The 68495-nt window shown below is 41.0% G+C and overlaps 7 protein-coding genes across 7 annotated transcripts; 4 read left to right on the forward strand and 3 right to left on the reverse strand.

Annotated features, from left to right (window-relative positions):
- Nucleotides 1–700: 700 nt before the first annotated feature.
- On the reverse strand, nucleotides 701–1719 carry LOC131684716 (attacin-B-like). Its single transcript, XM_058967825.1, has 2 exons — nucleotides 1588–1719; nucleotides 701–1525 (listed from the first exon to the last, which is right to left on the reverse strand). The coding sequence occupies exons 1-2, from the start codon at nucleotides 1648–1650 to the stop codon at nucleotides 788–790; spliced, it is 801 nt and encodes a 266-aa protein (XP_058823808.1). The 5' UTR covers nucleotides 1651–1719; the 3' UTR covers nucleotides 701–787.
- Nucleotides 1720–7712: 5993 nt separating this feature from the next.
- On the forward strand, nucleotides 7713–10413 carry LOC131680804 (mucin-2-like). The gene is made up of 5 exons (XM_058961515.1): nucleotides 7713–7880; nucleotides 8878–9210; nucleotides 9272–9593; nucleotides 9835–10020; nucleotides 10202–10413. Exons 1-5 carry the CDS (start codon nucleotides 7713–7715, stop codon nucleotides 10411–10413), a joined length of 1221 nt encoding a protein of 406 aa, XP_058817498.1.
- Nucleotides 10414–15897: 5484 nt separating this feature from the next.
- On the reverse strand, nucleotides 15898–16656 carry LOC131684717 (uncharacterized). Its single transcript, XM_058967826.1, has 2 exons — nucleotides 16506–16656; nucleotides 15898–16444 (listed from the first exon to the last, which is right to left on the reverse strand). The coding sequence occupies exons 1-2, from the start codon at nucleotides 16566–16568 to the stop codon at nucleotides 16085–16087; spliced, it is 423 nt and encodes a 140-aa protein (XP_058823809.1). The 5' UTR covers nucleotides 16569–16656; the 3' UTR covers nucleotides 15898–16084.
- A 13392-nt stretch (nucleotides 16657–30048) lies between these two features.
- Nucleotides 30049–30800, forward strand: LOC131684720 (uncharacterized). The gene is made up of 2 exons (XM_058967830.1): nucleotides 30049–30201; nucleotides 30263–30800. Exons 1-2 carry the CDS (start codon nucleotides 30139–30141, stop codon nucleotides 30623–30625), a joined length of 426 nt encoding a protein of 141 aa, XP_058823813.1. The 5' UTR covers nucleotides 30049–30138; the 3' UTR covers nucleotides 30626–30800.
- Nucleotides 30801–34672: 3872 nt separating this feature from the next.
- Nucleotides 34673–48537, forward strand: LOC131684718 (cytochrome P450 4C1-like). The gene is made up of 7 exons (XM_058967828.1): nucleotides 34673–34773; nucleotides 46199–46436; nucleotides 46648–47031; nucleotides 47098–47167; nucleotides 47217–47532; nucleotides 47586–47829; nucleotides 47891–48537. Exons 2-7 carry the CDS (start codon nucleotides 46280–46282, stop codon nucleotides 48229–48231), a joined length of 1512 nt encoding a protein of 503 aa, XP_058823811.1. The 5' UTR covers nucleotides 34673–34773; nucleotides 46199–46279; the 3' UTR covers nucleotides 48232–48537.
- LOC131684719 (dnaJ homolog subfamily B member 14-like) lies at nucleotides 36924–39168 on the reverse strand. The gene is made up of 4 exons (XM_058967829.1): nucleotides 39096–39168; nucleotides 38967–39025; nucleotides 37552–38410; nucleotides 36924–37483 (listed from the first exon to the last, which is right to left on the reverse strand). Exons 3-4 carry the CDS (start codon nucleotides 38367–38369, stop codon nucleotides 37195–37197), a joined length of 1107 nt encoding a protein of 368 aa, XP_058823812.1. The 5' UTR covers nucleotides 38370–38410; nucleotides 38967–39025; nucleotides 39096–39168; the 3' UTR covers nucleotides 36924–37194.
- Nucleotides 48538–60830: 12293 nt separating the features above from the next.
- On the forward strand, nucleotides 60831–63255 carry LOC131684721 (cytochrome P450 4C1-like). The gene is made up of 6 exons (XM_058967831.1): nucleotides 60831–61096; nucleotides 61309–61692; nucleotides 61759–61828; nucleotides 61879–62197; nucleotides 62250–62493; nucleotides 62558–63255. Exons 1-6 carry the CDS (start codon nucleotides 60940–60942, stop codon nucleotides 62896–62898), a joined length of 1515 nt encoding a protein of 504 aa, XP_058823814.1. The 5' UTR covers nucleotides 60831–60939; the 3' UTR covers nucleotides 62899–63255.
- Nucleotides 63256–68495: the final 5240 nt, after the last annotated feature.

Consider the following 68495-nt stretch of genomic DNA (forward strand, 5'->3'; position numbering starts at 1 on the left):
GTTAACAGCAAGGTAGCGACAGCATAAAAAATGAACAGTCCTTCCCGTCATGTATGGGAAGCAAGACGTATGGTTTGGATCCACGTATCCGAACTGAGGGTCCGGATCAGACACTTGTCTGAATCTAAGCACCAGGTCTGGGTCTTGTTCAGGTCCGGACTTGGTAAGGGGAAAAGGGGATGGGCGAGATCCGGGTACTGGTCCGGGTCCGGGTACTGGTCCAGATCCGGGAGCTGGTTCGGATCTGTGCACGTGTCGGGATCCGGGAGGTCTGGATTTGGGGACTGGTCCGGATCAGGCAGCTAGGCCGGATCCGAAAACCGCCTAAACTTTTTATTCCACTATCCAACCTACCCAGTAAAAAATCCGTAATTCTGGCTGGTTTCTGCCAATATTGGAGCAGATTCCAGCCTGAATTTGGTCAGAGATCCGCCAGGATTCCGGTTGGTTTGACTCGGTACTAATACTATCATAGCAATCGACCGAATTATCCTACATCCGAACAGAGCCGAGGTTGACACATACTGAAAAAGTGTTTGATTGTGTGATGCGCATACATGAACAGCAACCGAAATTCGTCATTCCACCGTTTACTACCTTTGCGGGAACATGAGTTTAATACCGCAATGCGCAATTGCGTGGTCTGTTACCGAAAACACAATAGAATCTTACCCAAAATAATAGAAACATACCCGTCGGATTTTGGGTGAAAGTATACAAATATTTTATCTCTTTACTTATCCACTAATAAGGAACATGAACTTGAAAAAAATTAAGCAAAAATTAGCTAAAACCGATGCTTCAAACCGATACCGGCTCCAAAATTAGTCCTACCCCGGCTCGGCCCCGATAGTGCTCGGCCCACCGTCCCGAATGCATCCAGCGAGCTTTGCTGGTTCTGCCACAGGTTCGCTCTTCCGGTGGCGAAAACATTCGTCTCTCTCAGCGCAGGTGTCCGATCGAATCCAAGCGAGGCCCCGTGTCCTCTAGCATTGTTCCAATCGAGACCGGCGCCATGACTTCCGAAGGACGCTCCATTGTTGAGTTTGTTGAAAGATTTAAACGCATTGGCATCCAGTCGGTTGGAGTCCGTCTTGAACAGATTCGCGTTGCCATCGAGTCTAGTTTGCGATCCAACCCCAGCTATGTTACTTCTAGTGAAGGAAGCCCCGTGATCGTTCGACTGGAGCCCAGCGCCGAACTTCGTTATGTCGTTGGTTGGTGTGTGGGTTTTACTTGCGAATCCGGACAGATCCAATCGATCTCGCTGGTTGTTCAACAGGTTCAAATTTCCTCTCGCACCGACGGTGTTTTGCTGACCCGGTGTATGTGATCCGAATACTCCGGCACTGTTCAATCCTCGGTTATAATCGAGTCCTAGATTACCGGTTGGTGGCCCTCCCGCAGTATTCGCATTCAAACCGACGGATCCCGCCAAATTTTCGTGAGCATTACCGATCACGTGTCGTCCGTTAACATTCAGATTGTTGCCACCTTTGTAGTCCGGACTGAGGGAACCTGAAAGCTGTGAAAAGGATACATTTACTTGTTGGTAATATTAAAAGAAAAATTGAATATGACGCTCACCTGTCCAAAGCACCCGGTCGCAGCCATCAAGAAAGCAAGCGCTAAAAATAGTTTTCTAACCATGTTTGCAGAATGATTACAGAAATTTGTGTACGATTTAACTGCAGATCAACTGAGAGTTAGAATGCGAAAAAGGCTTTGATGGTTCTGCGAGAGTGGTGCGGTCTTTTATATGAATGGCAGAATCATTGCGGGGATTTTGCAGCTCCTTGTCGGTTGCTCTTGTTTATTAATTAATGCATGTATGTACTTAATGTAGCCGCCGGTAGAAAAATCCCCCTCGACGCGACGGTGTCTCTGGTAGAACACATTATCACAAAAAAAACATCATTTTCGCTGATACACTAACTAAACTATCTACCGGGGATTTTACAATTTTGGTGCAAGATTCAATGAATAATTGGCCCTAAATTTAGCCGGGCTCACGTCATAATCCTCAAAATAAAATGCTATCTTTTCGAAATATTTGTTTGCTCGTGATTCCTGTGTAACCAACGTTTTAGTTTTTCGTTTCGGTGAAAATTCGAGATTTATCACGATTTATCATTCAATTTCTCTCTTTGAATGTAGTTAGAAGAATTTTTGTCAATCTTTCAGAGGTCAAGGTAATTGAAAATTGGAAATTTCAAGGATGGAATAACTCACAATTTTCGAACCATCTAAGATAGTGATAACTTAAATTCGACAACAATATTTTCAACGCTCCAAAACTCTTTCTGAGATGAATTTATGTTAACAGTTATTTGAAAATTTCACTTTTAAAATGAATTCCAACGAATTTCTGAACTTCTACAAAGTTGCTCGGAATCGCTTTTTAAGTTTTTGATTCCAATTCTAAGTATAAATGAGTAATACAATATGTATCAACAATCTCAGACAAATATTTGGATACTCAATATAAAAGAAAATGTTCTAGACCCCCATGGACTGTTTCAAAACGTGTCGCTTACAACAAAAGCATATAAACTTTCGTTTAGTGAGTGTTCCAGCAACACTGATTTTTTGTGATAATATTGTTCTGCTGGAGACACCGTGCCTCAGCCTGATAAGGCATGTCCATTATAAGGGTAAATAAGATAGTTTCAATAAATAGCTTCAACAATGTATTGAACGTATCCAAATTTGTTTGATTTCAAATCTCAGTCGGCTGTGGCTATTGCTGCCAAGGGATATTGCCTGCTCTAACTGCCAACTTCAAAGAGTATTAAATGGAAGAAGTCCTCAGTTTATCCTAGTTTAGATAAATTGGATTTCATTAACGCTTTCATATTCATGTTGTTTATAAACAACGACTTTTTTAAACTGCTAAAACTTTTGATTTTGGCAAGATTAGTTCACAAAAATAAGTAAGGCAAATAACTCGAACTGTAACAATTCATTTTATCGGGAATAGTTCTAAGTATTATCCATAGAGCTTGAGTTATTGTTAAAAACCTACACCGAGGAAAAAGTACCTAAGAATTTCATAAGTCACGACTTATGAACCTGCACAATTCTGATTTCATTAGACACTTATGCGCTTCATAAGCGAATATATAAATTTCATAAGTTTGCATTATGGAATTCATAGACGAGTCCTAAGATTATAATTATTATAAAGAATAGTACATATAGTACATATACAGTACATATAAGTCAAAACAATATTAATGGGATTAGTTTTAAGCTAAGCGTGTTGCAGTTGAAACTTTAACTTCGATTCAAATAAATGGAAAATAAATGTTAGTGTTTATTTTTTACATTTTAACGACATTCAATTAGCTAGAGATTACTGGGTAGGGAAAGTTATGAAAATTAGAGCCATAGTACTCAAGTAAGAGCAAGGATGTGAAGTAAACAGATCGGAAAACTAGAAGTGACAGGGTCATTAGAACAGGCACAATATCGTACGGGCTTAATTTTTGTCCGTATGATATTAAATCTGTTCTAATGACCCTGCCACCAGGGCCGTCGAGAGCCGCGTCGGGCCCCAAGGCTTGTATTACTGCCGGGCCCTTTTAAATCTAAGCCCTCTAGTTCAGCATGAGTTAGTACCTCTTCAGCCATGAGAAACTCGTGAGTCCGTGGTTTCTATTATTCTCCGATTGGCTCATATTGACGCATCCGCAGATAGCGTGCCAGACAGGTGAATTTCGACAGCTTCTTATGCCGTAGTATCCAAATCGGGTAAAATTGCCATAGTTACGAGTTTTTCAATTTGCGAGTACTCGGGAAACGATTAACAACGTAATTAAAGGTGCACGGTGCGAATTCGTGTATTCGTACCTCGTTTATGTTATCGCTTATATATACAGAGGTACTGATTTCATGTCACCACAACCAACGATATATTTAGTTTCGCGACAAACGCTTGTACTGGATTGATGGTCTGGAACATAATCAGCACGCTATGTCTAACATGGTGAAACTGTAGGGTGTAAACATTGGTCAGCTTTAGCTCAGTTTGTACTTTTAACAATAGATTTTAAAGGGAGCGTCTGGGGTAGTGGGCAAAAAATCGACTCCTTTTTTATCGGCTTAATAGTTAGTATTGAACCTCTAGAATAGTCGACTAGTCCTCCTAGTATTTGCTGTAATACACGCATATTTCAATCTACCGGCAACAATTTTCGAAAAACTGACAGCGCTAAAAATACAGTGTAAACAGTACACTCTGAACTACTTCTACCCAAATTTTCAGGAAAAAATACCCAATGAGTTATTTTCTACAGCGTTTTTACCGTGACGCAAATTGATGTGGGACACCCTTTAATAGTGTTTTCTCGAAACGCCTTTTTCAAAATGGCGAACACGATAACACAAAAACTAATCAACGAATCCACTTGATTTTTTTGTGAGAATGCACAATATGTGTAGCTTGTCAGAAAACTGAATAAAAAAATTTCTTCCTATTATTTTGAAGAAAAGTGTGCGAATTATAAGATTTTTCGGTTTTCATGAAGCCATTTTCCGCAACTCGAGTTTTTTTTCTATTTTTTGGTTCATCAAGTAAATACAAGTCTAACCTTTACAAATCTTATTGAATATCCTGTGCCAGACAATTTTATCAAGAGTTATCGCATTCGCACTTGACGTGTAAATGATTGAGCGTCCACTCTTGGAACGCTCGTATGTGTCGCTTTGCGTGACTAAAGATATATTTTTTGTGTGCACAATGAATAAATAAATCTTAACATTACACAAAAGATCCTTTGTTGCTTTCCTTTCAAAATCGTAGAACAAAATAACTTTCGGTTTGAGCACTTAACTCCAGACGCCCCCCTTAAGAAACGTCTCGGAAGGTAAACAGGAATACAGTTTGACCATAATAGGCCACTTTCTCCTTGTAATCGTTAATAATTTTTTTTTTATTTTCGAAATAGTGGGTTAGAAAACGATATTTTGCTTCTACTGTGCAGACAAAGAGACACACTGATTGATTTGTTTGCTGGTAGCGGTGGAGCTGTTTAAGGCTTTTGTTGTAAGCAAGATGAGAAGGTAGCAGATGCAGCTCGAAATTCTCATTTAAAATTACTAAATCAAAAAGATTTTCAATTTACACAAGTTTATCTCATATTGAATCCAAGAAAACCGTTTCTAATCACAGATTTTATGCACGTTTAGCTAATAAACAATGTGATATGTATAACGTAGGAGCCGGTTTTGGTATGCTGTGAGTATATGTAGGACCCAACAATAATATAGACACTGAACGCAGTAATCAGACGTGAGTACAGGGGGCAACCGAGTACTGCTGCTGAACCTTGTGCTGAACTGAACTGATTTGATTTCTTTATTTCGCACATTATAATTAGGTTCTTATAGAATTCACACACATGTTTGGTGAGGCCCAAGATCACCGTTCTATCTCAACACAATGCATTTTTGGGGGAAAATTCCTTAAATGTGCTATAAAAATACAAAAAAAAACATATTATCCGATTAATTAAGGTCAGTCTACCTTCTCATCATGCCCAGAGTAGCAGCTAAAAATCGTTGCGCTATAAATACACGGTAAAAACAACTGCAGTCGAATTGTGTTGTTATTGATTTTTAGAAATGTCCTGTAAGACCAGCTACTTGAAAAGTGAAACAATTACTAAACGTGCAGATTGGGCTCAATCCTGGAGAAGCTAACGCGCAGGGCAATGCATCATATCAAATATTAAGAAGCACAGTCGTTTGTTTCACGCTAAGACAAGACGTGACAATAGGGGGGGGGGGGCGTTTTTGTTCCAATTTTATGTCATAATGGTCCTGCTCCTGATTGGTTGATTCTGACTTTTTGCACCGTACGCAATGTTACTGCAGGGATAGCGAAATGATGTTTGGCAGTGTTGCTATATTGATAGGAAAAGATTGTTATAAATTTTGACAAATAAAATTATTATTGTTAAAAAAGTAAAAATGACTAAATTGAACTGAAATTGTGAAAAAGGTATTTATCATGCGTGGTCGATTAACTGTAACAAAAATAAGGCGGAAACCACACTATAATCTAAAATTATTCAGAAAATGGCTTTATCAAACCTTACTAAACACCCATGACATGGAAAAACGGTGCCTTTCATAAATATAGCAGATTCAAGATACTAAATATTGCCGGAATAAAATAAATTAACAAGATTCTAATTTCATTAATAAAAATGGCAACACTGTTCGGAAGATTTCGGAAGGGTGAAAATGTGCGAATAGAAGAATGCCGAGGGAAAAATAAGAAGCCTATTGTCACGTCTAGTCTTAGGTTTCACGGAACAACATGCAGCACACCAACGAAAACTGTCACGTTAACAACATCATCCTTGTATATATAGGCAATGGCTCCACAGAGATGCGCTTACATGAATTATTTCCACACACCCCTGGCATAGTGATTAACAGATTTATGTAAAGAGATGGAGAAGTGGACGTGTTCGCTCATCTTCTGGGTAAAAGCGCGGGCCCCCAACTACGACCCGGGCCCCAGGGCAATTGCCCTGGCTGACCCCCCCCCCTCTCATCGGGCCTGCCTGCCACTTCTAGTTTTCCGATCTGTTTACTTCACATCCTTGCTCTGACTTGAGTACTATGGCTCTAATTTTCATAACTTTCCCTACCCAGTAATCTCTAGCTAATTGAATGTCGGTTAAATGTAAAAAAGAAAATGTGACTAACATGGTCGAAATAAAAAAGAAAAGGTGTTTATTTTATTTTTATTGATCATTGTCTCATATTTAGCACCTAGGCAATCTTGTGACGTGACTCCATCTTTTACGATGAATACTTAGTTTGGTCATAGTGCTTCTGAAACTTGTTGAACATCAATTTTACCATCAGCAGTGAAATAATAAATTGGAAAATTGGTAATTCAAATTCAATGATGTACACCGTTATCAACAATCCACCACCCAGTTCACAGCTTCCACATATTGTTTCCACATTACACTGCTATTAATATACAGTGTTCTGATCCCGAATAGATGCCATTGCCTACAAACACCTAGCGTCATAAATTTTGTGTGTACCTTCGTTGCGAGTGGTTCACTCTTGTAGAGCTCCGTTCGAGTCGTTCAAATTTCTAGTCTTTCGGCACAGTTTATTGCCTACCGGTGATCTAAATTGCGGAAAAAGTTGCAAACAATCTTTTCTTAGTGAGTGAAATGGCAGATTTTAGCGTTTTCCGGTGTTTTCTCCAATCGCCGTGAGTGATTTTAAAACCCGACAAAGTGTACCCGATCAAGTGTATATTAAAAGCGTTTACCCCGCATTCCGGGTCTTATACAACGTAAGGAATCACAGTGCAGTGTCTAACAACAGTAAAAAGTGTTTTTTTCCCGTGAAAATATCGCAACCGGAAAGTGAAAAATTAGTTGCGTCATATTTAAAATTATTGGCGATCTCAAATTATTGACGATTCATCAGAAAGAAACGACCACCAGGTGTCGTCCTAATTTCTTCCTACTGAAAATCAGGTGGCAAATCAGTGAAACAAATTCCCAGCGAAAAATCTTCGTTCGCACTAATCGAACAGATGGATGTATCTAACCCCCCACTCCGCTGGGATCCACCTCTTAGTCATGCGATCCCTGCATATTTGAACTCGGGCGATCAAATTGATCAACATCTTGCAAGCCATATCCAAGAAAATTTATCTCAAGTTGCTCGACATGAAACAACTTATCACCGGTCAGAAAGTCGAGGTTATTCCGGACCCTCACCTCAACAAGGTCCAAGGTATAATCTATGACCTGCATACCAAGAATATCGACACCACCATCATCTTGGAAACTACACAAGAACAAGGTGTAACGGAAATCAGAAGGATTACTAAGTCGGTAAGTGGCATCCCTACTAATACCCCCTTGCTCGTTCTTTCCTTCCAAGGCTCCCATCTACCAGAATTCATTTTTCTCGGTATGATGCGAACCTCCGTCCGTCGGTATTACGAGAACCCGATGCAATGCTTCCGATGCGAGCTTTTTGGCCACAGAAGCAAGAAGTGCAACTCGCAAGAAATATGCCTCAACTGCACCGAAGAGCATCAATCCTCGCCCGAACATCCCTGCAAAGCACCCAGCAAATGTGTGAACTGCGATGGATAGCACACAGTACTAGACCGCAACTGCCCAAAATACCTCGCCGAAAAGGAAATTATAAAAATCAAAACCGACAACTTTCCCTGAGGCCAGGAAACTAGCCAACCTAAGACTTGCGGATAGAACACCCTCCTATGCGAACACAGTCTTTTGCCGACTGAACACCGCCACAAATGATCGCGACCGCCTAATAGCGCTACTTCGAGCCGAAGTCCAGTCTTTGAAAAACACCAAGGCCTCGTCGGATAACGCCGACAAAGATTCCACTATCAAAATCCTCAAGGAACAACTACTAGAGGAGAAAATTGCTAACAAAGACCTAAAAAACGAAATGGTCGTTATGAGAGCAGCCTTCGAGGACCTGAAAAGGCAATTTTCTGAAACCACACCCCTACCAAAACTAAACAAAATCCAACAACAAAAGAAAATAAACAAACAAACCAACAATCAACAACAACAAAACAATCAGAAACAAACACATTGGAATGCACCCAAAACGAGACTGAAAGATCTAACCGAAACAGATCAAGGAAAGATCAGGAGCAACGGAGCAAATCCCGCAGTCCAATACTAAAACCGAACACCCAACAAATAGCTGCACCAACACCTGAGAAAAGATGCCATACAGCATCTCCCACCGAAGAAAAGCAACACCAAAACAAGAAACACTCCGCAACAACCATTCCCCGACATCGATATTTCCGACTAAACCACTAAAACGCGAAAACAAAGAAAGAATATTGCCACCAACCTCGTTGGAACCACTCAAGAAAACAATACCAACAGCAACACAGCTGAAACCCTGGAATCTAACCAGCGACCCTCCAGTCCACTACCTGTAAGTTCATGGCAAACCAACGTAACCCGACCCAGGCGTACACCAGGACGCAATAGAAGACAGGAATTCATATACCCTTTACCTACACCCCGGCGCAAAAACACCAAAAATGAAAGCCGCCCTCCAACTAAAAAAGCCTTCTCTCCTGCACCGGCTCCGTCCGCGGATGTACCGGACCGCGTCGATGAACCTTCGGCGGCTTCCGATGCAGGAGGCCCGGCCTCCTCCCGGGTAAGTCCTGTCACTACACCACTCAACCATGAACAGAACAACCGCCCCAAAACCTTCACAGGAACCCCGCAATGCAAAAACCAAAACAACAATACACACCTCCGTAGTCACTGGAAGTCAGTACGCCAGTCCACCTGATTACAACAATCATCCCAATGAAACATCGAACCCAAATCCACTTCTAATATCACCCAGCGAGCCGCGGAACTGCGGACCAAACAAAAAAACAAACACCCGCACCCAACCAACCAGCGGGACAACAACCGCAGCTGGGACCAACATCGAGAGCAGAGACACTTTTCAGCGGCTTTCCGGCTCTCCCAGGTATACCTCAACTCCAACGACCGAGATCAACCGAGATCAAAATCACTCCGAGGAGCAGAGTTAGAAAAAAAGCCCCCTCCCCTGCATTTACCCCGACCGCGGATGTACCGGTTCACCCCGACGAACCTTCGGCGGCTGCTGATGCAGAGGATCTGGCTATCCTCCGGGTGAGTACAAACGTAACTTCCTGCTCCACCCAACACACTCTCGGCCCCGTACTTATTACAGAACATCAACACAACGAACGCCCCATCACCCCAATTAGCTACAACTTTCACCCCCGCTCTCCGATCCCGGTAGCTGGCTGCTCCTGGCACCCCATCACCTTCCATTGGAACACAGCGACTAACACAGAGCCAACCTGCAGCATGTCTAACTCCGATAAACCCATCATAGTAAGAGACGTTAGGGAAAAGGCCTTCTCCTCTGCACCGGCCCCGCCCGCGGATGTACCGGCACCTACCGACGAGCCTTCGACGGCTGCAGGTGCAGGGGGGCTCTCCACCGGGTAAGTCCCACCATTCACTGCGTTTCACCCGAACAATCGTACGGTTCCGCACTTTTTCCAGACAACTCGCCTCCAAACCCGCCCAGCTACCTGCTTCACAGCTATAGCAAATCCCCCCCAAACGTCTTGATGACCCTCCCTTAAACCTGATACAAACAGGTCTACACTCTACGACCGGACCGCAGATCATCAACATACACAGCCCTGGCGACCCTCGCCCCGATTCCCCATCAGAATCCGACTCTGATACCCTCAACTCCGGTAACCGCAGCTCACTGGCCCTTCAGTGGAACGCTAACGGACTGCGTCAGAACCTCGGAGCTCTCCAGGTCATCATCGCCCGGCATAACTTTATCGTGCTAGCCATCTAGGAAACACACATCACCGAAGGAACCGATCCCACCCGGTGGCTTGGAAGCCACTACACGTAGGAACTCCGGACCGGTGGAAACATTTTTCAGACCGTCGGATTAGCCACCCGCTCCGACATTCCAGGAGACGAAATCCGCTTATACACACAGTTACTCGCGATCGCGAGGAGAATGCTTGTACCCACCCCCTGCACCGTCGCTCAGGAGGTCCAGGATGTTGGAAAGAAACTTGATCACCTGATTCGGCAGCTCACCACCCTGTTCCTCATCATGGGCGACTTCAACGCCTACCATCCAGCCTGGGGCTCTCGCCGCTCCAGCCGTCGCAGAAACGAGACCCTCAAAACCGTCGAAAACAATGGAGCCATCATACTTAACGACGGAAATCCGACGTTCACCAGGGGCCCAGCCCTAACGCACATCGACATCTCCATATGCTCCAGCCCTCTAGCGCCTGACTGCCTGTGGTCCGTGCTTCCGGACACCTGCAGCAGTGACCACCATCCGATTCTGATTACTCACAGACCCCCCCCCCCCCTGCCTACAACAACTCGCCGGCGTCGATGACTCTAAAAGGAAGCCGACTGGGCAAACTTTCAGGAGACCTTTACGGACCAACTCGACCCACTAAGGTCGTACACCGCAGATGAACTCACCGACATCATACACTTCGCTGCCGCATCGAGCATCCCTAGAACCAGCGGGACCCCACGGCGGAGAGCGGTTCACTGGTGGTGCTCCGAAGTAGCTACCGCCATCAAAAACCGCCGCAGAGCCCTCCGAATCCTTCGGAAAACTCCGACTGACAGCCCTTTATGGGCCAATCCAGCAACTTCCGGCAACTACGCAACGACGCACGGAAAGCCATCTCCGAAGCCAAAACCGCCAGCTGGAACTCTTTGTTAGACGGGATCCACCCCGATTCGCCAACGGAGGAAATCTGGCGCCGAGTCAACGCGCTCAGCGGAAGAGGCGCAACGCAGGTTTTTCACTCGACATCGGTGGAACACCAAGCATTCAACCCACTGAAATTTGTGACGAGCTAGGAATGTATTTCTCCTCGCTCTCAACCAGGGCCAAGGGAAAGCCAAAGGCATCGACAACATTGGCTATCCTCTTCTACGCCAATTACCGGCATCTGGTAAAAGAACCCTCCTTGAGTGTTTCAACCAAATCTGGAAGGGCGGACCTATCCCGAACTCGTGGCAGACAGCCTTGGTCATTCCGATCCCCAAAAGGGTCCAGGGATCCCGTACGGCCAAGGACTTCTGGCCCATAAGCCTGCTCCCCTGTATCAGCAAAACATTTGAGAGGATGGCCAATAGAAGACTGATTGATATCCTTGAACAGCGCCAACTCTTGGACAATCGTCAACACGCCTTCCGGAAGGGGAAGGGCACCGGGTCTTATCTGGCATCTCTGGGAGAGACCCTCGAACAGGCCAGGAGGGACGGCCTCCACGCAGACATCGCTGCCCTAGATATCTATAAAGCATATAACATTGTATGGCGTGAGGGCATCCTCCGCCAACTCCACCGCTGGGGGATCGGAGGAAACCTCGGCGTCTATATCCAGCGCTTCTTCCAAGACCGCAGGTTCCGGGTTGGAATTGGCGGTAGTGAATCCGGAGTGTACGTGGAAGAAAACGGAGTACCCTAGGGGTTCGTACTCGCGGTCACCCTATTCCTCATCTCTATGAACACCATATTCGCCACCCTCCCCAAGGGGGTCTTCATCTTCGTATATGCTGACAATATTGTCCTAGTCGTAACCGGACGAACCAGTGGCAGAACGCGAATCAAACTCCAGACTGCCGTCAATGCCGTGTAGAAATGGGCAACTGAAATCGGCTTCCGACTATCGATCAGCAAGAGTTTCTACACCCACATCTGCGACTCCTTCCACCGTGCCACCGACCGTCCGATCCGCATCGCCGACACCCCGATCACATACAGAAAGGAACCGACCATCCTCGGGATCACATTTGATCGCAAAACCACCTTCGGCCCCCATTTCCGGAGGGTAAAAGCCGAATGCGCCAACCGTAAGCGCCTAGAACAGACAATAGTCGCCAGACACCCTAAATGTGCCAGGGAACAATGGCGGTGCCCAATGGAGTTTAGTCGGTATTACCTAGTCAAGGTGTCACCATGAGAGCCCGACACTCCAGTACACCCCGTGTGGTAGCTTGGCATCTACTAATTGCACGTGTACTAGGTTAGTGCGTAAATTGCATTCTCTATTGGAAAAAAGGCACACTAAATACAGGGACACCGCACTGAGGGTTAGCGAAGCCCTTATCCACAGCCGCATCTTCTACGGAATTAAGATAACCGGAAAAAAACATCGTAGGTATCAACAACATCGTAGCCCCGCTCTTTCCCGGATCCATCCGGAGCGCATCCAAACTCCTGCACAGCACACCAGCAGAAAGCGCTTGCGTAGAGGCTGGCGTACTCCCGTTCCGTTGGAGAATAGTCCTCGTCATCTTCCGGCGGGCACTAGGCGTACTTGAGAAGACATACGGAAACGACGAATCAGTAACACTTCAAACAGCCCTGGAAATACACTTGGAATTCACTGGTACCGCCCTACCCCCACTCGCCCGGCCGCACCGGGTTCGGCCTCGCCCCTGGAATGCACAACCAATCCTGATTGACACATCCCTATCCAGATCCCTCTGGGCCGGAGGAGCACCAGAAATCGCACATACAACATACAACCAGCTGGTAGCACGACGGTAATCCACCCACACACGCACCGACGGCTCGAAGAAAGTCGGCGAGGTGGGGGTCGGTATTAGCAACGGCCCAACCAGCTCCTCCTTCCCAATGCTCAGTGTTCTCGGCCGAAGCAGCAGCCATTGCCCTGGCCCTTGCCTGAAAGCCCGAGGATTCAGGATCTCCCCTTGTCCATCCGAGATGCACTTTCCAACGACCCGGCCAGGGAGGAGATGCTTTGCTTCGTGAAGGACGCCGGCCTCTACGATACGATCTGATATAGACACAGCCTGCGAATACCAAGCGCGACTATTCCGGAATCTGCCATCTACTAAAAGGCGAACACGAAATTATTGCGACACATTCAACAGGGCATAACTTTTTTACCATTGGGTAAAAATCAACCAAATTTTGCACACTTTCGCATTGATGTGTATTGTTTACATGCTGTCAAACACGAAGTCGTGTTTTTCGATTCAACAAAAATGGAGGTGAACCAACGCGAGTCGAGAGAACAAATTCTTTCCAAACACCTGGAATTTCCTGACCTGTCACACCGGCAGTTGCGAAAAATGTTGAACATTCACCATTCAACCGTCTCCAGAGTGTTGAAGCGGTTCCAGGAGCGGTTAACTTTGGACCACGGCAAAGGAGCTGGAAGAAAACCGGGACCGGAGAACAAAAAGACGGAGGGAAAGGTGAAGCGGATGATTAAAGCAAATCCCAACGTCTCAAGCCGTGATTTGGCTAAAAAGATCGGCATGTTGCAGAGCTACGTCCAGAATGCAAAGAAGAGAGCTGGACTACATACATACAAGGTGCAGAACTTCTCAAACCGCGATGAGCGGCAACAATCGACGGCTAAAACTCGGGCATGGAAGCTCTACGAGAAGATGCTGACAAAATATGGCTTCTGTGTGATGGACGACGAAAGGTATATAAAAGCCGATTTTAAGCAAATTCCGGGGTTGGAGTTTTTCACCGGCAAGAGCAAGTTCTATGTGGACAACAAATTTAAGAAGGAGAAAAGTTCGAAGTTCGCCTCCAAATATCTCATTTGGCAGGCCGTCTGCTTTTGCGGACTGAGGAGTGAGCCTTTCGTGACAAAGGGCACAGTAAATGGCGAGATCTACAAATCTGAGTGCCTCGAGAAGCGCCTTTTGCCGTTCTTGTAGCTGCACGACGAAGCTCCGCTATTTTGGCCAGGTTTGGCATCATGCCACTATTCTAAAAGTGTCCTGGAATGGTATGAGGACAATTCTGTCCAGTTTGTTCCAAAGGACATGAGTTCGCCAAACTGTCCGGAGCTGCGCCCGGTGGAGCAGTACTGGGCAATGATGAAGCGGGAACTTCGGAAGAGCAAGAAGACAGTCAAAGACGAGAAAGACATGTTAAGAAAATGGAAAAAAACTGAGAAACTGGTACCGGATGACACTGTGAAGACTTTGATGGAGGGCGTCAAGCGAAAATGCGTTCAATTTTACACTCAAGGCTCCATCGATTAACTTTTCTTTTGATTTTTGAAGTAAATATATGTGTAAAACTACCCAAAAAAAAATTGGTTTGATTTTAAACATTATAAGAAAATTGGCATAACATGTTCGGTGTCGCAATAATTTCGTGTTCGCCCTTTACTGCGAGCCCCTAGCCACACTCTCATGGGTGATGAGAGGGTTCATCGCGGCTCACCGGTACACCTACAATGGTGCAACTCCCAGCACACCTAACCGCCAACATGGGTAAACATCAGGCCAACTACCCTCAACCCTGGGCCACTTGCCACACCCGAAATGGGTGATGGAAGGGTTCACCACAGCCCCCCACAAAACACAGATAGAAACAGCCAATGAAATTTTAGTATTTAGTTTTTAAGTTCTGTGTACCTATTATGTATGTATTTATTATCATACGGGTGAATGACCGTAAGGTTAAAACCCCAAATAAAACAATCAATCAATCAACCTAGCGTCAACTGATTCCACGAATATACAGTTCAAGATTTGTGGCTGGAGGTCGACCTTGAATTCTGAAATAAGTGACAGTCTAACACAAACGAACTACGGTCAAATCTTTCGTAAATCGGATTTCCAACCAGCGGGAATAAATATAGCGTTAAATTCTTCGGTTTGTTGTATGATGGACACGAGTAACTATCCCAGAACAATCCTCCATCTGTCGCCTTCAAATATCTATCGTCAACTGATTTCACAAAATCTCTGGAAAAATACTCCGTCCGTCGCTTTCAAACAGCTGTCTTCGAATGTATTACAGACAAATTTGCAGTGGACTTGAACATATTGATGGCCCATAGTGAAATCTTGATCTGCTTTATAAAATAAATGAAGATAAGTGAAGATAAGTCATAAAAGAAGTTAGGCTAAGTGTCCTAACTCCTAGTACACACTAAATTATCGTTCGAAAGTAAAAACGAAAGTCAAAGTAAACACCAAAGGCTAGCAAAACTGGAACTCCACCAAGTGCGCCAGCAGACCACGCTACGGCCCTGGGTCTCGTTCGATCGGCTACAATTTCAAAGACTAGTCCTTTCGTTAGCTGCTCCAGTAGCGATCCCGAAAATCCCCATAGTGATCTTTCCAGGGGAACCTTTGACCGCCCTGCTTCTTTCTACATGGAAATTAACTGTAGCGGAGGGCTTCAACTGATCCTCCATTGTGAAAAAAATGTGTACGACGATATAACACCGTTTTTTGAATAAAATTAAAATTTCATCGAATTTAATATCAGCGTTAGACAAGAATGCAGATTTTCGTTTTCATTAAATTTATTTCATATTAGGTAGTAGCAAAATCGGTTCAAAATCCTTTGAATACTTGACAGGTCTTCATTTTACCCACAGATTTCCTACTCCAGATTTTTCCGAAATTTTGAATAGGGTCCTCATATTAAATGGTAAGTTCATAGTGACGACAAACGAATTGAATAAAATACAACTAAAACCGATAACTATAACCGATACCGGCTCCGTAATTAGGCCTACCACCCCGGTTCGGTCCACCCAACCCGTAAGCATATACGGAGTGTTGTTTGTTCTGCCACAGGTTCAATCTTCCGTTGTCGATCGCTCTTCGGTTCCGAAGCGCAGGTGCTCGGTCGAATCCAACCGAGGCCCCATTTCCGTTAGCATTGTTCACCTTTTTGAACGATTTTTGCGCATTGATGTTCAATTGGTTGGAATCTGTCTTTAACAGATTCGCGTTGACATCGGGTTGAGTCTGTGACCCAACCTCCGCTATTTCACTTCTTCTGATATTGTTGTCCCCTTTGTAGTCCGGACTGAGGGAACCTGAAGGCTGTGAAGCGTATACCTTTACTTGTAGGTAAAAATTAAAGAAAATAGAATATGAGACTCACCTGCCCAAAGCACCCGGTCGCAGCCATCAAGATAACAAGTGCTAAAAATAGTTTTCCAACCATATTTGCAGTGATTCGATTGCAGATCAACTCCAGAATTGCGAATAGGACAAAGGCTTTGATGGTTCTACGAGGCTCGTGCGGTCTTTTATATGTAAGAGCTCCTTGTCGGTTGCACTTGTTTATCAATGTATATATGTACTTAATGAAAAATCCCCCTCGGCTGATAAGTCATGTCTATTATAAAGTCAAACAGGTTTGTTTAGATAAATATCTTCAACAACGTATTGAACTTATCAAAAAATCCGAACGTAGCTGAACCTACCGAAAAAGAAAAAATGGATCACAAGATATGTTTGATTGCGACACCAGGGGCGGCGAAACACTTCACGCCCGAGTGGGTAGAAAGCATAGGCTGAGGGGTCCATTAGTAAGGATTTTTTTCTCTTTTCGCAATACACAAGTTTACATTCCATTCACATTAAATCACGTTCGTTTATGCAAATGGAATTGTGGTACATCGATGTTTTCAAATTTGTGTAGTGCAAGATACATGCGTTGCACACCAAATTTTTTTTGAAATGGCTCAAAATTTCGAGTGGGTAATTACTTAATTTTTGGGAAATATCACGAATGACCTTCAATACTTCTACAGTCTTTGTACATATTGGCCAAATGTGAAAAAAACATATTCTCTCTCCAATACATTCCTACATACCTAGTAAACTAAAGTAATAATAAGCCAGCCAGTGCACTATATATAGCCAATATATTTGAATTAATATTGCAAAAAGTCCTATTTCAGCATTCATAATGCCATCAAGCTCTGCATTAGTTTACACCCGAACACCCAAATGGTGTTGATAGTATTTTTAATGCTAAATTCTTTTACTTGAATTCGGCACGCAATCACTAGCTAAGACCGTGGTTTGTCCTAGCTAAGAGCCATGATTGCACTTTGCCGGGCAGGCTCTGTTGAAGGACCGATTAGTCCCAACGAGGCCAGAGGGTTAAATAAAATTCTCTTAAAATCGAAAGATAGGTTACCACTGAATCGGCTACTTTGCTCCATACAAATCGGCTGGAAAAGATGGAATCTCAAACATGTCTTGAAAAAGGTTATGCTTACCAATCTTGCTACAGGGTATATCCCGAAAGCATGGCGAGAAATAACTGTTAGATTTATTCTCAAATGTGGGCGCTCAAGCTATAAACATGCCAGGAGTTTTCGGCCCATCAGCTCAAGCTTTTTTTTCTCTTAAAGCTTTGTAACGGATAATCGATAATCACATCAATTTCACAATGTTGTTTACAGCATTGAAAAGGGCTTCTCACTCAAGCTATATAGTTTGGGTGTACTCCGAGATCTTGAGTGTGCATTTGACAATATATCCTTCCTGTCTATTCTGGAAACGACGTGCGGTCATGGAGTATCTGCACGTATTTTAGGCTGGATAAACGCAATGCTTAGTAACCGCATTCAGTGCTTATCACTGAGACAGGCAAAGATGATGAAGCGGTGTCGATAAGTTAAATTACACTAGTTTACAAGAAAAATGAAGCTGCGAGAAAAGGTATTTTATAGACTGTTATAGACACGAAAACAATATTCATTTTTTTTGTTCAAAGAAGCGATTTTATGATTTTCTCAAAGAGCTTGCTTTTGTGTACATTTTTTAGTTTATAGTCAATATTTCGCGTAAAAATCATCCAATTAACTTGGTCAATATTCAGGTTGAAAGGTGCTGAGATGCCCTTTCCAAAAACATATAATATGTGCCGATCATATGTAAAAATTTTAGTGTTGCCAGCAACCCAAGTTAAAAAAAGTGAATTTTTAACCATTTTTAAAAGTTACTCATTTTTAACTGATTTTTTACAGCAATACAATTTTTTTTTTCGGGCTTTTTAGAATCTAAGATGACAGATAATATGTTAACGTTAATTTTAAGTCTAATATCATCAACATCGGATGGACAATGTTATTACTATGGCGCATTGAGCAAAATTAAAATTTTGAAATTTTAGCAGACCCTGCCTTACTGCGACTGTTCAGCGGGTGCAGCACTGGTATCCTAAGCCAGTCGTCAAACATTCGAGCCCCTACATGGAAGGAGTCCCAGTGAGATCGTAGCACTAGGCACGTGATGTTCTGTAAACTAAGAATCGGTTGCGAAGTCTGTTGAAGCAGAAGGCGAAAATTCCTCTAAGGGATTGTACTGCCAAAGCTTTGTAATAGCAAGACGCCAACTTCTCGTGCCTGCATCCAGCAATAGTCACCAATCATGCCTTTGTCTCAGAAGCTCTCATATCGTTTTTCAATTACTGCAATGTCCTGATGGAATATTTCACCAAACGCGATACGCATACCGACTTAGGAGTCCAAGGCTCATTTACGAATTTAGCTTCGAATCCGACCTAATGTTTATAAACAGTAAGAACTTTTTCGGTCAAGTACTTAGTTGTACAATGAAAAAAAAAACGAAATAATTCAAATGCCGCAGTTAACAAGCGCTATACAGGGTAGCAAAGTGTAAACTGTGTGTGTTTTTTGTAAAAAGTAAATTCCATTAGGATCCAGCAGTTAATAAAATATGATATCAGGGCTTTTGGTACGGGAAAATGGTAGGTGATCACTGCTGGATGCAAGTTCGAGAAGATTTTTCCCAATATTACTATCAAGTGTAGAAGATTATTTCAATCGCAAGTATGATTGTTCGAAAAATGCAAAGTTACAATTTTCACTCAGTGTTTCATACCATCTGCATTTTGCATCCGATGTAAATGTAAATATGTAAATAGATTATCTATCATATTTGATTCTTAGAAAAAATAATTCTTTCCTTGATTTTTTATAAAAAATTAATTAGAAATATGCATTTTTTTTTTAAAAAAAAAGGTCGAAAATTAGATTGTTTTTACTTTGGTCGATCTTGGTGCCTCCATCAGACGCCATTTGGCTACCAAGATATTGGAAGCTTTCAACATTCTCCACTGCTTGCTCAGCTTCCGTAAAGCTGGAAGGGTTGACCGTGTTTATATCCAACGATTTGGTCTTGTTGATTTTGAGACCTACCGATAAGGAGCGATCGGCAAGATCATCACGCTTCACGGTGTCTCTGGTAGAACAATATTTAAACAAAAAAATCAATATCGCTGAAGTACTCACAAATCGAATGTTTAGATACTCCTCTTTCATCTGAGACTAAATTTGAAATGTTCTATAGTGGGTCGAACAATATTTTTTTTTAACATTTTGATGATTATTTTTTAAGATTGCGTTTTAATGAATAGCTCTCAGAAGATATCTCACTTTTAGGGGGATGAATCTTTAGACATACAGTATCAGAAGGAGGAGCTTGTTCCTCCGAAAATACCAATGACCGATATTCAGCCAATTTCACATTAATTAACATTTTAAATTTGAATAATATTTTTACTCGGTGTTGCGATCAGTCCGGATTATATGGCGTTGACTGTTACAGAATGCCACTTTATTAACAATGCCCCCGCTAATGATGTGTCATCAACGTCAAGTATATAGACTATCATCACACATCATGTGCAGATTTGATTGGTTTTGTAGCAATAAATACTAGATCTAGTGATTGATTTATCTCGATTGTTGAAGTGAATTCGAAGCAGAAGTAAACGGTATTTGTTCAAAGGAATGCGAATTGTGAGCACATTTACGGGAAAGAAGGTAGTAGTCGAATTTAGACTCACGTCGTGAATATTTCTTCAAGTTATTTCCATAGTATTTAAGGCTAATTTGCTGGAGATGAAAGGTTTTCGGATTGAATTTCTGGACGTATTTGACTTTAGGATCGTAAGTTTGTAGAATTATTAAATAGTTCAGATTAATTAATTAAAATTGTAGTGCGGAAACAGATTGGGTTAAAATAATTGTTGCTTGAGTGTAGGATTCGACGAAAGGAGAAACTTTGAATGTAAGGTGAATTGTTTTGTATATTAACAGATGAATACATTTTAGCTTTGAGTGATCAGTACAGATCCACTACGAAGACGGTTTTTTAATTTCGACGTTCACCCGAAACCCTCGCAACATTCTCAAAGATTCAAAACATCGCGACTTATTGCAATGATGGCGAAATATCCATGCTGTGGTCGTGACGAAGATGCCGACGCTATGGTTCGATGTGAACGGTGTGAAAAATTGTATAATTTTTCCTGTGTTGGAGTAGATGAATCTGTAGCGCAATTGGCATGGTTTTGCACGAAGTGCATAAAAGGGGACCAATCAATTTCGCTAGGAGTGCCAGGAATCGTAACATCCGGAAACAACCGCACCGTACACGCAAGAGTGGCTCTCGCAAGATTGGTGGATACTCCAAAAAAGACACGAAGTCAATACAAGACTCGACAAACATATGATTACGGCCTAAAAGCCAACTGTCAAAATCCACTTTTAATGGAAAATCCGGACAAACCGTTACTAGCTGAGAACAGTTCACAACAGTTTATGAAAGAGAAAACTTTTCTCTTTCGTCTACTACCAACATCTGTGATTGGCATGTAACGGTTTGTCCGGAATTTCCATTCAAAGTGGATTTTGACAGGTTGGCCGTAATCATATGTTTGTCGAGAAGATGGCACGCATGTTAAAGGAAAAAGTGTCAGTAAGGCGGAGAGGCAAGATGAATTGAATAGCGACCCAGCAGTAGGTCGGGTCGGCAAGAAGGTAGAATGTTCAAAAGTCCAGTGAAATCGGTCTGCGTGCGATTCGTATGCGGGTAAACAGAAATCAGATATCAGTTATTCAAAAACTGGAATGTCCGGGGCGAGTGCAACATCGTCAAGGCGTTCTAGAGCCGCAAGAGAGATGAGAGATTTGGAAGAACAGAGTCGTTTGGAGGCACTTGCGGAGGAAAATGAATTAAAAATTCTCGAACTGCAACAGAAGCGGGTCAACAGACTGAAGCTGGAGGCCAAACGGAAACAAGATCTACAGAAAACTCTAGAAGAAGATTCCGACGATGAGACAGATTTTTCGGAAGGTCATGATATTCAAAAGAAGGTAAAAAGTTGGTTGAACAGTACTAAGAATGGACAGTCGAGCAAACTGCTTCCACAGTACACCGGCGCAGTACCAAAAGGCACTCGAGTCCGAGAAAACCTTGAAGTTGAGCGAATGGATCAGGAAAATTTCGAAGATGATCTGCGATGTTCAAACGTCTCTAGATTCGACACGAGCATGAGATCTGGCAGTAAACCTGGCTCTGCACCGATTTGTTTGTCTGATGACTCACATGAAACGGAGGAGCAAATTCGAACTGGTATGGGTCATTCCAGTCGGATTATGGAGGGACCAATAAGGCTACAAATCGCTTCCCGGCAAGTATACCCGAAATTTCTGCCAGAGTTTACCGGAAGACCAGAAGAGTGGCCGATATTTATCAGTGCCTATGATAAGTCAAACGAATCCTGTGGATTTTCGCATGCAGAAAATCTAGTACGAATCCAAGGAGCCTTGAAGGGCAAAGCACTAGATACTGTTTGAAACCGTTTGGTGCTTCCGGAAAATGTTCCAGGTATCATAGAAAAGTTACGACAACGCTTTGGAAACCCGGAGATGCTATCAACGATGTTGGCTAGGAAGATTCAACAACTTGAAGGGCCAAGTTCGGAGTGCCTGGAATCAGTAATAGATTTTGGTAGTGCTGTTGAAGAATTTACCCAGCATCTCAAAGCAGCAAAATTAACCGATCATCTGAAGAACCCCATTTTAATGCAGAATCTTGCACAGAAACTTCCGTCGTGCTATCCAATGTCATGGATTGAGTTTAAACGAAAATTCAAGGTGGTAGATTTTGAGACGTTTAGTAAGTTCATTAAAGACTTGGTCGATAAAGCATTGGAAGCAACTTTCGAATATATCACTTTGGATGATCCGAAACCTCCTCCAGTCAACCCACGTTGAAGAGACCTGACTTGAAGTGCTCTATTTGTGAACATGTTGGACATTTTGGGCTATTTTGCAAACAATTCCAAGAAAAGAGTGTGGAAGAGCGATGACAGATAGTCACAGACTTGAGACTCTGCTCAATGTGTTTGTATAATCACGAGAAGAAACCTTGTCGTACAAAGATACGTTGTGAAGTGCAAGATTGCAATGACCAGCATAACACTCTCCTTCACCAAGCTAAACCTGGAATTCAAGCACAGTGTAACAGCCACCGCCAGCCGGGAAGAAAGTTACTCTTCCGAATGGTACCGGTGACATTGTACAACGGAGAAAGGAAAGTTGACACTTTGGCGTTGATCGACGAAGGATCTTCAGTAACGATTGTGGATAACGAATTGGCGAATTCAATTCGTGCTGAAAGGCCTTTTGAGCTATTGAAAATGTGTTGGACAAATGGAGTAAGCCGAATGGAAGATAGATCAAGAAAACTAGATCTTGAAATTTTTGGCAAGACCAAATGAGCCGGTACAACCTTTTTGGAGCACGCACGGTAAGCAAACTCGAGCTTCCAGCTCATAGGTTATCAAAGATATTATCTGAAGAACATGTTCACTTAAGCGAAATGATGTTCCGAGTTACGAGCTAGGAACACCGAAGATGTTGATTGGAATTGACAATGTTCAACTTATTGCACCAAGAGATTCTCGAATTGGTGAATCTGGTGAGCCCATAGCAGTATTATGTAGGTTGGGATGGACAGTGTATGGACCCCAGCCGAGTATAGTAACAAGTGTTCACTTTGTTGGACATCATCGCTGTGCTTGTGAAGAGTGCAGCCAATCAGATCGCGCATTACAAGATGCTCTAAAGGAGCATTTCCAACTGGAGGCAGTGGGCGTCTCGCCCGTACGGCTGGAATCTAAAGAGGATCGCCGAGCCCGACAAATTCTAGAAAAAACGACGAAAAGAGTAGGAGAAAGATTCGAGACTGGGTTGTTGTGGAAAGAGGGCGATATCCTATTTCCGGAAAGTTTCGACATGGCGCTGAAAAGGCTCAAGAGCCTAGACGTACGTCTCAATCGGAATCCAGGAGTTAGAGAGAAGCTACAGAGGCAGATCCAGGAATATTTAATGAAAGGCTATGCTCACCACATCACCGAGGAAGAATTGGAAAATACTCAGCCTGGGAAAGCGTGGTATTTACCACTGAACTATATCGTCCATCCGAAGAAACCTGAAAAGGTTAGACTGGTGTGGGATGCTGCAGCGTAAGCTAATGGTGTGTCTTTCAATGACATGCTGCTGAAATGCATCTTTATCATCGGTTATCAACAGTTTTTGCGAGCGGCGTATTGCTTTCGGAGGTGACATACGCGAAATGTTCCACCAGATTATGATTCGATCAGAAGACCGTCAGGCACAACGATTTTTATTTCGATCATCACCGGACGGCTAGCCCGAAATATATGTGATGGATGTCGTCATCTTTGGTGCAAGTTGTTCGCCTTGTTTGGCACAATACGTCAAAAATATTAACGCACGTGATCATGAGAATGACTTTCCAGAAGCTGCTGTTGCAGTTTGTCGGAAAACCTACGTTGACTATTTCGACAGTGTTGATACGTATGAACAAGCAATTAAAAGGGCTACGGAGGAGAAGGCGGTTCATGAAGATGGTGGTTTCGAGATCCGCAATTGGGTCAGTCGGAAGAGTTACTGACCCAGTTGCGTATCTCGAAACCACCATCTTCATGAACCACCTTCTCCTCCGTAGCCCTTTTAATTGCTTGTTCATACGTATCAACAGTTTCTACAGCAGCTTGGACAGGCAACTGTGGAAGATAGGAAATGTCTCAGTGGAACTGCTGATACCGAGAGAGAGTTCTAGGATTGAAATGGCGTCCTTCGGACGATGTTTTCCTGTTTGCAGCTGAGATGCGCGAGGATCTCAAGCCTTACATAACAGAAAGAGCCTGCCCACGAAACGGATAGCGCTTAGATTCATCATGAGCATATTTGATCCAAAGCAGTTTCTTGCACCATTGCTAATACATGGACGAATTTTGATGCAAGATCTTTGGAGGAGCGGAATTGGTTGGGATGAGAAATTAGAACTATACCATTATGAGAAATGGTTGCAGTGGACAAAACTATTTCCTCTTATCGAAAAAATTCGCGTACCTCGATGCTATCTTGGAGAGATGAATTCTGGTGCGTACGAAAACGTTCACTTGCATATTTTTACTGATGCTGGTGAGGACGCTTACGGGTGTGTACCGTATTTCAGATTATCAAAAGGTAGTGTAGTCCAGTGCGCTCTAATCGAAGCAAAGGCAAAAGTAGCACCATTGCAATATTTGTCGATCTCTAGAAAAGAGTTGGAGGCAGCAGTGTTAGGAGCACGTTTATCACGAACGATTTGTGAGAATCACTCATTTCCGATCCGGAGAAAATACCTGTGGATAGACTCTATTGCTGTACTTTCGTGGATTAAATCCGAGCGTCAAAGATATAAGCCCTTTGTTGCGCATCGTGTTGGCGAGATCCTTAGTGTTACAAACCCGGACGACTGGCGCTGGGTGCCAACAAAAAGTAATGTGGCGGATGACCTTACGAAGTGGGGGAAAGCAACAGAATTGAGTCCAAACAGCCTCTGGTTCCGAGCATCAGAGTTTCTGTATAATTCCGAGAATGATTGGCCAAAACTGACGCTGCAATTAATAGAGATGAAGGAAGAGCTTCGAGCTAGTGTACTTCTGCATGTTATTTTGCCTGATGGATTGTCGGACAGGATTCAACATATATCTCGTTGGACAGTATTAATTCGAACTTTGGCGACCGTTTATCGGTGTGTGTCTAATTGCAAGCGTCGTCTACAGAAACTACCAATTGAAGATTTACCGATCAAGATACGGTCAGTACATAAATCTGGTGTGCATTTGAAACAAGAGGAGTTCTTAGCTGCAGAGAATTGTCCTTGGCGTGTGGCTCAAGGAGAAGTGTTTCCAGATGAAGTGAAGGTGTTACTAAAGAATAGGGACTTACCGGTTGGAGCAAAAATGGAGATAGACAAGAGCAGTTCGATATATAACAAATCACCTTTCTTGGATGAGTTTGGAGTGATACGCATGGAAGGCCGGACAAAGACGACGCGAGATATCCAATCATTTTTCCGAAATCTCACCCTATCACTAAAAAGTTGGAGGCGTTCTTGATGGCGGTCTATAGATCTTCTACGCTTCCACCTTCTGGAATATCTGCAACATGGTTCTCCAGCTCCTCGACGAAGGACCTTCTTACCACAGCATCTTCCAGACGACGTGTGTTAAACCGATGCCCGATCTTCTCCTCCTGCCGATGAATCCTTGCAATACGATTTATGGTCGATTTGATTCTCCGTGAAGCCATCATGGGGAGCCCATGTTACTTTGTGTACTGGCCGATGGGGGAAGAGCGATCCCCCGATTACCATGTCATTGTTCGCAAAAAAAAACTCTGCAAGCAGCTCTCCGTTTTCGCTCATTTCTCCGAGGCCATGACGTCCCATGACGTGCTCATAGTCCGAGTTATCGGAGTCCACCTTCGCGTTGAAGCCGCCCATGTAGATCTTGATATCACCTTTCGGAATTTTATCCACGACAGCATTCAGTTGACTGTAAAAGTTCCTCCTCCTTTTCTTGCATTTCGGCAGCATCAGTTGGCGCGTAACATAATCCAGGTAAGGTTTCGAACCCGTGTTCTGAATCTGGCAACGATTATTCTCTCATTAATAGGCTACCACTTCATTAGCGCAGTGCAGGCGTGCGCGCTGAGCAGGAAGCCAACTCCACGGTGACGAGGAGCGTGTTCACTAGAGTGGCTCGCGGTTGTATGGGAAAACTTCAAAATGATTTAAACTAGCGGGCACAGCACTTTTTGAGTTCCTTTTGTGGTCCCAAATGCCTGTGTAAAATTTGGTAGCGATTGGTTGCTTCCCGAGTTTGCGCAATGCGTTCAAAGTTTTCAAGGGATTTTATATGTGGAAATCAATTATTTTGCATTTACGTTAATAAAGATCGTTATTTCACTCAATATGAAAAACCAATGGTTCAAACATTGGTTAACAAGTTTGTCGAAGACCGTAACTAGCTACGAGTTTTCAAAAAATAGTCATAACGATTTTAAAACTTATGGTAAAATCCAAATGCAGAAATTGATTATTTTTTACAACACTGCCGGTGCACCACCGACATCGACATTAAAAACTTAAATAAATGAGAATATAATCATCGAAGAGACTTGGTACCTTTGAATGAAATGTTCACAATGAATTGCTGAATATCATAGACGTAGTCAGAAAATGAAAAGAAGATGGGAGGCATGTGTACTCCCCAGTCCCTGTTTAGATTGTTTTGTATACGACGAAGAATCATTACGTCCTTGTAAATGTCAACGACTGAACTTTCTTAATATTTTGATAGACCCAAATATGAATCATACTACAATATTTGTTGTGGGAAATAACATTTACAATATTTAGAATTTACACCTACAAATTTGTGTTGTTTTTGCTTGGGGCAAAAACTAACTCAGGTATAGAAATCGCGTTGGGTTCTAACCTGAAGTATATTTCTTGAGCGTTTTTTCAAAACGTCATATCTGCAATGAGTTACTCTCTGTTTATACTTTCTCTTTCGATTTTTACGGCGTCACTATAACACTTTTCACTTATTTTACAGTACAGATCGAAAGACGGTGGTTTTAGCTAGCATATTATGCAAAGAGCTGAGGGATAAATGTTAAAGTGACCGAATTATTAACAGAAGAGAAAGTAAACAAAGAGAGTAACTCATTGCAGATATGACGTTTTGAAAAAACGCTCAAGATTTCTGGTTCGCCAACATCACCTCTGTTTTGCGTGAACCTAACTCAATTTCATAAAAAAAAAAGTAACTATCCTGATTTCGTTCCTAGATTCTCAAACGAAAACGTCAATAGAAACAATTCCGAGACTTCAAGGAATCTAAGGAAATGCATTTTTTTTCATATTCTGACTAAGAAATGGGGTTTTAAAATATGTAAAACTTATGAACCGTTGTACCATTTTAAATGAGATAACAGTAGAGCCCTTAAATAGTAGCATTCAAACACGTAAGATTAATTTTTAATTCGGCGGTTTAAACCTGCATTGAAGGTGTGCTCCTGTTGTACCGACAGTGTTGGAAGAAATAAATAATTTCTGCATTTGTATTGAACCATAAGTTTTAGAATCGTTATAACTATTTTTTTTTAAAACTCGTAGCTAGTTACCGTCTTCGACAAACTTGTTAACCAAGGTTTGAATTATCGTTTTATAAAGTTGGTTTTTCATATTGAGTAAAATAGCGGGAAGCTACCGACCGCTCCCAAACTTTGCACAGGCATTTGGGACCACAAAAGGAACTCAAAAAGTGCTGTGCTGAAAAATGTCATTTTCGAGCCACTCTAGTGTTCACCTCGTAGACCAGAGTATAGCAGAATTTGACCCGACGGCAATCTGTGTTTTGTTTTTTGAAAAATCTCAAAAACGATTCCTTGAAAATGCATATGATTTTCGTGTTCAGCGACCTAAAATTGACTCAGGAAACACCTTTTTTCTTAACTTCATGCGAATACCCCAAAATTTGTAAACTAGTGATTTTATTTGATAATTATTAGTTAATCCAAAAAAACAGGTTCTTTTCACGCAGAAGAGAATAGCAACCGGGGTGCGTCTCTTCAGTTAATCGATTTTGAGCAACAGTGTGCGGATCAAGTCAAATATATTGGAAGCCAAATATAACTGCTTTACTCACATAGAATTCAGAGTCAAAAGAGCGTGCATGGCCTTCGGGCAGTGTAGACGAACTTTTGGAATGACCTGGTGTCTCAAACCCAATAACATCTGTTGGATTTACAAGACAATACGTCCAATACCGTCTTACATATGCTTTGTGTGGTGGCAGAGGGGATAGATGGTGATGGTCCAATCGAAGCTAAACCATCTGCAAAGAATGGCGCTCATGGTGTTGACTGGCGCTTTCGCGACAACTCCGACTGCTGCCTTTGAGACCCTTCTAAATATGAAACCATAATAATTACACAGGATGAAAAAACTCTGGCTCCCAGTGTTATTACACTCACATGTAGTTTTTCTTATAGAACATTCCATATGTCGATTCCCTCTCAAAAGGTGTGGTTTACTGATTATGTGGAGAGACAACAACAAACGCAAGTGTCATTTACTATCGTGAAATGAGATTGGAATAGTCTCACTCATTTGGTAGATACTGTACTGTATTCCAAGCAGAAATCTTCGCTATTATGTGCGAGATACAATCGGTCCTTCAACAGGGCTTATTCGGCAAAGTTATTAACAGAGTTAAAAATATTCAAATTCATTGAATGAAAATTGATCATATTCAGCCGCATTCATTTTCAATATTCAGTGACGCAGCTGAAAACGTCAAACGAACAAACCACCCATTCATCTATGCAGATTTTCATTCGTCTCCGATTATTACACGAAGCGAACGTGCAGCAACGAATCAAACGCATCAAAGTAGGCCTTGACACAATGTAAGCGATGACAATTGTTGTTTTATATGCTTTACCGGCATTTGAAAACATTTTCCTAGATAATTAGTGAAATGAATATATTGTACGATATTCAACTGAATGAATAACATGGATATTTGAATGAATATTTTTTCTATTTACCGCGAGTAGCATCAGGTTCATTTTCAGCCGTCAAAAAAGAGCTTCGATTATTTTTAACTCTGGTTATTAACTTCTGCTACGATAGTTAGGCTGCAATCGAGGCCCTTAGCTAAGACAAATCAGAAGAATTTAGCATTAACAATACTATCAACATCGTTTGGGTGTACGGACATTCATAAACTTGTGTAGTGCTGACGATAATACCATGGCTTTTATGCATTTACGATGCTAATGCAGAACTTAATTGCATTATAAATGCTGATATAAGATTTTTTTGCAATATTAATGCAAATAAACAGTCCATATAGTACAATGGCTGGCTTACGAATACTTGGGTTTGCTAGGTATCTAGGAATGGGTTGGAGAGAGTATGTATTTATCATATTTGGCCAATATGTACAAATACTGTCTAGAAGTATTGAAGGTCATCCGTGATACTTCCCAAAAACCATTTTCTATTACCCATAAAATATTGTTTAAACTGGTGTTTACGAAGTTAAAATTGTTTCCCGGAGCGAGACAACAGACTCAAACGCCATGTTTTATAATCTTCAGACTTTTTAATGGAGTTGAAATTATCCGAACATTGATTAACAAGACTTTTTCCCATTTTATCCACAAGTTGGCAGTTAGAGCACAAAATAACCCTTGGCGGCTCCGGTATGTGACATGCAGTGTCGCAAACAAACATATCTTGTGATCCATTTTTCTATTTCGATATGTGCAGATTCGTTCGGATTTTTTGATAAGTTCAATACGTTGTTGAAGATATTTATCTAAACAAACCTGTTTGATTTTATAATGGACATGACTTATCAGCCGAGGGGGATTTTTCATGAAGTTCATATATGCATTGATAAACAAGTGCAACCGACAAGGAGCTCTTTCATATAAAAGACCGCACGAGCCTCGTAGAACCATCAAAGCCTTTGTCCTATTCGCAACTCTGGAGTTGATCTGCAATCGAATCGTATACAAATCACTGCAAGTATGGTTGGAAAACTATTTTTAGCACTTGCTATCTTGATGGCTGCGACCGGGTGCTTTGGGCAGGTGAGTGTCATATTCTTTTTTATTTATTTTTTACCTTCAAGCAAAGGTATCCCCTTAACAGCCTTCAGGTTCCCTCAGTCCGGACTACAAAGGGCACAACAATATCAGAAGAGGCAACATAGCTGAGGTTGGATCGCAGACTCAATCCGATGTCAATGCGAATCCGTTAAACACAGACTCCAACCGACTGGACACCAATGCGCAAAAATCGTTCGACAAGCTCAATGGAGTACCCATCGAGAGTAACGGCGACAGTCTGGATTGGAACAATGTCAGAGGTCGGCACCGAAGAGCGATCGACAACGGAAGATTGAACCTGTGGCAGAACAAACAGCACTCCATATATGCTTACGGATTGGGGGGACCGAACCGGGGTGGTAGGCCTAACTACGGAGCCAGTATCGGTTATAGTTATCGGTTTTAGTTGCATTTTATTCAATTCGTTTGTCGTCACTATCAACTTATCTTTTAATATGAGAACCATTTTCAAAATTTCAAAATAATCAGGAGTAGGGAAGCTGTGGGTCAGATGAACATCTGTCAAGTATTAAACTGATTTCTCAACTACCAAATACGCAATAAATTTGATGAAAACTAAATTCTGCATTCGTGTCTGACGTTGATGTTGAATTCGACGGCGCCGATGGTTGGGTGGTAAGCGTGACCGCCACCCACCCCAGTTGGTCTGGGTTCAATCCCAGTCGAGGTCGTTGAGATTTTTCAGAGGTGAGAAAAATCTGAGGTCACGCCTTCCTTCGGAAGGGAAGTAAAGCCGTTGGTCCCCGGTCCATGCATTGATGGGTCGATATCCAATCCAGATAGTGGGAGTGTCACCTCTCTGGCGTCGGTGTTTGGCCTCGTAGCGGAAATAGGCCGACGGAAAATAAACAGAATTGGAAGAAGAAGATGTTGAATTCGATTAACAGAAAATACGATCCTTTGCGATGAAATTTTAATTTTATTCTGAAAGCGGTATTACATCATCGTAAACATTTTTTCTCACAATAGTGGATCAGTTGAAACCCTCTCTCTGCAAAGATCACTACGGTGACTTCCGGTATAGCTTGCGGCGAGCAAGTCGATACGGCGATAGTTCATCTAGGAAGGTTCTAATCCAAAGAGCTACAGCAAAAAGTAATGGACCAGCTGCCGGAGCTGCTAACGAAAACCAGAAGAATTCGTCTTTTTGAATCCCAGCCGATCAAAAGAGACCCAGGTCTGTAGTGTGGCCTTCTGACGCACTTGGCGGAGTTACAGTTTTGGTGTTTGCATTGGCATTGTTCTTTATTTTCGCGTATTGTACAGTGACTTGCCTGTTGACTGGCTGCAATAAGACTAGCCCTTTTTCGGATGGATGGTGTTTCCTTTGCTGATCGGGGGTGAAACGAATGATACTTTTCTTTCGTAATCATAGATTACATCCCCATATTAAATTTTTACTGATTTTGAAAATAAAAGTGAATAGTTTTGGTTAATATGCATCATCTAAAATAAGAAGTGAACTTCAATTATGGACAATCATTTTCTAAAAATTCTGCCTTTGTTATCTCTCAGTCACCAGAGGCCTCTTTCAAAACCTGCTACTGCTGAATCTCCTTCGCTATCTATTGACGAATTCCAACGTATATCCTTATTTTCAACTACTTGAACATCATCCGCTCGTTGTGGCCTAACCGTATCTTGAATCTCATCATGTCCCAAGCTAGCCTGACTTAGACTTCTTGAAAGATCGTTTATCTCGTCTTGCAGAACATTTTCCGAACCTACCATCCCCCCAGATGAACTTTCTGCTATCGGAAGTTCCAGAAATTCATCATCACTGGATTCTGAATCACTAAATAGGTTTGCAGATTCCCTACGCTGACGTGATACATTTGTGGTGTTCGTAGCCGATGACTCCAGCATAGACTGCCTTTTGACTGGTGTTCGACTCCCATAATTGGATGACTTGTGAGATGTTGGTACTGTTGCTGAGGGAAGAGAGACTTCAGATGTAGACTTAGTGACGCTCGTGTTGAATTTTATTTGGTTTAAGTGACGTTTGATGAGCCGTCCTGACTCGACCAATTCTACTCTGTAATTACGTCTACCTAAGACTACCCGACGAACCGCTGGGGCCCATGCAGCCTTATTTGGATTTCTGTAATCTCGTACTATGACACAATCTCCAACATTGAATACAGTGTAACCTGGCGGGGTCGTTACTCCCAGCACTTATGACACCCCCTCTACACTTCTCAGGGAAGGCTTGCGATTGCGAACTATTGCCAAGAACACGCTTGTTTGACCTTCAAGTAAAAACCCACTATATTTCCGGATATCGATGTCACTTTTTATTCTTCTGTTGGTTGAGCACTTTTCCCACTTTCTTAACCTACTCCTATCTCGCGTGCCGATGGTAGCACTACACCTGCTGTTGTTTCGGGACCCCTTCTGCTACTGCTGCTTCGCCGTCGTGCTCAGTGGTGTTCACAGTTTTCGTCGTAGCTCGCGGGGCGGCCACGGAATCTACGTTGGTTGTTAACGGCGTCTCGTTGCCTGCAGATGGACCTTGGTAACCCTGCTGTGCTGGCCTGAATGTGGTAACGTATCCAGGCAGCTTTTAGGAGGCCGATAGGAATGGCGTCGGCCTTGACTCCGCGATGGCGGTCGCAACTATATCGCGCTTTTATGATGGTTGACGGGTCGGGAAACTCCAGCGGTCTAGCACGCTCTGGAGGTTTCCTAGGGTAAAACCGAAGGATCCTGTTGGTAAATTGCAGTGGGTACGGTCGGGTTGGTATGGGAAGTTCTACTTGGAAGGGCCATTACCTGGTTGTCTTCTCCTTATTCGCTTCCTCTTTCGTCACTTAAATGCAATCACTGCTCAAAACTTTATCATCCTTTAAAACTTTTCGTACCGCTTTGCTAGGTGGTTACCAGGCTAATGGCGTTTTTAGTCCTGGTCGTTCACCTCGAACCTCGACCGTTGACCCCTCAGTCGTCCACATATTCCGCCCCATTCTGTCCTTATAGTTGTGTGGTTATCGCCACCCTCCATGGCCGCCTACTTCCTTCGATATGCGCTACCAGTGGTGGGTGGTGGAAACTGCTGCATGTGATGGATGGCTGCGTGCTATGTGGGTGATGGGCGCTTAGCGTTAGATGTTACATTTATTTTCTTGTAACTCACTATACACAAATAAACACAAAAATTACGAATCGCGAAAATCTCAACAGTCTTCGACGAAGCTAAACCACTTGTTACAACAGCATTTCGGCTTCCATAATAATTAGTCCTCTGTGACTCTTCTTTGCTGTTGTTTCCACTTCATTTCTTGTTGTAAGACGAATCGGTTTAAACAAATCTAGAGAAGTTTTAATATCTCGTCCTAGCATGGCCATAACTGGACATATTTGCGTTGTACAATGTACCGATTTACGATATCCAAATTTGCTATTACATTGTTTCCCGCAGACAAACATTTCAACAGTGCAGACTTGAAGGTTTTAACCACATTTTCGGCCTCGCCATTTGCTGTCGGATGACCAGAACTTGTTAAAAGTTGCTTGATACCGTTGACCGCCATAAAACGTTTAACAGGATTCGCCACAAACTGAGTGCCATTATCGCTCACCAATTCGTCAAACAGGCCAAAACGCGAAATGCACTCCACCAATTTATCCAGAACAAACTCGGCGGTGCAACTCTTGGTAGGAAAAACTTCTACCCATTTCGAGAGAGCATCAAACACTATGAAATAACTCCGTTGATTGGACAAGCAAAGTTCGGAATCAACTCCGCTTTTGGCGGGGACTGACTGTGCAACACTTTGTCCCCCGGTCAATCGAGCGAAAATCTCGTCCGCCGTGGGTAGGGGATGCTTTACATCTTTAACAAACCGGTTGACCGATACCTTGTAATCACCGCAAAGTCTCAATCCACCATCTGATTATGTTCCGGCACCAATGGTTTTCTTCGTGGTGAGCTGGCACACTTCGTGATTACACCCGCACGTTTCATCTTCTCCAATTCCGTATTCATCTGATTATGAAAGTCAAACAATACCTGACGAGGTTTTTTAAATAACGAAATAGCGCTTTCCTCTATTTCCAAAAAAACCGTGCAGTGTCTGTAGCGTCCCAGTTCCCCATTGAAGAGTTCACGGTACATCGAAGCACCGTGCTATTACCCACACTGTTGATGACGGTCAGACGAATTCCAAAAGCTAGTGAATCGCTGTAGTTGATGTTGAATCTGCTTCGTATTTCAAGGTTATCTCCTGCGCTTTCTCCAGAGTAAGTGTTTCGTTTTGCTCACATACTCGATCGAACGCCTTACCAACACCCTTGTCCATAAATAAACTTAAAGAACAGGTTGTGCTGCAATGCATCTCCAAACTTGCAGTTTGCTGCGAGATTTTTGATCAGTACAATCCAGTTGTTAATTGACTCGGAGGCGCCTCCCCCTCGTTGAGCTCGGAAAAATGTTCTTCTCTCTTTGTGCACGACGACTGGAGGCGTGAAGTGCGTAGACAACACTGTGCATAAATCGTTGTAACTTTTTTCCTTCGGCTGATCAGGAGTACACAGGTAACGAAGCAGCTTATATGTACACGCACTGATATGGTTGATCAGAACTGCTTTCTTCATGTCGTCCGCAATCTTATTGGAAACAAAAAAAAAGTTCCAATTGCTCTCTATAAAGCTCCCATTTTTCCGACTCGCTGTCATAGCAGCGATAATTTGCCGACTCCGCCGCCATCTTGCCTGCTACGATGTGTTTTTGCAAACTATAACTTGCAAATTCGCAGGTTCTACTCAATTTCCGACTTTTTACTCGTCACCGATGTAGTGTCCGGTAGAGCACTCTAGTTAGAGTGTGGCCAAGAGGCCATGACGTATCCAAACGAACATGGAATTTGACGTATACACAATAGAAATACATCAAATTTCATGTTCGTTTGGATACCTCATGGCCTCTTGGCCACACTCTAACTAGAGTGCTCTAGTGTCCGGTGCCTGACATCGCTTGACTCGTGATATTCATAAAAGAATGGGTTACCCGTTGGTTTTAGTGTTCTTTATTTTCACGTATTGTACAGTGACTTGCCTGTTGACTGGCTGCAATAAGATTAGCCCTTTTTCTATCGGTTAGTGTTTCCTTTGCTGACCGGGCGTGAATCGATGCATACTCTTCTTTCGTAATCAATGATTAAAATTAGCAACTTCATTTATGACTTATCCTCACATGGTTTGTAAAGCAGATCCAGCATTAGCTACGGGCAGTCAATATGTTTAAGTTCACTCTAGATTGTCTGTAAAGAAAGATTCGACTGAAGTTCGTTTATGTTGGAGTGCCGCTTAATTCAGCACTCATGTTCGAATTCCAGCCACAAAATTTGAACTGCATTCAGCCGTTACAGATATCTCAAAAGTTCGCTGAGAAAAGCTCAGAATTATGCAAAATAAGAAAATGACCTTACTGGCGACAAGAGTTATAAATATTCAAATTCATTGAATGAAAATCGATCATATTCAGCCGCATTCATTTTCAATATTCAGTGACGCAGCTGAAAACGTCAAATGAACAAACCACCCATTCATCCATGCAAATTTTCATTCGTCTCCGATTATTACACGAAGCGAACGTGCTGCAACGAATCAAACGCATCAAAGTAGGCGTAATTGTTGTTTTATATGCCTTACCGATATTTGAAAACATTTGCCTAAATAATTTGTTAAATTGAATATTATTGTACGACATTCAACAAATTCTCTTCTTCGGCAAGGATCGTCTGCCTATTCTTCTTGCATAGCGCGTCATGTATTGCAGCATTGTACTAAATACAAGCAAATGAGCCATTGTAGCAATAAGGCTCGGTGTGATGATTGCACAGAGAATTATGAGAATGACTTTTTCATTGAAAATACTGAAAAGTGTGCTTATAGTGGAGAGAGTCCACATGATCAATTGTCATGCCCCGCTTGCACACAACTCCCGGAGAATATGAAGCATTCCAAAGGAATTTCCTTTAGAACTCGTTTTGCAGGAATACCAAAAAGAGCTGCACAACTTATCACGATAAATCATTACACTCTGTTGGCTCGGGGAGATTGTACTTAAGACGATCCCCATGTGGGGACATCTTTTACTATTCCGGAAAACTATAAGCGCGCTTCTTGTGAAGGCTTAAATTTTTCTCTTGAAAGGCCGCCAAGATAACAGCTCGAAGAACTATTGTTGCCAGCGCTTCCAGAAACATCACAAACCTTGTGACATTTCAACCAGATTCAACTTATGGGGTTTTCGATTGATTGACACCGGTGTAGTGGATTGCACTAGTTTTGCACTTTCTAGCAGAAGTGTCAATGGAACATACCCAGTTTTCTGCACTTCTGCTAGAACGTGCAAAAACGGTGCAGTTTCAGTGCACTCCACTACACCGGTGTCAATCAATCGAAAACCCCATTAGTGTAGGACTTCAGCAGCTTCGTGCTATTGTGGAACTTCTCCCGGCACCAAGGAGAGTTCAATTCCCACATTACGGCTTGGGGTTGTATTCTCGACCATAATTGATTTAGATAACTCCACGATCTTTGCTTTAAGAATCTACAATCAGACACCCGCACTGTCTGTTAAGAAAGAATAATTTAAATTATCGGGCTATCGACAACTTCTGCTAAGCAGCATTCGGCTACTCAGCCAATAATTTAACGTAGAACACCCATTCAATAACGCCTTTTTTGAGTAATGAAATGCCGTTTATTTTAAAACAAGTTTTACTTGAGATTACTATATTATCCTGCAACAAAATTAGTTTATTATTTGCCATTAAGGAATGGGAATATCTTCCGACCATAAAGTATTTGATAAAACTATGACGTTCCAATATGAAAGTGGCCACTGGTACGACACTACATCGTGATAAAAACCTTGACTAAACATCCCTTACATCGCAGCAAACAACAAATAAATACTATGCGTCTAATTTATTACTCCCAAGAATTGGTTTAGTAGTTTACCCTTCCGATGCCCAGCTTGTACAGAGCATCACAGGAAGGCATCTTAAGCTGTTGGGCTTGATTCAGCTGGGTTCGGCTGCCAAAGCTTTTAGCTCGAGCCATCATCGCATCCCGATAGTTCCGTTCATTGTAGCAAGTGCGTTTCATATACAGAATGTATTCCTCCTCTACCGAGTGCTCTAACCGACTCAGAGAACCCTGGTACTCGCTGACAAAGTTATGCTTCACGTAGTATGGAATTTTCAAGTTTAGTGTTCGACGTTCCACCGAGTATGTGCTGTAAAAGTGGCAAAATTTTTAATTGAAAACTAGTAAACAGTTGTCCTCCCGGGACAAAAAACTTACACAGTTTGCTGTAGACTGTACATTGGACCCGACGACAAATACGTCGACAACAGTGTTACAACAATGAAAGTCACTACCATGGCGATTATCAGGCTTGGTTGAGTTGAAGGGGGCTCTTGAGATTGCCGCGTTCTTCCACGAGTCTGCTGCGGTGGAAAGCCTCCACCGAAGAACATGTTAAAGAGATCATTGGGGTTGATGTCCGACTCGAAGCTACGTCCGAAGCTGTACTCGTGGTGATGATTGTATCCACCACCATTTGAATGATTGGAATGATAGTTACTAGTACCGTCTTGATTCCTATACAAATCGTATTCTTTCCGCTTCTGAGCATCAGTCAAAACTGCCACCGCATTACCCAACGATTTAAATGCTTCTACAGAACCGGGAGCTTTGTTCTTATCTGGATGAAGCTGCAACGCTAGCTTTTTGTATGCTTTCTTAACCTCTGAATCAGTAGCTTCCTTAGTAACCCCTAATACTTCATAATAATCCTTACATTTCTGGATTCTCTTCACCACGTCCAGCTGTTCCTGGGTGTAGTCAACGTTTAGCTTCGGTTCCTGCGGTTTTTCATTCTCCCTGTTCGCCGCCCTGCGACGAGCGGTCGATTCTTCTGATCGCGTCGTCCCACTTTTTGCCGCACCAGCGCCAGAGGTGGCATTTCGAATGCGTCTTAGCAGAACCTCTGCCTCCTTAGTGGGGTACAGTCGGAGAGATTTCTCCAGGAATTTTTCAGCCTTCTCAACGTTGCCGGCCCTGAACGCAGTGACCGCAATGTCAATGCACCGCTTCGATTCATCTTTGTTGACCTCCATCGCGATGTGCGCCTTTGTGTGTCGGTCGCGCTTTCAGCAGGCTAAAATCAAAGATACAATGAATTTTCGTAATTACCAGGTTGCATGCAAATCATGCATGTCTAATTCTATTTGTGTTCTAATAATAATTATTATAGGCCAGTCCCATACCGGAAAGTAACTGTTATATCAATTCCATGAGAGACAAAACAAAGATAAACAAAAACAGATAGTGTGAGTCGAGGTGGTTATGCGTAGAACAACGTAACATTCTTCTAATTTCTATAATCCGAGTGTTTAATTTAATTGTCAATTGCTGTCATCGTGCGCATAAAAGTCCTACCTGCATAATAAATCCAAAACAAATAGGACATCCATGCGTGTTACGATAGATTATCTTTTGGTTGATATACGATATCGTGGACTTGCAATGAAAATTTAAATGGCCTTGAACAACGTTTGCTAAGCCGCGATAAATGAGTCGTAGGTGAAGTAAAAACTAGGCTTTACGTTGAAATTTCAATATGAATTTTGAACTAAGAAAAATCGATTCTGTCATTGAATTGGAATTTTTGAACTAGCAGTCTTACTGTGTTGAAAGCTTGATTCTAAACTTACCCAGCACTTAGCTCTTAAAGTTGACACACAAAAATCTGGACAGCCTGAAATATTCCGAGCTGAAAACCAATTTATTTGTTTAATTAGAAATATTTTCACAAAATTGACCTGATAATGTAGAACACGTACCTCCACTTCAGCTGTCACTGTCACCCGCACTGAGCAGTCATTTCACAGATCGAAGTAACAGCACATAAACTAAAGAGCTCCAGTACAGCTGCCATGATTTCCAAAAATGTTGAAACAGCGTACTAGATTATTGTTTTGGATGGAATATTGCATCCAAATTCTCGACAAACATATGATTACGGCCTAAAAGCCAACTGTCACAATCCACTTTGAATGGAAATTCCGAACAAACCGTTACACGCCAATCACAGATGTTGGTAGTAAACAAAAGAGAAAAGTTTTCTCTTTCATAAAATGTTGTGAACTGTGTTCGACCAGTAACGGTTTGTCTGGAATTTCCATTCAAAGTGGATTTTGACAGTTGGCTTTTAGGCCGTAATCATATGTTTGTCGAGAAATGTTGTATGAAATATGATTCCTATTTTTCGCCCGCTACTGCAGTTAAAGTAAACTGATATAAAAATTAAGAAAAAGGACAGCACCACAATGTTGTTATTTGTTTCGTATAGTTTTTGGATATTTTGTCAACCTGAAAATGTACGAAGCAAATTATCACAACTTGCAATGTCTGAAGTTTGCCGTCGTTGCTATTTGCTTGCTATAAAACACTATAAAATTTATCACTGTGCCTTTATGTTGCCAACAAGATTTTACTCAAGATTGTTGTACTCAATATAGTACACGCAGAAAAAAAAATTAGTGAAAATAAACAAATTTTGGTTTTAAATAAGGATTTTCCCGTTTGATATAGTGATAAACAAGATTCAGGTTTGATTCTATCAATGATGTTAAAAGGGATTATAACTACTAGAGGGAGCAAAGCGCTACTGTCTTCATGTATTCACGGACTGAAACATGGGGTCTCGTTCTAGCATATTGTATCCCAGTACTTAGACAAGTGTATACCCAGGGCAATATGTGTCAAATAATGGGCCTAGCATATGTAAGAGCGATATGATAAATTTTCAGTGTTAACAGCGACATGCAACCTCTAGTAGCTATAATCTCTTGTTGCTTAAAATTACGAACAAATTCATTTGTTGGCTTTTCAATAGTTTCAACAAATATTTCGTTTGAAACAACAAAATCATGATAAGTTCGAAAAAACAAAAACTAATCTTTTGTATTAACCAAAGGAGAGAACAACTCAAATTTAGTTGAAATTAAACAAAGATTCTGTTGGTTTTTAACAATGGGATCAGTTAGAAGTATTTGTTGAAATATTTAAACCAAATACATGTTTTCGAAAAACGCCATTTCAGTTTTAAAAACCTGTTTTAATTCACCTAGTGATGCAATTATGCCTTTCTCATTTATCTAAACTATGATTTAATGCCTGGTTACGTTCAATATAAAAATGTGGAAAAGTCTATTACATTCTTATCACACTTGATAACCATATATAAGTGCACGACTGTCATGAACCTGATAAGCAACATGTCGACGACACTGACATACTTGAAACAAACAAAAATATAATATTTATATAGCTTAATCAGCGTGAGTTCAATGTTGGGGAGCTTGGGTTGCTTATCTATCCTTTCGGCCATCATATCGTATAGTAGATAGACTTAATATTTGTATCTACAAATGCGATATGATACCTGGTGCAGAAAGGGCACTAATTACCTGACCATCTTCTTTCATTTGATTGTCTGCTCAGGAAATCATTTTCCGTACCCAAATATCACATGTGACGCTAGTGATAAATGGAGAAAACCACGAGGACGGTGGAAGAGCAGTGGGTACAAGGCCAAGTGCTTCCTGGCTGGTACCAAAATGATAAGCAAAGGAAAAGTAAGGGTTATGTTCGGGGTCTGAAAGGAGAGCATTTCGTATTTATTTTCAATTTTTTGCTTTGTCTTTTCATTTGTTTCTCTTGCTACAATATATGCAACTCGGTGCAAGAGAACGTGACGGCCAAGGAAACGGAAAGCCAATAGCCCAAACAGATCAGGAACAGGAAGGAGGACTGCGAACAAGGAAACAAACAACAGATGAGAAATCGTTTACTTATTTATTATAACTACAATACTAATCACAATTATTTTGCTTTTATTTTGCTTTGCTTGTTTCGTTTCAGCAAACCAAAATCTATACGGACTAGCACATACGAACAGTTAGGCTTTGTAGGTTCTCATCTTGACAGAGTCTAGATGGGCGGATGAACGTCTGCCAGGGTGTGGGCTGAGAAATGATAATCACAATGACACTGTACGAGATGGCGCTGGGCCTGTGGCTTTCGACTGGCATGGTCCATTCTCATTGATTCGGAAGTCTTCTTGGCTGGTTGGTAGATATGTGCTCCTACTTGCAAGTTGATCAATTCGCTTGGGTGGGGGACATGTGGATCCTACTATTCAGGACTTGTTCTTATGAATATTAAACTCGACCAAGCACACCGGCTGTCAGAAATGATAAGCAACCCTTTCGGGTCGGTGTGGTCTATTCGAGTCGAACCAGGCGGACATTCGGTTCGAGCAAACTTTATGGGGAATAGTGGATAATTATTTCTTATGCCTCTTGTTCACGCACTTCGCCACTCTTCTTACTTTCTGGATCTATTAGGAACTTTTGCCGTTGTTTTCACCTGCTTGACCAGGACTAATGCATCCACTGCACTTTCCGCTATCGCTCGCGGGTTAAACCGTTTTACGGGGACTTTGGATATCGCGAAATGAAAACTCGTAAGATTTGTATGACCGACACCACTGATTGCTTTTTACTATCTATTTATTGTATGTTTTTTGTGTACATTTGTCTATGTGTGTTTATGTTACGGCTGTTTGACAGCTATGTTATGGACTGCAGAATTCATTTCTGCTTAGGGTTTGCACAGTGGGCTGACTGTGCGAATCGTACGGTAAGTATTTTACATTGCATTTTGTATATAAAATTCTAGGATTAGTTCAATTCTTCTTAGGGCTAGGTAAGTATTTACAGATATTTACATTGCATAAAATTTCATTTTCTTTCAGGTTCGTATTGTGGTGGATTAGAGGTGAGTATTGAACATTCCGGCCGCCAATGAAATTTTAAGGAATTCAACGGGCATTAGCGGCGGAAGTTTAAGCTTCTTGCGATGACTGACGTTCAACGGATATGGAGATCTGGATTCGTCTTGCCGGTACAGGTCTCCTTACAGCTTCCAGGATGATTTTTCGAGGTGCGTCGGGTCCGACTGCAGGATACTGTCCGGGAGTGGTGTGCTGTAAAGGAGGAACATCTGTACGCGAAGTGTTGGTTTGACAAATTAGGATGGGGTACTTAACTTGAGTCAAGTCCCAGCCGGGGGTTCTAGGAACCCACACGGCGAGGCTTGGTTCTTTACAGGTGAACCACGAACCGCTCGATACCCCCGAGCTTGGGCCAGGATCTCGACTCATTTCCCTGAGTAGGGGCCGGGAGCTCTTCCGGCGGCTTTGTACCCTGAGCAAGGGCCGGGACCTCGTCCGGCGGCTCTGTTCCCTGAGCAAGGGCCTTCATTTGGCGTTGTTGACGCAGGGCTGCTAGTTGGTGCGGGACTCTGTGCTACGATGGGTGGCGCAACTTCAACCGGAAGTAAGTAGAGCTTCGGGATGGCGCGTTGAACGATGCCGAAGGTCGACTTCACGGTGGCGACACGAACAAGGGCGTCAGGGCCGGGATGAACGTTGAGCACGCGTCCCAGGGGCCATGTCAACGGCGGTCCTCTCTTTTTTGAGAGCGACGATGGAACCAACGGCTAGATTGTCCATGGCTTCTGTCGAGCGGTAGCGATTTTGCAGGGTGGCGAGATACTCCTTGTGCCAACGACTCCAGAAGTGCTGAGTTAGCTGTTGTACTTGTTCCCATCGAGACAACCTGGAATCAGGAACTTCACGGCAATCTGGATCAGGTACCGCATTCAACGGACGACCAATCAGGAAATGTCCTGGAGTCAGAGCAAGTACATCGGATGGATTGTCCGGCAACGGCGTGATTGGGCGAGAGTTTATCATTGATTTGCGAAGCAGGGTCTTCACGGATTTCACGCAGGCTTCTCAGATTCCACCGAATGTGAGAGAGCGAGGTGGGATGAAGTGGAACTGTATTCCGTTGTCTGCGCATTCGTTTGCTACGGCATCTTAGTGAACTTGAGTTCGGAAAAGCTTCCACAGTTCTTCCAGTTCTCGCTGTGCTCCAACGAAATTCGTAGCGTTGTCGCAGTAGATATGCACAGGTTTGCCTCTACGGCCGACGAATCTGCGCAGGCTCGCAATGAATGTGCCGGTGGTCAGATCTGACATAAGGTCCAAGTGCACGGCTTTGGTAGTCATGCATACGTATACGGTGATGTAGGCTTTGAAGAATGGCGATCTCTTATTCCGGAGTGACGTTCTCACGTACATTGGTCCAGCCAAGTCAACGCCAACATTCTGAAACGGGTACGACATGTTCACCCGAACAGATGGCAGATCCCCCATCAGCTGCTGCAACGGTTTGGGTTTGGTACGTGCGCAGACCATGCAGCCGTGTACAATGTTTCGTCCGCCGAGAGGCCAGAATCTCAACGAGGACAGCAGTAAGCTGGGACCGGCATGGAGCGTTTTTTGGTGTTCCCTCGTAGCGATCATGTCGGTCAGACGATGTTTAGGGAGGACGATCGGGTGTCTTCCGTCGACAGGTATTCCAGCATTGTGTAGCCGGCCGCCGACACGAATAATACCGTCTAGGAGTGTCGGGTGCAGAAACCGTAGCTTGGATTTACGGTTTACTTTTCCAACAGTTTCAAGTTGGCGTATCTCGTTGGCAAAGTGCTGCTGTTGTATGCGACGTACAGGATTCAGCAGAGTGCAATCAATGTCAATAGCCGTCAACGGGCCGACAAGAATAGGCTGGTGATTCTTGCGGTGGAGACAATTAGCGGCGAAACATCGAAGAAGTGTGCTGATCCGAAGTAGCTGACGAAGATTGGAATAGCGACCGACGATATCTGACCGTTCTTCGCTCACGACAGGAAGGGCAATAGTCTGTCGGACCTCCGGTTGGTCTGAGTTTGCTACGATTATTGGTTTTAGCCACTGCGGTCCGTTCCACTACAGTGTACTAGCGAGGAGTTCATCGAGGTCCATTCCTCGAGAAACGAGATCGGCGGGATTGTCTTCGGATGGCACATGATTCCAAACAGCGTGGGAGGTCAGCTATTGGATTTCAGCCACTCGGTTGGCTACGAACGTCTTCCATTGATTGACCCAACCAGAACCATACCTGTTCTTAGTAGCGACGCTCATGATCATAATTATAAATTGAAAATGCTAAAGTTGGGCTTAAGGACTGGAACATAGCCCGACAAACAAACTATGGAGCGGAAGGATCACGACAAGTATAACCCGAATATTTAGCGGAACTATAGTAGAACTTTCGGATTGCAGCGCGACGAATGACTAACGAGTGAATGTATTTTCGCACCTTTATCACAGAGAACAGACATATAAGCTAGAACAAACTTTCCCGAAAAACCTGTGTAAACATTTAAATGAATATACGTTGAAAATTACCATCGCATACAGGTTCGCATGCGTGAATCACCATTGTATCCAAGTTTGCACACAAGTCCCGTATAGTGATTGCTGGCCGATCGAAGCGCCGGCCAATGTCAAGTTGTTACTTACTGTTGTCATTTCAAAGCGACAGTTTTATTTCTTACACAAGTTGAAAACTTTACTTGTATGTCAGTTTTCAGTGCCTTTATTGTCAAGAGCAGAGTTAAAAATAATCGAAGCCCTTTTTTGACGGCTGAAAATGAACCTGACGCGTGACGTGAATAGAAAAAATATTCACTCAAATATCCATCCTTATTCATTCAGTTGAATATCGTACAATATATTCATTTTACTAATTATCTAGAAAAATGTTTTCAAATGCCCGTAAAGCATATGAAACAACAATCATCATCGTTTACATTGTGCCAGGGCCTACTTTGATGCATTTGATTCGTTGCTGCACGGTCGCTTCGTGTAACAATCGGAGACGAATGAAAATCTGCATGGATGAATGGGCAGTTTGTTCATTTGACGTTTTGACTATTTTTTAACTCTGGTCAAGAGTATACAATGGAATGAAAGTAAAAATACATGAGCACCGCGGCTGTCTGCTATGCTCTCTCTTTGTTTGATGTTTACTTACAGAGAACAGACATATGAGCTAGAAAAAAAAAATTCCCGGAAAACCTGTGTAAACATTTAAATGAAAATACGTTGGAAATCACCATCGCTTTCAGGTTCGAGTGCGTGAATCACCATCGAGGGGCAGATCACTCTAGGAATGTAAAACAAATTTGCATCAACTTAGAAAAAATGCATTTAATTTCCATTTTTGCATCAACTTTGCACTCCCTCGCAGAAAAGATTTCTTAACACTCGTCCTACGCTGATCCACTTTGTTCGATTTCGCCGTTGCGTGCAATGCATTACGAATTTCTATTTTGATGGAAAGAAATGCATTTAATTTCGCTGATTTTTAAAAATGAATCACAAGTGGTCTGCCCCTAGATCACCATTGTATTCAAGTTTGCACTCAACGTCCGTAGCAAATCGTGGCGCCGGCTGGTGGCAAGTTGCTACTTGTTGGTGGAATTTCAAAATGACAGTTTCATTTCTTACACACATTGGTAACTTTACTTGTATGTCAGCTCCCCATGGTTTACTCACGCTTTGCGGTTCACAGATAAGTGGCAAGATAGCGCACTTCCCACAGGGCTATCGATGCCAGTTTATATTTTTACGCGGATTAAAGTACGCCTAAGTGTAAAAATACAGTCTACCATTATTTATTACTCCGTCCTGACTAGCCAGGGAATCAGCAGTCGTAGACAATATTTGTGAAATGTATTATTGATGGCATTTAAAACTGGACTCCATAAAAGTGCGATTTTTCTTATAAAAGTGCGCTTTTACATTAAATCGTTTTCATATATGAGGCGCACTTATTCCTCGTTGGATAATACATAAGTGCGTAATAGACACCAAGACAATTCAATGTAAAAGCGCAGTTTTATTTGTGTTTCCGCACTTTTAATCGCACTTATTATGTGCGCAATGCGCTATATTCAAAGTTTTACAGTGCGTTTTTTTCCCTTTCAGAACACAACGAAGGGAAAACATTTTTGGACGAGTTTATATGCGTTTGATCTGCGGAACATCGACTAATTGCAAACCTTCACCATGTTTCTTCAAGCTATAATAGCCGGGACGGTGCTGTTCCTGATCATACAGTACATTCGCGAAAGAAACACAATGAAGAAGATCGCAAAGCATTTCGGAGGACCAAAACCGCTGCCGCTGGTTGGCAACCTGCTGGAGTTTAATACGGACGCTCCCGGTAAGCTTTGCTGCTTGCTTATCACAGTGTGATTGCTATCATCACCGATGGGCCAAAGTATACTCGAACCCGCTGAAGTGAGAGAATTAGTACGAATAGCAACACGTCGCGGCGAAAAGTTGTAGGCTAAAATAAGTTGAGCTGAATAGTATAAAAGCCTCTACCATTATTTTTTTTCTTACGACGCCGTCTTTCAATCTTAACGTTACAGGAATATTCGAAGTTGGTATCAGACTGTTGAAACTCCATGGACCTGATACCTTCATTTGGGGTCTGTTCAATCGGTGCCTGCTGCTCGTGAGCAGCCCCAAGAATGTCGAAAAGATTCTGATGGCGAAGCAGACGAAGAAGTCTCTGTTATACACGTTTCTGGAATCTTGGCTAGGAACTGGATTGCTGATGTCCAGTGGGGAAAAGTGGTTGCAACGGCGTCGTATTATCACACCGGCGTTCCACATCAAGATCCTGGAAGAGTTTGTGGCGGTGTTCAATAAAGAGGCCGACTTGATTGTGAAAAACCTACGAAAGCACGTAGGTGGAAAGGAATTCGACATCTACTCCTATGTCACGCTAATGGCGTTAGATAGTATTTGTGGTAAGTGGTTGGGTATTAGCGTAACTCGACTCGTCAATGTTCCATCTGACTTTTTGATTTGAACAGAGACGTCGATGGGAACATCAGTCAACGCACAGAACGATCCAGACAACGACTACGTTAAGAATGTTAAAAGGTAAGCGATGACTTAAAACAAGTAAACTTTTTAATAAGTGGCTGTCTAGCATGTTGGTCCTGTTTCTGCTACGAGTTACCGACCCTTTGGCCGGCTATCCTGTATTGTATGAACTGGTTCATCCACGCGCCTACAAAGCGCGGAAAATAGTTCGAGAACTGCACAAATTCACAGATTCTGTAATAGCTGAACGAAGAAAACAATTGCAAGAAAGTGGTCAGAAAGGACAAAGCTTGACTCAGAGTGATCAAAAGCTTTATTCAAAGCAGATGACATTTTTGGATTTGCTACTGAATGTTAATGTGGATGGTATGCCGTTAGATGATCTCGAGATCCGTGAGGAAGTCGATACATTTATGGTCGAGGTAGGTATTGGACATTTTTGAGCGAAATTGGAAGACTAATGGCTGCTTTTCAGGGTCATGACACAATAGCTAGTGGAACTTCGTTCGCACTTTACGAGCTGGCTCGTAATCAACAGGTACAGGATCGCATCTATGATGAAATCGTTGCAATCCTCGGTGAAAACAACCGCGAGGCTGATCTGACATATCAGGTTCTGCAGGAATTCAAATATCTGGAAAGCGCCATCAAGGAAGCACTGCGTCTTTACCCTTCTGTACCCTTCATTGGGCGACACCTGGTGGAAGACACTGAGCTTGGTTCGGCGAACGTATCTCTTTGATGAATATTATGCTTCTTATTGTAGTTTTCTCACTACAGATGGCATCACACTGCCCGCTGGCATGGAAGTACTCGTAGCGATCTATATGATTCATCGAAATCCGGAAGTATTTCCTGATCCCGATCGCTACGATCCCGAACGATTCTCGGAGGATGCCGAATCAAAGCGAGGGCCTTACGACTACATACCGTTCAGTGTCGGAGCACGGAACTGCATTGGCCAGCGATTCGCCATGGTGGAGATGAAAGTGGTACTGATTAAACTGATTTCCAACTATCGGGTTCTGCCGGGAGAATCAACGGGAAAATTGCGAGTACAGACTGATTTGGTCCTTCGGCCTCATATGGGTGTTCCAGTGACGTTGGTGGAACGCGTTTGAAATTGTGAAATGCATTCGATTCCTAAGTATATGTGTGTACTACCAGGACACGTTACTCTGCACGTGGGTTTTTTCACGGATAAAAAATAATGCAAATAATCCGGGTTTTAGATATGTTTTTAAGGTATAGATAGTGGTTTGTTTACTGGTGCGGCGAATCACTTGGTGGTGTTGTTGCTGCGTTAAAATTTTTGACAGGAAAATGTGTACATGGTGTTAGGTACAGTTCATGTGATAAAGAAAAGAAAGCGGTGTCGAATCCGCTCTGCATTTTTTCTAGCAGCTTTGACATATCGTTCATTGTGATGATAGGCTTGCTCGTTTTTTTTTTAAAAAAAGGTGAAATACAGTGTTAAAGTCTACGGTAGAATTTTCTTTCGAATCATCGTGACGCCGGTGGCTGTTAAATACCCGCAACGGCCTGCAAGATCTGTGCTCTACTGCCTTCGGTGAAGTGAGCTTGGTTCGACTTCCAGGTTGTTTCCAACATCTTTAGATACAGTAGCGTGATTGCAGGCCATTGAAGCCCTTGAACCACGCCATTTTTTCCAAGCCAGCAATCGAACAAAGGTGCTTTGTTCTTGCGCCTTTTGTACTAGCGTAACTATGAGTAGCACTCCAAGGACTTACTGACTGCCCACAACTACGATTTAGATCTCTGCTTTTTCTCTTTCCGAGGAACTTCTTCAAATTTGATCAACCTTTCATATCGAGCGGAACATATTCCAACCGAGGTTACTTCCCACTGGCTTTGCTTGGACGTGCGGACCAGTTCTTGCAACGGTACCAGGAGGAACGGGACTGCTTCGAGGTAGCTATACGCTTGGAAAACCTTGAGGAAATTTGACGGGAACTATGCGAGATGATATGATGCGCAATCTCAGCTATCGCTCTTCTTTTGAGACACAATCAGGCATTGTAATTGTCACTCACGCATGCGGAGAAGAATCTTATCCGATGTACAACTTTTCCGTGATAAAATGAGTCGCTAAATTCTCCATCTCCATAAATAGCGTGAGTATAATTTTCCCGATAAAATTCATCTGATTTTTTTCTTCTCACCGGAGAAGGTGATATTTTAATTTCATGGAAATCAATAAAAGTGTCAAAAATACATTTCATGTCCAAGAACGACGACAAAGAAGTACGATACACTTTTCTTGCACTAATGCATTAGAATCCAGATCGAATATGGCGACTGTGCTTGGCTAAATTTCATTTTTTTTTATATTGGCCGAAAACTTCACACTAGTTCTATAATAATAATAAGACCCAGAGACTTTGCAATTTGAGAGTTAAGTACAGAGGAATGCGCATTCAATAGAACCTTAGTAACATTGCGAGCCTCTTTCTCTTTCGCTTATCACGACTTCACTACAAAACTTGGTACTATTTTTTCAGTACATATTGAAAGCTGACCATAGCACCGACGAACCGACATGACAGAGGCATTCGAAAAGTATCCCATACAAAATAACGATAGTTTTGAAATGAAGCGATCACTACTTTCAAACTGCGACAGATCGCTCCGCCATGTTTGAATCTGGGCAGTTTTCTAGATAAGTATGTTGATATTACAGAAGCTGTGCAATTCCCTCAGCTGCGTATGTAGTGGTAATATGCATCAAAATAATATTGAGAACTCATGAAAAATGCATGTATTCTGTTACTTTTTTGCTTGTAACGGACAGTTTTGTTAAATAGTACATATATACACTCAGGCAAAAAATACAGCGAATTTCATAGGAATATGGTATAATTTTTAGCCACAAGTAGCACGTATGTAAATCATAAGATTATCTTATGAAACGGCTTTTATTTGGTCAAATCGGTTTGCTATGATTTCATGTTCCATAAGGCATCTTTGAATTATCATAAAACAATATTATACATTTCTCTTATGTTTATGAGAATCATAAGATGCTCGTATGAAACTTGAACGACTGGCATATGCAATAACTTGTAAAATGTAAAGGTAATCATACAAGTCGTAAGTTTTTCATATTAATCTTATGAAAACATAGTTTTGTTACTTTTCTAGTCATCATAAGATGAATCTTATGAATTTCGCTATGCATTTTGCCTTAGTGTAGGATAACAAAAAAAACTGCAAAAACGATCTTCAACATGTTAAGAAAGTTTTTTCGTTCTAGCATACCTGGTACAACGTCGACAAACCTTGTTTTTTGCGTACTGTTGTGTTATCAACGAAGACTACTACGCGAACCATTATACAGATGCCGCTTGTGTAACAACGTATTTTAATTTAAACAATTAGGACAATATCTGACGCATTTTTTGTTCCATGTGGCACGTCGGTTCGTCGGTGACTGAAAGCCATTCGGTAGATGAGTTCAATTCGCATTCAGGCGAATGAAAATTATACAACCTTGCTTTTATCAGAATTCTGGCAGGAAACCGGTAGTGCTCGGTTTCAGCTGGAATGCTGCCAGGAATGTACAATATTGTTGGACTCCTGCCAGTGTTTTGTTCGACTTTTACAATAATTCTGTCCGGAAGATATTGCAATGGTTTTGGTACGGATCTCTTCAGAATTATTCTGTCATTTAACTCGGCTCCAGTCTGATAGAAACCCGGCGGACGGACATCTACCGGAAGATTTCATGTCTGGGGAGATGTTGATTCGTTTAGAGTTACTATATTAAGAGTTAGGCGGACACAAAAGCTGGAAAACTGGCAGCTCTTATTTCAGGAAAAAAAAACATTGGCATCCCATGTAAATGTTCAAGATCTAGCTTAATAATTTCATTGTCGTCGTAAGTAAGAACTTTACATGCACGAATAGAAAAACCAATTCGAAGATCTGATTATATGATTTCATACTTGTGCGAATATCTCGTCTTGTTACAGAAAATAATTTGGTTCTTTACGTTTCTCTACACAAGATAAGAGTAAAATAGTTATGACCATAATCAGAATACCTTTTCCATATACATCTAAAGAGAACATGTTAGAGCATGTTCAGGAGAGATTCAGTTTTAGATTTATAATTTTGACAGTGCTATAATATAAAACTGGAAATTTTAAAACTGGAACTATCTGTCCCCAGCAGCAGTTTTAGCGGGTGTTCTATTCAGTTTAAAATTCATGTCTCGCCATGCCTTCAGCGTTACTGCATTCAAATGTATTTTTCCCCAGTCTATCTGTTCTAAGTGTCTCTGCTGAAAACTTTGCATGTATTCAAAACACAGTTCTAAACCTGTTTTAAAATTAGCAACAAATAGAACGGCGTCGTATAACAGTTTTAAATTTTGAAACAAAACTGATAGAAATAATAAAACAAAACGCTCTGCTGGGGATGTGAAAGTTTCAGTTCCAGTTCTACTTTGAAATTCCTATATAAAATAAAACGCTCCTGAACATGCCCTTAAGTTTGCTCGATTGGCTCCGGTATTTGACATGTCCAATTGGCTCCGCTCAGTGTCTCCGCCTAACTATGAATATAGTAATTATAGATTCGATCCGGAAGATTTTCAGAAACTCCAATATAAGTGGAAGTTGCTTGATTTTGAAAGTCATCTTCTTGTATTTCCGAAAATCGATTTATTTTATTTTGAACTTTTAAAATTTAAAATGGAATCTATGTTTCTGTTTAGGTATGGTGGAATGAGGATAGTTTCTCATATGAACAGTGAAATAAATTTAATGGTAGAATTGCTTAAATTGGCTATTTTTCACAGATATAGAAAATAATACATGGGATGCGCCTTTTTTCAAATATTGCTCCATTCGAGCCGCCATGACATCAACAAATCACCACAAAATTTGCTTAAGGCTAGTTTACAGTTCGGGAAATGGGTCACGGGATTTTGCACCATTCGAGTGGTTAACACCGTCGTGAGCGGAACGATATTTATTTATTTATTTATCGCCTTCGAGCAAGCTCGTACAGACTTGTACTTAAATACTAATTACTTATACATACAATCATTATAACTTCAAAAAAACCGGATAGAATTATTTCGCACAAATCAAAAATTTATGAATTATTTACATATTTTATCCAGCAGGTTCCCAGACAGTCGTTCGATTTACAAATTCCCGAAAACAAACTCCTTTTCAGGGATGCCAACCTTCCAGATTTATCTGGATTCTTCCAGATTTTTAGGAGTCTTCCAGACATCCAGATTTACTTTTGTCTGATCCAGATATCAGAGATTTTGTCCAGACTTATCCAGACAATATGAAAAATAACAAAATGAAATACAAGAAGGCCTCGTTGATTTTTAAACCACTATTTAACAATGGCTGCAAACACCACATATCAAAATGTATTCGCTGAAAGTTAACAAAATTTTCCGAATTTTTATCAGTTGGAAGTTCCGGCAATCCAAAATGCTGATACCTCAGAAATTCAAATTTAATCTATTTCACGGATTCTCTATGCTGAAAATTAAGCATATGAATTCCGAATGGGCGCAACTACAGAATTTTCAGTAAGTCGAGACATATTTGTTTGACAACCAAAAAAAAAATGTCCAAATACAGCTCATAGATGGAACTTCCTAAAAAAATTAGCCATCCAGACAATTCCAGACTTTTTAAAAAAATATTACAGATCTTCTGAAAAAAACACTTGGCATCTCTGCTCCTTTTGGCCATGTTGACGGGTTTAACGCAATCTCCGTCAAATTGGCATCAATGCCAACTTTAAACGAAACGAAAGGCATCGTCAACACATTCTTCCACTGCGGTACTAGTTTATTCACCACGACTGTCTCAATCGCACTCCCCGTTGAAACACACGGTTAAATAAAACAACCTGCAGAATAAGTTCTTTTAACTTACTTTCGAGTTGTGCGTCGCTTTCGCACTTATTAGTGTTGTCAAAAACAAAAAGAGAGATTCGACTCAGTAGAGGTCTTCCGTGGAGGAAGGTACTTTTGAGTTGTTTGGGGTGAACTCAAAATTAGGTAAATTCAACTTAAATTTGAGTATAAAAAACCTATCAATGAGTTGTAATTTTTGCCGTGGTTAAATGGAAACTACCTTCAACACGGTTTACCTAATTTTAAGTTCCCCCACGATACCACGAGATTGAGTCAAGGGAACTCAATTTTAGGTAGTTTTTCGTTTCCGTGCAGCAACCATCTCGGCAATTTCTCGTTCACTGACAGTATTTTTTATTCTGGTAAGAAAGATCCAGCATCTCTCAGAAGGCGTTCTCATTGTCTTACACGAAGCTGTATCTGTTTTCGAACCATACCGAAGCTTTGTCGAAGATAATGGTGATGAGATAGTCGAATTAACAATTGATGTAGAGACTGGGACATTGCAATTCGAGTCTGTTAGCTCTGCTAAAGTTTCCTTAATGCTATTCATCTGATGTTTTAGTTCAGAGATTTCTTTGTGCAAATTCAAATCAAGTTTTTCAGCCTTCGGACTCGGGTCGACTATAGCAACAACGGAAGACTTAGAGGAAAAAGCTGCAATATCAAGCCATTTTCGCTTGTCCCGGAACACTTTCATGTCACGATTATCACACATCATCTTTCCGCATGCCATGCAAAGCCACCAGATGCTATTACTGCTACTATATATTTCCTCAGAAACTGCGAGATCGGCACATTTTAAGTGGTAAATATCGCATCTTTCTGCGCAAAATCCTTTACAAACGATCGTTTTTTCATCGTATTCTATTTTGGTAAAGCATTTGTTGCAAATCATTATCTAGTAGGCAGTCTCCAGCTCAGAAAATAGCAACAGAAGTAAACAATACCACTTCGTCGTCAAGCTCTGTGTAGATATAATCACACAATGGAATCACTGAATTCCACCCACTGATTCACAAAATTCCACTTCAACCAATTAGCTACTCGATTTAGAGAACGATTTAAACAGTACAGCTATCAGTAAGATGCAAATTAACTTGAGAAATTGATCAAAATTCACAGTGTTAGGCAGAAAACAACAACCGATCAGATACGATACACATACATCAATGAGTATTTTATAAAAATTGAGTGAAGAATAATAGAGATTTATTCACGAGAAAATGATGAAGTTTAATATGAATGACAAAAGGCCATATAACCCCAACTTCTCGTATTCGGACAAAGGTCAAAAAGACTCCGATCGATTTTTGAGATTTTTCACATTAGAGAAACTACAAAATATGTATGATTTACATCACGGAGCAGAAAAATCATTGAAAATAGAGGATTTTGGGGCCAAAACGACCCAGTACCCCACTTTCCCGTATTTTTCTAGAAACAAAAATATCTCAATTCAAATACTAAGATTATTTCCTTTCAAAAGTGGTATAAATTGTAATTTTCTGATTGCTACTTCAAAAGTTATAGCATTTAATGTATTTTTCCTCCATATTTTCCCATAACACCAATTTTAAAAATTCAATTCAAGCGAGGTGGGCGGGGGTCTAAAATTGTCCAAATTATGTGAAATTTGGCATCTGACCTTACTTTGACATTTGTCACACTATGAGAGGGGGGGCCTTCGAGAATTCAAAAAAAAATTTTTTTGTGATGCCCTAACGCATATACATACACACACACATGCACACACACATACACACACATACAGACTTTTTCCGATCTCGACGAACTGAGTCGAATGGGATATGACACTCGGCCCTCCGGGCCGGGATTAGGTTGACGTTTTTCAGAGTGATTGCATAACCTTTCTATATGAGAAAGGCAAAATGTGGCGTCGGGGTCGTGAAACGGTGAGATAACAAAATTCTCACAAGTTTCCTATCTCATGCCTCCACGCGAGTCTAAGTGTATTGATGACATTTGGTCCTTAAACTGGTGACGACTGGATGCTATCAGCCTTTTGCCGATAGTAGCAGAATGAGAGGGTGCGAACAGATCTAGTCGAGAAAACATTACCGTAAAAATGAATAGTCGATCGGAAATTATCCCCAATTAGACTTTAATCTGACTAGTATCGATGACCACGGGTCAATATGTACTGAAAATTCGCCGCGTCTGCTTTTATGAACCTAATTTCAAACTCCGTTATTGCTAACAAGCCCGTGCATCAGGTTAACAATACTTCAGTGTTCGTCAGTATCGCTCGTATACGCCGGATTCTGGTTTTGCACGCACTTTTTTGCACTGTTTTTTGAACGATTTTTTTTACACGGATTCTCGAAATAACACGGATTTTTTTACACGTTTTTTGCACGGAACGCATTGCGTTGTTCTGTGTTAACTGTGTCGTCTTTATTTACGTAAAGCTTATATATACTACATTGTTACCTGGTTGCTCAAAGCTAAAGCATGATGCGACGGTGCGGGTTATTTGTAAATATCAACGGTAGAACATATGCGCTGGTTTTACCCAGGCAGTGAAAGTTATATCATCATGACACTGCTAGCGGCTGCGCTGGAGCAGGCAGTTTATTGAAGGTTACATAGTTGTATTGTTTTGGAAGTTGGGTTTTTCTTGGTAATCGCTTTTATGAGGGTTGCTGAGTTAAGGTTTAGGATGGGTGAGGTACGTTATTGTTTGGGAAACCAAGATGGGATAACTATTAGCATTTTCCTGTATTGGAAGGATGTGCATTATTATTACATCACGGCATCCCCCGTGCAAAAAAAGAATTTGGTTGTATTCCACAAACAATCCGATACGGAAAATAAGAAACACTTTCCTTGATTTATAACATCTCGTGCTGTCATATATAAGCGAAGAAGTATCAAATTCTGTCAAAATACTGTTGCAATAAATAGTGATCCGGCCCAGTTTAAAAAGAACCAAAAACTAAACAAAATCTTTTCTTTTTCGAGCGATCGTGTACTCGAAGACTAGCGTAACAGCTACCTAATAAAATATGCTTCAAAGGTCCCATCGCTTGCTTGGAGTGAATCCTTTCCAAACTTTTCCAAACCACCAACTCCACGACACCTATGCACTATGGTCCCAAAGCTGTATTTAGAAAGATAAAACTGTTTGCGCTAAAACCGTTGGTTTTAGATATATAGCATCTTCGGCAAACTTTGTTAGTACTTTCTTGCCGATTTTTTTTTATATTAGTTGAATTAGCGTGGTCCTTGTGGTTAGGGTGTTCAAAGTATCAACTTCTTAGATATGTAAAATTCAGCTACATAGTGTTCTACAAAGTTATAAATCAATCAAATTGAATCAACTTTTCTTAAGAAACTGTGTGGCTATCTCTAATGGTTCATGTGCTATGATTTTTGCAATATTTAAGGTGGGGTTGCTCTTTAAAAATTGGTTTTCTATTAATATTTAATATTTCTAATTTTTATGTGTTAATTTCTCGCTAATACTTTGTTCTAGAGGTTTTTAGAATTTTTGAGAATACTTATTTTTGCCTAAGCAATGAAGTTTCTATCTTCCAACATTGCAAATGGATTTTCAATCCTTTAATTTCATTCGAAGGATCGAAACTTTTGTAGTTTTTGGCAAAAAAACTGCGGGAGCTTTATTTCTGTAAAATAAATAATTAATTTTTGAAAATGGTGTATTTTTCAACAAAAATCGTTCATAACTTTTCAAATAGACGAGATAATAACTTTGTTACTTCAGCAAAAATCTTCGCCATGCAAAGTTCTAAAAGTGCTGCAAACAAACTATTTACGATAAATCAATGTATGAAGTGACAAATAAGAAATAGTGATTTAAGAGGTCACGTTTTCATCGCTCAATCTCTTATGGTAAAATCAACTGAGAAATAGTCAATGTGTGTTATAACGAAAATCTATTGAATATGTGACACTGTTTGAAAACACAACATTTTATCGTACAACTACATGTTAGCGTGAATTCACAATAGTGTTAATAGCGTACTATAGTAAACTCTAAATAAAAATTATCTATTACGCGGCCAATAAAGCAAGTAGGGGAGACTGAGGAGACTTGATCCCCGGGGAGACTTGATCCCATCATTGTAACTCAAAGCCGGATCAGAATACATTAATCGAATATACTATAAAGTTGCGTAGTTTTATCTAAACATAAATTTCATTAACACAGAAAAAAGAAATTGGACTTTTGTGTAACCGAATTTTTACCGATTTAAAAAAAAGTCTCAGAAGAACTGAAGAAGATTTATTTTTCAAATTTTCAAACTTTTATAAAATTGATAAAATCACCCACTACATACTCTACTTTCGCATACAGAATTACAGGAGAATGTCAATTATATGAATACTTTATGATTGAGCTGATTCTTTTGTTCAACTATATTTTTACTAAAGTTTGCTGAAATAGATGCTATGGGTTCACTTGATCCCTTCAAATTCGTGGAGATTTGATCCCCTTCGCCATACTTCATACACACCACTGAAAATAACCAAATTCACACCAGAACAATTGAAGTCATTGCTGTCATAAAAAAAATGTCAAAAATTAACGCTTCATCGTAAAGAAACATAACTGTAATTGTTTACTACAGTATACGTAGCAACCATTCATCCCGCATTTGACGTTCCTCAACCATAATAAAGACAGCTTTCAAATAATTGCACGGAGATTTGGGGAATTCGTAAAAAAATCAGGTGAGAGATGCGTAATATGTAGTAACAAAAATAACAATATCTAATCATAACAATTTAATCAATACTACAATCCATTTATAAAATTGAATGGGGAAATGTGCCCGTTTTTGCCCTATTAAGAAGGGTACCACATTAATACTACAATAATTTTATTATTTCAGCTTCTTTGATTTGTTATTTAGTTCTATTTTTTTATTTCGATTATAGAGGTTTTAACGTTAAGGTCATTCGCCTCTTATTAAGAGCCAATATAATAACGAAATTGTCTTGAGAATGGTGAAAATCTTCTGTTTGAGCGCAGCAAAATCTCTAATCGAGTACCCCCATTATCGCAATACCATTTGAGTCAATGCGTTGAGCAAAAATGGCAGACGCTGCTCTAACCAAAGGCTTCAGATGGGTAGGATGATAGTAGAAACAGGGTAAAAATAGGCTTATTACCCTACATGCTCTTTTAAACACGTTTTCATAAAGGAATCAAGTGTCCCCAAATTAGGGATCGAGTCTCCACTAATCTAAGAATTTTCCATTTTTTTGTTGTTTTCCAGAAATGCTCATAGCTCATGTCCAGTATAATATTTCCATGTAATTTTTTTATGATTATTAGTCATCCCTAGAAACAATATAAAACTACAAAAAAAAATACATTGTTTATTATCATTCCACGGAGTTGGACTGAAAAATAAAAAAGGGGATCAAGTCTCCTCAGTCTCCCCTACCGTCATCATGCATTATATAGATGCTAGGGAATTATGCTTTATGAGTTATTTTACCAGTTCGCGGTTAACGATTTTCAGACCTCTTACTTTTATTTGTTTTGAAGTAACAAAAAATTGAGAATCTTTCCTTAACTTACCCACAGCTGTCATTATAGTCGATAATTAATTTATACTTTCAAACATTGCATAAATGTTGATAAAGCATACAATAATTTCCGCTGCTATGAATAACAAACTCGTTTCAAGATTTTATTTTAAGATAACAAGACTAAAACCTTTTCTTTCTAGCACTCGTTTTGAGCACTAGTCCAAACCAGTGAGCATAGATAACTTTTGTTGGCCGATTTAGAATTAACGATAGTTTGCAGCTAATACTACTGTAAATCCACTGTACTATTTAGATGTACGGTAGATTGTTCTTTCAAAAACGTTTACAAATCCAATATAATGGCCGTGACATTCGGTATTATCACATTCAATGACTATTTATCAGTTGATTTTACCATAAGAGATTGAACGTTGAAAACGTGACCCCTTAAAATCACTATTTCTTATTTGTCACTTCATACATTGATTTATCGTAAATAGTTTGTTCGCAGCACTTTTAGAACTTTGCATGGCGAAGATTTTTGCTGAAATAACAAAGTTATAATCTCGTCTATTTGAAAAGTTATGAACGATTTTTGTTGAAAAATACATCATTTTCAAAAATTAATTATTTATTTTACAGAAATAAAGCTCCCGCAGTTTTTTCACCAAAAACTACAAAAGTTTCGATCCTTCGAATGAAATTAAAAGATAGAAAATCCATTTGCAATGTTGGAAGATATATAGCTTTGAAAAAACCCATTTTTGTTTTGAAAATCGCCTGTAACTATGCAAACAAAAGAGATAGAAACTTTATTGCTTAGGCAAAAATGTGTATTTACAAAAGTTCTAAAAATCTCTAGAACAAAGTATTAGCGAAAAATTAACACATAAAAAGATATTAATAGAAAACCAATTTTTAAAGAGCCACCCTACCTTAAATATTGCAAAAATCATAGCACATGAACCATTAGAGATAGCCACACAGTTTCTTAAGAAAAGTTGCTTCAATTTGATTGATTTATAACTTTGTGGAACAATATGTAGCTGAATTTTACATATCTAAGAAGTTGATACTTTGAACACCCTAACCGCGAGGACCACCCTAATTCAACTAATATAAAAAAAATCGGCAAGAAAGTACTAACAAAGTTTGCCGAAGATACTATATATCTAAAACCAACGGTTTAGGCGCAAACAGTTTTATCTTCCTAAATACAGCTTTGGGACCATAGTGCTATGGAAGAGTCTGCTGAATAGTCGTCCTTCCGTTAAGTAGGTGGAGCATCAACATTTCCCGCCTACCTTATCCTTTATCCTTCCCCGTGAACGATGGAGATGGGGGAGGCCGGCAATGATGGCTATCATGCTGTTGAGGTTTTAATATGGGTCGGATTGGTATGAATTCCTACTTATCATTTCCGGAGCAACTCTTATTAGATATTGATAGATTAGATGCAATCCGCCAAAATCATTGTCACAACGCAAGCAACGCAAAAGTAGCCAGGGACATCAGAGTTGAGACCCTTTTTGATTTTTTTTATTTCCGATGAACATACAAGCCCCAATTATTACTACTACATTTCAAGGAGGTGATTCTCGAAAACGGGAATGCCAAATAAATTGAGGTATTTTGCATATGGTAATCCACACTAATCTTAAAGAACGAAGAATAGAAATGAGTAAGGAAACATGATAAAAACTCCAATTATTTTTCGAAAGTTCAATTGAAGAGGAAGGCCAAAAAATACCCGCCAAGGGCGCCAGAATCCCATGCACGACTCTGTCGATTCTAATTAGAATTAGAATTTCTTCCTAGGAAAGCGTGTCATGTACTGTTCGTTGATAAAACTGGAAGTCCTCTTTTAACTACAAATTACGACAATGCTTGAGAAATGTTTGGAGATGTGTTATGAATATGAAAGGCGACTGTAAGAATGCACAATGCATGCAATATTGCAATTGTATACCAAGTGCTTTACCTCTAAAGCGCCGGTAATCACAAACAGTCGTTGTTGATTACACAAAAAGCAAAATGTACTTTCTGGATAACATTGACCCACCCATCAGGTATGGTTCTCAGTAGCGACTATCATAAGCGATCATAAAAATTATAAATTGAAAATGTTGAAGTCGGACTGATAAGCGCTATCGATGCCGGTTTATATTTTGACGCGGGTTAAAGTACGACTAAGTGTAAAAATACAGTATCATTATTTATTGCTACCGTTCTGATTAGCCAGGGAGTCGGCAGCCGTAGACAATATTTATGAAATGTATTCAAAGTTTCACAGTGCGTTTTTCCCTTTCGGAACGCGAGGAAGGGTAAACATTTCTAGACGAGTTTAGATGCGTTCAATCTGTAGACCATCAAGTAATTCCAAACCTCCACCATGTTTCTTCAAGCTATAATAGCCGGGACGGTGCTGTTCCTGATCATACAGTACATTCGCGAAAGAAACACATTGAAGAAGATCGCAAAGCATTTCGGAGGACCAAAACCGCTGCCGCTGATTGGCAACTTGCTGGAGTTCAATAAGGACGTTCCCGGTAAGCTTCGCTGTTTGCTTATCACAGTGTGTTTGCTATCAACACCGATGGGCCAAAGTACACTCGTATCCACTGAAGTGAGAGAATTAGTACGAATAGCAACACGTCGCTGCGACAAATTATAAACAAAAATAAGTTGAGCTGAATAGTTTATAAGCCTTCACTTTATTTTTTTTTTCTTACGACGCCGCCTTTCAATCTTCGCCTTACAGAAATATTCGAAACAGGTATTAGACTTCTGAAACTCCATGGACCTGACACCTTCTTCTGGGGTCTGTTTAATCGGTACATGCTGGTCGTGAGTAGCCCCAAAAATGTCGAGAAGGTTCTGATGGCGAAGCAAGCGCAGAAGTCTCTGTTGTACACATTTCTGGAATCTTGGCTACGGACTGGATTGCTACTGTCCAGTGGGGAAAAGTGGTTCCAACGGCGTCGTATTATCACACCAGCGTTCCACTTTAAGATCCTGGAACAATTTGTGGCGGTGTTCAATAAAGAGGCGGACGTGATGGTGACTAATCTGCGGAAGCACGTAGGTGGAAAGGAATTCGACATCTACTCCTATGTCACGCTAATGGCGTTAGATAGTATTTGCGGTAAGTGGTTGGGTATTAGCGTAACTCGACTCGTCAATGTTCCACCTGACGTTCTGATTTGAACAGAGACATCGATGGGAACATCAGTCAACGCACAGAACGATCCCGACAACGACTACGTTAAGAATGTTAAAAGGTAAGCGATGACCTAAAAGAATAAAAAATTTCTAATAAATGACTGTCTAGCATGTCGGTCCTGTTTCTGCGACGGATTTTCGACCCTTTGGCCGGCTATCCTGTATTGTACGAACTAGTTCATCCACGCGCCTATAAAACGCGGAAAATAGTTCGAGAACTGCACAAATTCACAGATTCTGTTATAGCTGAACGAAGAAAACAATTGCAAGAAAGCGGCGAGGAAGGAAAAAGATTGACTAAGAGTGATGAAAATCTTTACTCAAAGCAGAAGATGACGTTTTTGGATTTGCTACTGAATGTTAATGTAGACGGTATGCCGTTAGATGATCTCGAGATCCGCGAGGAAGTTGATACATTTATGTTCGAGGTAGGTGTTGGATATTTTCAGAGAAATTGGAAGATTAATCGCCGCTTTTCAGGGTCATGACACGACAACTAGTGGAATTTCGTTCACAATTTACGAGCTGGCTCGTCATCAACAGGCTCAAGATCGCATCTATGATGAAATCGTCGCAATTCTCGGTAAAAACAACCGCGAGGCTGATCTGACATATCAGGTCCTGCAGGAATTCAAATATCTGGAAATGGCCATCAAAGAAGCATTGCGTCTTTACCCTTCTGTACCCTTCATTGGGCGACACCTGCTGGAAGACACTGAGCTTGGTTCGGTGAACGTACCTCTGTGTCCATGATTACGATTCTTAATGCAGTTTTTTTTCCACTACAGATGGCATCACACTGCCCTCTGGCATGGAAGTTCTCGTATCGATCTATATGATTCATCGAAATCCGGAAGTATTTCCCGATCCCGAACGCTACGATCCCGAACGATTCTCGGAAGACGCCGAATCAAAGCGAGGCCCTTACGACTACATACCGTTCAGTGCCGGAGCTCGGAACTGCATCGGTCAGCGATTCGCCATGTTGGAGATGAAGGTGGCATTGATTAAACTGATTTCCAACTATCGGGTTCTGCCAGGAGAATCACTGGGAAAGCTGCGAGTAAAGACTGATTTGGTCATTCGGCCTCATATGGGTGTTCCAGTGACGTTGGTGGAACGTGATTGAAATTGTGAAATGCATTCAATTCCTAAGTATATGTATGTAATTCTAGGATACGTTGCACTGCGCTTGAGATTTTTTCATAGATAAAAATGCGAATTATCTGGGTTTTGGATATGTTTTAAGGTCGTTATTTGTTTACTGGTGTTGCGAATCACTTTCTCAAAGGAGTTGTAACCGTCCGCGCTACGAGCCCAATAAGACCTCGTTAAACTCGGTGGCTTTTGCGCCACTCTCGCGTACGAGAGACCACCGGTCGTTTGTTAGCCCGACTACTTGGTATGAGACTCCTCAAGGGATGACCCGAACGGCTATTGGTGGCTTACGAAAATCGCTACAACTGAAATCTTTCCGCAATAAAAACCTACTCGCCAATAACAAGTTTATCGCCAACGGAAACGGAAACGCACGGATTTATTTCAACTCTAACAAATAAACGTCATGAGTGTGATTGAATTCGAAGATTGCTTTATTCAAATTTACGAAGTTAAACACCACGGAACTAAACGGAAGGTAATCATAAAACTTATTGAATTCAAATCAAGAACTTTAATCGAGCTCATTCGGATCGGACAGTTTGCTCTGGTGGAAAAAGGGAAATCATGGCCATGAATGTTTCCACCTACCTGTGCACACTACCGATTTTTTGTTATCCCTACCGAAAACTACCGATTTTTATTGATTTTGGACACATCTTACTCAACATTCATTTTTGGGTTGGATTTGGTCTGAGATCTGTGTTTTCAGTATTTTATACTACGTTCACACTACAGAGTTAAAACACGTTATAATAATTAGCAACAAGAAAAACATCATGAAGATAGCGCTAAAACACGTTATAACTCATAGTGTGAACGTAGTATAAAATACTGAAAACACAGATCTCAGACCAAATCCAACCCAAAAATGAATGTTGAGTAAGATGTGTCCAAAATCAATAAAAATCGGTAGTTTTCGGTAGGGATAACAAAAAATCGGTAGTTTTCCCTTGGTCGTCTGTGAATCGGTAGGGAAGACCAAAATCGGTAGGACCCTGATGAACGGCCCGCAATCACTGTACGGACCTTGCATGCATGCTTGGATACAATTGTGATTCACCCCTGTCAAAAAGGGCAAGTTGCTGGCTAACGGGGGGCAATTCGCCAACTCGGATGTGCTAATTGCCATTCAATTTGCCAGCAAATTGCTGGAAATTAGGGGGCTATTTCAAATGCAACATTTGGGTGATTTGCCGCCGTCATTTTTTGGCCGCTCTACCCGCCCATAAATCGCCCCCAAATCGCCCGCGGAACGCGCCATTTAATCGCCTTTAATTGCCTAACATAAAAATTACAAATATTCTATTCTATTCTATTCTATTCTATTCTAACCCTTACACAGCCAGTATTGAAAAGCATCCTGGAAAACACTGCAGATATTCTTTAGTATTTTTCTTGTCAACATTAATATTTGAAGCATATTACAATATATCGAAAATATTAAAACGGCCAGGCCTACTGTGCAGAGTTGGGTTTGAAGATGTTTCAATATCATACTACAATTGAATTATTTATTTAATGAACAATTCAACCAACGAATCGTTTTGAAACTTGAATGAGGAAGAAACGAGGACAACCGTACCGACCGTTTCAGTTTATAACGGGACTCCTGACAGCAGGTTTATATCTAAGTCTAGTGCCATTGTCATGACTGATTCGCTTTAGAACATCAGCAACTGGTCGCATAAATAATAAAAGCTTCGTGAACCAATATTAAGGATTAGTTTACTTATCCAGTGCTGTAACTCGTCGAAAGACAAACTCACAATATCCCATTACCGCAAAAAGTGACCCCACATACGAAGTACGGAGTGTGCGGCATCTTACCGCTACTCGGCATCTCTCCCGAAATTACCCTACCACTCATAACAATGGTCAATAAGAAAAAATGGAAATACTCGCTTATCATTCAGGTCCGTCTTCGACTCCTTGGAGCTGTCTGCAATAGTTGCTCGACCACTCCCACGCAACACAGTTTGATGCTTCATGGAGAAAATCTCTTCCAGTAACTCCAGTTGAGGCAGGAAAACTTCACCAGAAACACTTGCCATAAATTGTTCAAAGAAACCAGCATTTATCAGGACAGCACATAACAATGTAAGATCGGACCCTTTTGAATTATATTGCGGGCAAATTCAATCGTTTTCAAGCCTAACATGAAAATTACAAATAACACTAATTTTCGGATTCACTCTACCTACTCACATAAACTTACCAGTACACTAGGTAATCACCACCAAACCAAATATTATAAAATAACAATATGGTTCACTTCTGCATTTCTTAAAAGACACCACACTGGCACCACCATGACACAAAAGGTTACTAGTACACTGTGAATTTTGCAGTACGTAATGACAATTCTCAGTTCAACACAATACATCATAGCTAGGGTTCGTCGCGGTTGCGGTAATTACCGCAACCGCGCGGTATTTACCGCCCCGCACCGCAAACTGCGGTGCGGTGAGACACTTTTTTCCGCGGATGCGGTGCGGGAAATGAGCTTTTTACGCGCGGTATTACCGCAACCGCACTTCAAAAAATAATTGATAAAGCCTGCAGTCTGCATTAAAAAGTGAATTAAAACTATGACTTTTACCATTTGAGAAGGACGCAACTAGTTTTTTTTTCTGAACGAATGCTTAGCAATGTCATTATTAGGAACATCTCTCTGTCAGAACGTTCGAGTTTTTTTTATTACCCTACAATAGAGAAACATGATAAACATTTAATTGCTCTAATTTCCATAGGCTTGACAATGATTTGAAAAGAAATCCGAATATAATCTGCATTCTCGACCTATCGCTACTTGATTTTTTATATTTTAGTCATTGAAATGTGATAAAACATACTGTTACTAAGAAATAAAATCTATAAGCTGTGTCCAATATAATTTGGCACCATTATTTTTACGACATATTTTGAAAACTATTTGTTTTATACTTCAAAGAAAAGATTTACAAACGAACCTTTTCAAATACATAAAACGCAAAATCCAATCATTGAAAAACAATTGAATTTTACTGTCAAATCCAATTACAAAATACATCATTTCTCCTGATTCCTCTTGGCAATCGTGGATTATGAATCGTTTTCGATGACATTTTCTCAACTGTGAATTTTGATTAACTAATGATACTACGACTTAAAAACAATCCAAAGAATGTAATTATCATCATCAAACCAAACGAATTTGGAGGAATTTTTTTTCGCGTGCCTCCATTGTTCGTCTAACTTCAGTTAGGAGTATTTTGTAACTTTTTGAAAGTAAAGCTTTCGAAGTTAGTGTAGAGCATTGCGATTTTTTGTGTGTCTCAAAGTCCCCCTCAAGGTCTTCCTCCATATTGTGACAAGTGTCAAAGTTAGCCGAGATGCCAAATTTTGCATAGTTCGGACAGTTTTTGCCTTAATTGAAAATTTATCTTGAAACATTAAAGTAGGGGTTAGGTATTTTTACATAGAATCTGTAAACAAAGTTTGAAAGAAATCGGTTAAGTAGTTTTTGAATGGCAGGTAACATCGCAAATCATGTTTTTCCAGAAACTTTCTTCAAAAATCTTCGTCACCGAGTCGTTTGTCGATATTTTTGCATGGAAAAATTACAGCATGTTATTGAAATGATACACTATAATGTACAAAAGTTTTGATCACGCTTCACGCAAAGTTAAAAAAAATCGAGAAAAAGTGTTTTTTTCACGCCAAAACCCCACATAATAAAACTTGCAAAGTTGAATAATTTCATAAATGTTTCATTCTGAGAAGTCCGTCAAAGATAATTTTCATGTAAATAAGAATAACATTTTTCTATAAATGGCTATTCAAAATAAATGAATAATTTTTCAGCACAATTTTTAAAATACATGATTTTTACCGCATTACCGCGCGGTGCGGTTAGGGGCCGTTCATAAACCACGTAGACTCATAAGGGGGACGGGGGGGTCTGGCAAAAGTCTACGTTTGTGTACCAGGGAGGAGGGGGGGGGGGTCTTTGAAAAAGTCTACTTAGACTTTTATTTTTTTTATTCTCGTATTACTAATTATAAATGGGATTTAAAGAGAGTTATATTAAAAATATCGGTCTATTCAGTATTTATGCAGACACTTCAAAGCTAGTACACTATTGAGGTAACTACTCGTTAAGCGACCACTCAACCCAGAACCCACTTTTTTTACAACCTCACACGGTGTTGTTTCTTGCGTATATTTTGATATAGTTTGGATCTAGAAATAATACAAAATGACAGTTCCAAAGACGATCGCCAAAAATTCCTCTCGACGGAAGATTTTGACTGTGAAATCATCTGAGACACCACTAGTTAGCAGACATGCATGGACCATTAAATGCATGAAACATAAAAAGTTAAAAAATGGTCAAAATTAAGCACTGTAACAACAAAACACCCGATTTTTAACAATAAGTAGATTAATTTTTTAATTTTTTAATTATTAATTTCGGTGGTTAAAGCAGTAGTGTACTTAAACCACCGACAAACTGACATGACAACTAGAACGATTTCAGTGAAAATTTTTGGCAAATAATTTAAACTCGGAACAGTAACTCCATCTGTATAATGAGTTACACATCATTACTTAACGTGTCTTTCGTAAAAGAACACTAATGTCCTCTAGTAAAAGTCTGGACAAGACATATTCAAACGAGCAGAAGTTTTTCGAATTCAAATGAGCGGAGCATCGTATATTAACGTTTTAAGTAGAAAGTATTGCACGTTTCATTGGAAACGAGTCGTTTAATCATTTTGAGGCGACGCATTGAATTGGCGCATTTGATAATAAATGCTGAAAACGTCAAAAAATATGCATTACCCAAGTTTAATGTATGCTAATTATTTACTTTAACTGAATTTCTCAATAAAACTGACTAAAACTGTGCTTCTAAAGTTTCAGGTTTTTGTATGTTTTTTACACAAAATTGCACCACCTTTTATTAGTGTCCTTCCATAAGAAATACATTGCGATGAATCGTGCGCCGAATAGCGCTGCGAATCTTGCTGCGACGAAAAATAATCGTCGTGTCTCCTTTGGAAAAGCACGGGCAATATTGCGGTATTGACTGGCTTTGTTCTCTGGAGACTCCATGAAAAGTGAATCGAAAAAATTGAATCAACTTCAAGTCGGTTCCGACAGCATGAAGTAACAAGTTACTTTACGCTCGTCCGGGCATGCCACAGACTCAGGTGATTTGTATTCTAATGCCAAAAGATCCTAACTCCTGCGGTAGCATGCAAAAGGTTAAGTAGCCGGGAAACTCTAAGCTTGCTCAAATGACCCTATTCCACGCTTACTAAACTTTCTTCCCTCACATCCTTGCTCTCCCTTGAGTACTATGGCTCATAATATTGAAAAATATACTTCAACTTCCAGTGTCATGCTAATTAAATGCCGTTACAACAACTTCGGGATTTATCATCACATTGCTTAATAAACTATTCCATTTCCGAGAATGAAACGATTTACGATCGGACCGTAGATCTTTCGCCGAAAATGCAGTGTATGTCATTTGCCCTGATTTACCTCATATTTTGTCAAATATTGTTTATATATATA

Source organism: Topomyia yanbarensis, chromosome 2 (genome assembly GCF_030247195.1).
Source record: "Topomyia yanbarensis strain Yona2022 chromosome 2, ASM3024719v1, whole genome shotgun sequence".
Lineage (NCBI taxonomy): Eukaryota > Metazoa > Arthropoda > Insecta > Diptera > Culicidae > Topomyia > Topomyia yanbarensis.

Coding starts and splice junctions, on each gene's coding strand:
- LOC131684716 (XM_058967825.1), bottom strand. CDS start 1,650: ATGGTTAGAAAACTATTTTTAGCGCTTGCTTTCTTGATGGCTGCGACC. Junction 1,526..1,587: donor CGACCGGGTGCTTTGGACAG/GTGAGCGTCATA, acceptor TCCTTTTCACAG/CTTTCAGGTTCCCTCAGTCC.
- LOC131680804 (XM_058961515.1), top strand. CDS start 7,713: ATGAAACAACTTATCACCGGTCAGAAAGTCGAGGTTATTCCGGACCCT. Junction 9,211..9,271: donor GAGGCCCGGCCTCCTCCCGG/GTAAGTCCTGTC, acceptor AAACCTTCACAG/GAACCCCGCAATGCAAAAAC. Junction 10,021..10,201: donor CGAGCCTTCGACGGCTGCAG/GTGCAGGGGGGC, acceptor TGATACAAACAG/GTCTACACTCTACGACCGGA.
- LOC131684717 (XM_058967826.1), bottom strand. CDS start 16,568: ATGGTTGGAAAACTATTTTTAGCACTTGTTATCTTGATGGCTGCGACC. Junction 16,445..16,505: donor CGACCGGGTGCTTTGGGCAG/GTGAGTCTCATA, acceptor TACGCTTCACAG/CCTTCAGGTTCCCTCAGTCC.
- LOC131684720 (XM_058967830.1), top strand. CDS start 30,139: ATGGTTGGAAAACTATTTTTAGCACTTGCTATCTTGATGGCTGCGACC. Junction 30,202..30,262: donor CGACCGGGTGCTTTGGGCAG/GTGAGTGTCATA, acceptor TCCCCTTAACAG/CCTTCAGGTTCCCTCAGTCC.
- LOC131684719 (XM_058967829.1), bottom strand. CDS start 38,369: ATGGAGGTCAACAAAGATGAATCGAAGCGGTGCATTGACATTGCGGTC. Junction 37,484..37,551: donor TACAGTCTACAGCAAACTGT/GTAAGTTTTTTG, acceptor CCACTTTTACAG/CACATACTCGGTGGAACGTC.
- LOC131684718 (XM_058967828.1), top strand. CDS start 46,280: ATGTTTCTTCAAGCTATAATAGCCGGGACGGTGCTGTTCCTGATCATA. Junction 46,437..46,647: donor GTTTAATACGGACGCTCCCG/GTAAGCTTTGCT, acceptor TTAACGTTACAG/GAATATTCGAAGTTGGTATC. Junction 47,830..47,890: donor GGTGGAAGACACTGAGCTTG/GTTCGGCGAACG, acceptor TTCTCACTACAG/ATGGCATCACACTGCCCGCT.
- LOC131684721 (XM_058967831.1), top strand. CDS start 60,940: ATGTTTCTTCAAGCTATAATAGCCGGGACGGTGCTGTTCCTGATCATA. Junction 61,097..61,308: donor GTTCAATAAGGACGTTCCCG/GTAAGCTTCGCT, acceptor TTCGCCTTACAG/AAATATTCGAAACAGGTATT. Junction 61,693..61,758: donor GGCGTTAGATAGTATTTGCG/GTAAGTGGTTGG, acceptor TGATTTGAACAG/AGACATCGATGGGAACATCA.